Source organism: Amblyraja radiata, chromosome 3 (genome assembly GCF_010909765.2).
Source record: "Amblyraja radiata isolate CabotCenter1 chromosome 3, sAmbRad1.1.pri, whole genome shotgun sequence".
Classification (NCBI taxonomy): domain Eukaryota; kingdom Metazoa; phylum Chordata; class Chondrichthyes; order Rajiformes; family Rajidae; genus Amblyraja; species Amblyraja radiata.
In genome coordinates, this window is record NC_045958.1 from 37545885 (window position 1) to 37617973 (window position 72089).

The following is a 72089-nucleotide window of genomic DNA, read 5'->3' on the forward strand; positions in this document are numbered from 1 at the left end:
CACTACTTACTGCAAATGGTGGCTTGGGAGCTTTGACTTGAAGTTGAAAGGCACTGCTTGCTGCAAATGGTGGCTTGGGTGTGGCTTGGGTGTGGCTTGAAGTTGAAAGGCACTACTTACTGCAAATGGTGGCTTGGGTGTGGCTTGAAGTTGAAAGGCACTACTTACTGCAAATGGGGGCATGGGTGCATTGGCTTGAAGTTGAAAGGCACCACTTACTGCAAATTGTGGCTTGAAGTTGAAAGGCACTACTTACTGCAAATGGTGACATGAGGTTGACAGGTACTATTTACTGCAAATGGTGGCTTGGTTGCTATGGCTTTAAGTTGAAAGGCACTACTTACTGCAAATTGTAGCTTGGGTGCTTTGGCATTAAGTTGAAAGGCACTGCAAATGGTGGCATGAAGTTGAAAGGCACTACGTACTGCAAGTGGTGGCTTGGGGGCTTTGGTTTGAAGTTGAAAGGCACTACTTACTGCAAATGGTGGCTTGGGAGCATTGGCTTGAAGTTGAAAGGCACTACTTACTGCAAATGGTGGCTTGGGTGCTTTGGCTTGAAGTTGAAAGCCACTACTTACTGCAAATGGTGGCATGAGGTTGACAGGCACTACTTACTGCAAATGGTGGCTTGGGTGCATTGGCTTGAAGTTGAAAGGCACTATTTACTGCTAATGGTAGCATGAAGTTGAAAGGCACTACTTACTGCAAATGGTGGCTTGGGAGTTTTGGCTTGAAGTTGAAAGGCACCTCTTACTGCTAATGGTGGCTTGAGTGTGGCTTGGGTGTGGTTTGAAGTTGAAAGGCACTACTTACTGCAAATGGTGGCTTGGATGCAATGGCTTGAAGTTAAAAGGCACCACTTACTGCAAATGGTGGCATGTGTTGAAGGCACTACTTACTGCAAATGGTGGCTTGGGTTCTTTGGCTTGAAGTTAAAAGGCACTACTGTAAATGCACTTACTTCCTGTTTGCACTGTATATGCTGCTGCTGACATACTGCATTACAGCATGGTACGGCAGCTGCACCATGGCAGACAGGGAGAGGCTTCAGAAGGTAACTAGGACAGCACAGAAGATCATTGGTTGCCCTCTCCCCTCCCTGATGGATATTTATACATCCCGTTGCCTTAGCAGGGCAAAGAATATCATCAAGGACAGCTCCCATCCTGCGTTTGGACTGTTCGACCTGCTGCCCTCTGGAAGGCGCTATAGATGCATCAAAACTAGGACAAATAGACTCAGGAACAGTTGTTTTCCGAAAGTCATAACTACTCTTAACTCATACATGCACTGACTTCACGGCCCAACACCCTGACTTCCATCTACTCCATCCACGTACTGAAATTTGGTACTGTAATATGTATTGTAATTGTAATTTTTAATATTTTTTAAATAATTTTTAATATTTTAATATAACTTTAAAAATCTGCCTAAGAATACTACCTATTCATCCTTCACCATTTTGCCTTTATAGATATGTATATAGTGCCGCAGAATTGTACACCTATCCCCCCCCCTTGTTTTGTTTTCTGTTTCTTGTTTTTTGTACTAAATTATATGTATGCACTGAGTACGAGATGCTTTTAATCTCATTGTACATGTATAGTGACAATAAATGGCATATCTATCTATCTATCTATCTATCTATCTATCTATCTATCTATCTATCTATCTATCAGCGTTGGAGCGCTGGAGCGGAGCGGGCGATCCCTTGCCTGGGTCGCCGCGTGGAGCGACGCGCTGGAGCTCTGGCGAGCTGGACCGCCGAGAGCAACAACTCCGGGCTGCGGGTTTGCGGAGCGGAGAGGCGGCAAGGCGGCGGGCGCCGACTTTTTAATCTGGAGCCTGGGAGCTCCAAACCGGCGCGGCCTTGTCGGCTTCGGCAGCCGCGGGCTCCAACCAGGAAGCGGCCGTTCCAAGTGGCCCAGCCGCCGAAAGGACGCTCCCGACGCCGGGGCAAGACCACCCGGTGAGAACGGCCAGGGACATCGGGCCTCCGTAGAGGCAATTGCGGTGGCCTCAATAGGCCTGACTTTGGGGGTCAACATGGGGTGGGGACTGGACATTGTGCCTTCCCCCACAGTGGCATCCATTGTGGGGGGATGATTTTTTTTGTCTATTTGTAGTCCTGTAGGTCTGTGTCCAAGATGGCTGCCGTGAAGAGAGAGTGGACGCTGGCGCGCTTTGGCTGCCGCTGCTCCCTCTTCACACTGTGTTTTTGATTTTCTGTTTTTGGATTGAATCCTGTTTTTAATTTGTGTCTCTGTGATGTCTTTATTGTTATATTCCGATTATATGTTATTCCGATATACTATGTAAGGTGTCCTTGAGATGTTTGAAAGGCGCCCATTAAATAAAATTTATTATTATTATTATTATCTCTCTATCTCTATCTCTATCTCTATCTCTATCTCTATCTCTATCTCTATCTCTATCTCTATCTCTATCTCTATCTCTATCTCTATCTCTATCTCTATCTCTATCTCTATCTCTATCTCTATCTCTATCTCTATCTCTATCTCTATCTCTATCTCTATCTCTATTGATTTTAGATAAAACGCTACCACTTACGGCTGTGATTTTTGGCCATCTTACTCAGTCCCCCTCCGCTGAGCAGGTGCAGAGAATTCTTCCCATCAATGAAAAATAAAAGTGTTATTAGTTTTTTTTTAAATGTTGAGAATCTCTCTCCTGTCAATCACTCCATGAAAGCCACACCTTTTCTGGTGGTGGGGGGGGGGGGGGGGGGGGGGAGGGGTTATAAAACCCGGAAATGTGGGTGTGGCTCAGTCTCTGCAATGATGGAGGAGGGAGAGGTCACGACTCGCTGTCTTTAGTGGCTTTGCACCCTACTTCAAATGGTATGATACTGCACTTGAATTTGGTGGCCTTGCACCCTGCTAGAAGTGGTAAGAAACTGAACTTGAATTTGGTGGCCTTATACCCTGCTTGAAATAGAATTTCAAGGATTAGCCGTGAGTCAACTACCAGCCCACCAGCCGTGAGTGAGTGAGTTGCCAGCACAACAGGCTTGATTGACTGAGACGCCAGCCCAAGAATCCATTTGGCGCACAATTTACATACTAGCCCTCTGGAAACCAGTCCCTTCAGCCCACAACACCCATACTAGTGCTCCAGATTGATAATTTTATAATTGATAATTTTATACCAATATCTAAAGTGCTTACACATGGAACTATGCCTGTTGGTCATCAAAATATACCAAGACATAAAGACTTGAAACAATGGCCTTACCTGAAGGATGTCAAGATATCTGAAATAAATTCTAGTGTTGATCTACTTATCGGAACAAATGTTTTGAAGACATTGGAACCTATACAGATTATGAGGAGCCAAGGTGATGGACCGTATGTTACGAAAACCCGACTTAGATGGGTTATCTATTTGAAAAGGAATAATGAAAACAGGAATCAGAAGAACTATCCTACCATTGCTGTTAATCAAATATCTACTGATAAATTAGAAAAGCCGGTGATGAAGCTATACAATCATGACTTCTATAAAAGTACCAGCAAGGAATCTGAAGAGATGTCGAATGAAGAATTGAAATTCTTGGACATTATGAACTACTCAGTTAAGATGATTGACAGACACTATTGTCTGGACATACCTTTCAAACAAGAAAGTGTTAATCTGCCGAATAATCGTCATATGGCAGAGTAACACAATCAGAATTGGAAACGCAAGTTTGACGAGAATACTAAATTTCATGAAGTAAGAATCTATTTGAAGAATAATTTCTACAAGGATGATTGCTTAAAATCCATGTCTACTGAGCAGGAAGCAATTCTACCAGTAGAGCATCTGACTTCCCTTAGCAATAAGGGAGGATTCACACTTTCCAAGTGAATCAGCGACAAATGTGAAAGCATTCCATTAGATGATAGAGCCAAAGAAACCAGAGAGTTGGGTTTGGACAGAGACGATCTGCCAATGGAAAGAGCATTGGGAGTTACTAATGTTGTACAACTGAAATATGTTATCACAAAAGAAAATCCTGCGGATGAAATTTCCAGAGAACTGACAGCGAACCGCTTCTTAAGTGATAATAAATGGATCAATGAACTAAAATCTCTCTGTAAGCCAGACAGAGAATGGCCAAAGCATGAGCTGGGATTTGAAATATCTGCTAATGATCCGGAAATTAAATCAAACCTAACGGTGAACTTTATTGGTAAAAATCATGTTATTCTTGTGAAGGATTTTCCCACTTCAACACTTGTTACAACACATCCATGAGTTGATCAGACATGGATGAAGACGTTTCATGCTATCAAAGCTTTGTACTGTTATGTTTTGGACTATATACTGGGTATCATGCCTGATTTTAAGGGTTTGGTGCGCACGGTATGACTTTAAACTAAAACCAGTGTTTTAATAAGATTAATAATCAAGTTATGCTTGCTTCTAGAAGGCAAAGGTGAAGATGGAGGAGTCGATGAAGAATTCTGATTGCGGATATATAGTGCATGCTATTTTTCCTCGTTAGTATAGTGGGTAGTATCTCCGCCTGTCATGCGGGAGACCGAGGTTCAATTCCCCAACGAGGAGCTATGGGGTTCAAATTCCCTGATTTTTTTATTTTTATATATGTTAAGCCTTCATGGCTACTTTTTTTATGTTTATTAATAATTGCCTCGTTATACACTCGGAACAATTAGGGGCCGGTATGAAGTCGCCATTTGGCTTGTTTTGTGTGTCATTGATGATGGCATGTGTCTTTAAATTTTAGACTGCCCGTTATTAATTGGTTGGGATTTATAACGTATTTTAGGGCGTTTGGAGCTAAGTTTCTTGCACAGACGCTTAGTTTTTAGTTTAGTTTTGGGGAAGGTTCACCCTTTGACCATGCGAAGTGTAACAGAGACACTTTTCAAACATTTAATGCAATAAGCTGTAGTTCGATGAAGATTATAGTGTATGTCGGAAGAAGTTTGGATGTACCTTATTGTTTGTCATCAACAATAAAGAATTTATTAATCAAAGGACTGTGTTTTGAAGATTTATCTGTGAAGAAGCTCTGAAGGTCCCTGACGGAGAGTTTGCATAATTTTATAATTGATAATTTTACACCAATATCTAAAGTGCTTACACATGGAACTATGCCTGTTGGACATATGATGAAAGAATGGGTCGACTGGGCTTGTATTCGCTGGAATTTCGACGATGAGAGGGATCTTATAGAAACATATAAAATTCTTAGAGGATTGAACAGGGTAAATGCATGAAAAATGTTCCCGATTTTAGGGGAGTCCAGAACCAGTTTAAGAATAGGGGGTAGGCCATTTAGGACTGAGATAAGGAAAAACATTTTCTCCCAGAGAGTTGTGAATCTGTGGAGAATTCTCTGCTAACGAAGGCAGTGGAGGCCAATTCACTGGATGTTTTCAAGGGAGATTTAGCTCTTAGGGCTGCGAATCAAGGGATATGGGTAAAAAGCCAGAACGGGGTACTGATTTTGGATGATCTGCCATGATCATATTGAATGGCAGTGCTGGCTCGAAGGGCTGAATGGCATACTCCTGCTATTATTTTCTATGTTTATAAATGATCTTATGTTTTTACAAAAGTGTTCAAGAATTTGTCGAGTGATGCAGAATTTTAGTGAAATTGCATGATGGCCTGAGGTAATGTGGTAGTTTCAGACATGGGTCGTGGTCGGAATATTGACAACAAATACATTTTTTATAGCCAAGGGAATATTAAGGGCATTTTTTGATAGCAATGTTTTGTTGTTTTGCCTGAGTTTATGCCAGCAATAATTGATCAATGTTTGCACTGCTCAAATGAAGCAAATACTCCATTGGAATGGCAGTGAAATACTTGGTGCGAACATGTTGATTACTGCAACATGAACATAGATCGACACGAAGTAGAAAACAAAGTTACAAACCACAACATCAAGTAGACCAGAAACTCAGATCCTGATCAGACATCCCAAAGAGTTTGACAGCCCATTTTAAGCACCCAAATTTTAGATTGTCCCCGGAGAGTGTTTTACAGCTTTCAGAGCAATAGGAGTACTCAGAGTCTCAATAGTGAGATATGTAGGAAGGAACTGCAGATGCTGGTTTAAACCGAAGATAGATACAAAATGCTGGAGTAACTCAGCAGGACAGGCAGCATCTCTGGAGAGAAGGAATCTCAATTGTGAGATGAGTCTGTTTGGCCAGTATGAGACAGCCAGTTCTAATGGTTTGTCACTACCCTGAAATGTTGACTTTGTTTCTGTTTCCACACTTGCTCTGTATTTCCAGCATTTTCTGTTTTTATTAAAGAAAATTATGTAATAGCAAATATAATTTATTTGAAATAATGCAGTACTATAAATACTGTGATAGTTAACAAGTATCATCGGCCTGTTGCTACATTTGATTTTCACAGAATAAGCTATACCATCCATTAATGGTTAAGATAAGAATTGCATTGGCATGGCATTAGATATGCAGAACACCGAATGCCCATATAATTAAAGATTTTTTTCCTTTCAGTGGTCCTTTCAGAACTTTACATCTCACCCCACCAATATTTATATCCTGGACATAATCAGCTAATCACTAGTGCCCACTCACTGAAGAGGCTTGAAAGACAGTCGGCAGAATGGTGATTATGGCGATGGATGACATTAAGACCATGCCAGAACAATACGATACAATATGATATGATAGAACTTTATTTATCCCAGGAGGGAAATTGATATGTTAACAGTCATAAAAAACACAAAATTCTTGAAACACAAATTATTTAGTGAAGAGTGGAATGGCTTGAGGGATGTGCAAAGAGGGGGGGGGGGAGTCAGTCTATCTACCCCATGACAGAAGGTGGAGGAGTTGTAAAGTTTGATAGCCACAGGGAAGAAGCATCTCCTGTGGCATACTGCCCTGCATATTGTTGGAACCAGTCTGTTGCTGAAGGTACTCCTCAGGTTGACCAGTGTGTCATGGAGGGGGTGAGCTGTATTGTCCAGGATGCTCCGAAGATTGAGGAGCATCCTCCCCTCCAAGGCCACCTCCCCTGAATCCAACTTCGCCCCCAGGACGAGCCAGCTTTCCTGATGAGTTTATTAATCCTATTGGCATCCGCAGCCTTTGCCTTGCTGCCCCAGGACATGGCAGCAAAGAAGATGGCACTGGCTACCACCGATTGGTAGATCACCTCCAGCATCTTACTGCAGAGTGGAGCCTTATCAAAAAGTACAGTCCAAGTACACTCCAAGGTATTTGTACTCCCTGGTAAACTGCACATTCACACCATGGAGACAGGGGACAGGGGTGTTCCTCTCCTCCTAAAGTCCACCACCAACTCCTTAGTCTTGTCGGTGTTGAGCTGCAGGTGATTCAGCCCACACCACTCAACAAAGTCATTGACTACACCTCTGTATTCACAACAAACCCCTCAGATTGCCATTAAAAACACACACACATGGTTCATTGACTTGCTTTGAGGAATGAAGGCTCTCACCCCATGTGGGACCCATCACGCACCACTGGATGTCACTCAAAAACAAGGAATCCCTGGGTTGCATCAGTTCAAGACTAGCTACCTATCTATTGGTTGTTTATTCTGGGATGTACTGTTGGAAAGAGTGTTGGAACAGATTCCATTATTCCTTCAAGAGGAATCTGGAAAATAGTCTGAAAAGAGAAAAACAAATCCAGGGTTAGCCAAGGCTATTTACAGAACTCTTTCACAGAACTGAGTTCCTCCACAATTTATGTTTTGCTCCCAGCCACCCTCCTCCTAGGTTCATGTCCGTGGAGCTGAATTAGGCCATTCAGCCCTTCGAGCCTACTCCACAATTCAATCATGGCTGATCAGTCTTTCCCTCTCAACCCCATTCTCCTGCATACCTCATGTCTTTGCCCCTCCTTCTCCAGTATGCTTCTCTCCCATCTCCAGTCGCACATTTCCTGGTATTCCCTCTTTCTCTCCACAGCCACTTCCACCTATATCCCTTCCTTTAGCTGAACATTTCACTCCTCCTCTTCTTTCTTTATCTAAAACCATTTTGTCCTCTTTTCATCTCTAGTCTTTGCTACAGTTTCCACCCATCTGCCAGCACACCCATTCACCTTATCCACCTATCATTACCTGACTTTCCTCCACTCCCACCTCTCTTTACCAGCTTTCTCCCACAAATTCTCAGTCTCAGCAATGGTCCCAACCTACAATATCGCTAGTCTATTCCCTCCATAGATGCCGATTGACCTGCTGAGTTCCTCCAGCACTTTGTGTTTTGCTTCTTCAAAGAGTTATCGTTCTGTGTTCATTTTTTCACTCAGGTCTGTAATTGGCTTTTCAAATGACATATCATCAAACACCTTTTAAAAGGCAAAATCTACACTGAATATTGGACACAATCATCAGGATCAATATAATAGTTCCTTGGTCATTTTGTAGACAGAAAACACGGACATTGCGGAAACTTCCAACCAACACTAATGCCAGCTGGTGGCACAGCTTATTTGTATTCCCAAAACTAATCAATCCATTTTCAATTTTGGAGTTCATTTGTATCCAACCATAGAGCAATCAACTGAGTTGCAAAAATAAAATACAGAAAACATTTAGTGCCCTTTAGACAATGACCACCAAAGCCCCTTTAAGGAAAACTGTTTAGGCCACTCACCATCTGGTTGAAATATGCCTGAAGCAAAATGGTTTAAAAACACTGGGGGAACGCAAACATCTAACATGGAGACCACCGTAGGTGCAGACAGACTATATGCCAATCAAGATTATGGGTGTCAGTTTATGTTATGGGTGTCAGTCAGTGTCACAATGTTTAGTTTAAATTGATCCAATAACTATGATTGCAGCACATGCAAAATGCCGGTGATAGTCAATAATGTAGAAACAAGGTAAAATTCAGCTGAAAAGATTGCTGACTGACTCTCATCATTCATATCAAAGGCTGATAATGTGACCTATTCTCAAATGGTTTCAAACCCATTTTATCTTCAAGTTACGTTACAATAAGTTGCACATAAAGCCAATAATCTGTGCAATCCCTGAAGTGCACAGTATAAATTCTACACTTAATTAAGGGAGATTTTTCTTCTTACTGAAAGGCAAAGTGAAACAGAGGGGCATAGAATGTAAATAGACAAAAGCCAAACACCTCACCCTTTGTCAAATGACTATAATGAGAGACATTGGATAAGAGGCAGTAGATGGCATGAGTGACAAGCAGATGGGAGAAGGGAATTCAATCCTGCTTTGCGGAGTTGAGACTGCAAACCTAGCCTGTGCATTTTAATTATAGCCGGCAAGAGACTCTGAATGTGATATGCCATAAATGTGCTGTGTGGCTGTATTATTTCCTTTATATTATAAATATTCCAGAACCGCAGAAGCAGCAAGTGAGCCTTCCCAGCAGAAATCCTGACCACACTACTTAGCATCATTTTCCACTTAAAGCAAGAACTTGCCAGAAACTCTCAAGGCTCTGCAGATCCAGTCAAAGAATCAGCAGGTGAATCACTTACCGCAGAGGAAGTGAAAACAGTGCTTGGGAACTGGAGACGGGCTGCATGCTTTTGGTTACACATGTTTACTTTGAAATCTGGATCTTGTGCAGCCTGCTGGAAACCGGAGGGAGAGACAATGTATGGTACATTGCACTAGAAATATTGGCAACACAGATGGCTGATTTCATGCAGCAAGGTGCTCAGCCCACCTGATGCCACTGCTATGCAGACCGCCTGTGGACAAGCACACGTTTCCTCTACTCAGAAACTGGCAACGTCAAACCCGCTGACTTACGGTCTCCGCTCTGACAAATTATTATTATCATTGTGCCTGGAGAGGAAAGGATGGGCAGAAATCTGTGCCAGTGGAAAGGACTGTGCTTGATTGATCCAATGGCATGGGCTCATGTCCTGCATCTGGGCAGACCTTGTGGATCAGATGGTTGCACTCAACATTGCACTGTGATTTCCTGACACCAGGGATGAGACCATCTGAAGGCTCCAGAGCTTTTCTGGAAAGACGAATCAAGCTGAAATGGTTCCTGTGGAGACACAGATGGATTCTGTGCAGTTTTTGGTTTTGCCCACATTTGTCTAGAGAATTGGCCACATTTGGGAAACTTGCACTGATGATTCCTGGTATGGCCAATAGTCTACCCAAGTTGGTGCCAGGAATCTGAGTCAGGCAGGTCCCCTTTAAATATGATGCTTGACCAACACCCCATATGTCCCTCACCTCCGTGTTGTGTGGAGTGGTTGCTCTCACCTTCATGTGACCTTTGCTCAATCAACCACCTGCACAAACATTCACCCAATATGATCTGATTTCACGACGCCCCCTCCTCCATTACATAATCAAATGACACCATCTCCCTCATGTCGATGGAGTCCCTTCCAACCAATCAATCTCTGCAACCTCTAAGTCTACCTGATTACTAAAAAGGACATAAAGTGCTGGAATAACTTAGTGGGTCAGGCAGTATCTCTGGAGACGTTTCGAGTTGCGACCCTTCTTTAGTCACAAACTCACACCGACCCAAAATGTTGCCTATTCGTATTCTCCAGAAATGCTTCCTCACCTGCTAACAAAAAATGCTGGAGAAACTCAGTGGGACAGGCAGCATCTATGGAGAGAAGGAATTGGCGACGTTTCGGGTCGAGACCATTCTTCAGACTGTTGTCGGGGGGGGGGGGGGGGGGGGGGGACAATAAACGAAGTAGGCGGAGACAGTAGGACTTATGGGAGAACTGGGAAGGGGAGGGGAAGGAGGGAGAAAGCAAGGGCTATCTGAAATTAGAGAAGTCAATGTTCATACCGCTGGGGTGTAAATCACCCAAGCAAAATATGAGGTGCTGTTCCTCCAATTTGCGCTGGGTCTCACTCTGGCAATGGAGGAGGCCCAGGACAGAAAGGTCAGATTGGGAATGGGAGGGGGAGTTGAAGTGCTGAGCAACCACATGATCAGGTTGGTTAAAATAGACTGTGCGGAGGTGTTCAGCGAAGCGATTGCCGAGCCTGCGCTTGGTCTTACCGATGTAGAGAAGTTGACACCTGGAACAGCGGATGCAGTAGATGAGGTTGGAGGAGGTGCAGGTGAACCTCTGCCTCACCTGGAAAGACTGATCTGGTCAAGGGGGGGAGGTAAAGGGACAAGTGTTGCATTTCCTGCGGTTTCAGGGGAAAGTACCCGGGGAGGGTACTTCTCACCTGCCGAGTTACTCGAGCACCTTGTGTCCTTTTATGTAAACCAGCACCTGCAGTTCCTTATTTATCCAAACTGTCTATTTTGCCACTCGCTATATCAAATATTGTCAGGGTCATATTTGTTCTGTCATCAATACTTGAGGTGTTTGCATATCTAGAGAGCCACCCTTTGTAATATTGTGCCAGAAGTTCCTCCAGAATCAATATCAAGACAAATGTATAGCACTCGCTCAATTTAACTTAAGGCCCTGTCCCACTTACGCGATTTTTTAGTCGACTACAGATGACTAGGCTGTCACTACATGGTCACCAGGGTGTTGCCTGTATGGTCATGAGTAGTCTCCTCAGTCGCCCAAAGAGTCGTAGCGTCTTTCTGGTCGCTGCTGGATTTTCAACATGTTGATACATTTTTTGAGATAGTTGGCGACAGTGGGTTTGATGCCAATGAGCGTAGCTTGACTTCTCCTGATGTAGGTGCTGTCGTAGTTGTTGCCAGGTTAACGTAGGTTGTCGCCAGGTTAATGTAGGTTTTCACCAGGTGATGTAGGTTATCACCGGTGCTGACTTCATTTTTTGTTGTTGTTAAAGTAATGATTCTATTTCAAATTTTATGTCGAAGGGGGGGTCCAGTCTATGGCTACGACTATGACAGTCGCCATCGGCAGTCACCTATAAATAGCCTAAGTGGTACATGCCCTTAACTTGAACGGAAACCTCTGGTGACCTTGCCTGCGAACCAAGGTTTCCATTAGGTCACCGGAGGTTTTGGTCACTTGCCTGGAAAGCCTCGAGCTAGCTCGACCGAAGCATGAGCTGCAGCTACAGACCACACACACACACACACACACACACACACACACACACACACACACACACACACACACACACACACACACACACACACACACACACACACACACACACACACACACACACACACACACACACACACACATCACAACACACACACACACACACACACACACACACACACACACACACACACACACACACACACACACACACACAGAGCGAAGGTGGGGGCCATGGAGAGTGGAGGAGCGCCGTCTGCGCGATGAAGAGGAAGGTAAACGGCTGCCACAGAGCACGGAAAGTCCTTTAGAGAGCGCGTGGGGGGGAGAGAAGGGGGGAGAAGGAGAGAGAAAGGGAGAAAGAAGGGGAGAGAGGAGGGACGAGAGGGGGGGAGAAGGGGAGGAGAAGGGGAAAGAGGGGGGGGAGAAGGAGTGGAGACAGTTTTAAGAAGTTTAATAACGTTAGCGGGCATTTTACCTACTGGTGGATCTTCTAGGTTCTGAAAACTCCAATGAGCCAATCAAAATGGCCGGTCAGCAAAGGAAATGGCCCTCGATTGCCTGTAAGCAAATAGCGACCCCACTCCACTGGCTTCGACCAAACGGCAACCTATTTTTAGTCGAGGCCGGTTTTGATTTTGTTGAAACAATCGAAGCAACCTAGAAGAATTACAAGGTTAGATGATTTTAACCAGGTCCAACCAACTCCTAGTGAATGAATAGTCCAGTCACTGGTATGGAATGAATGTCTGCCTGTTACACTGGAAGATATATTTATACATCAAGACTAAATGCATAACTAACGTCATCTACTCTGGAGAAATAAATGGATTATACAGTCAAAAATTTGCATCACTGAAATAGATGACACCAAACAAATACATTGTTGAAACGAGCAAAAGGAACTTGTATAAATATTCAGAAGATTAGAGAGCAACCATGGAGAGACGAACAGAATTTGTACTTCAGAATTGATGAGGATTAATGATCTGAAATATTAACTGTTTCTCACTTCACATGCTTGGTATCTACACCATGTTCTGTCTTTATTTCATATTTCCACCATCTGCATTAATTTAAGTTTATCATTCCTTGGAGGCACAGTTGAAGAGATAGTAAAATTGGGATTGACTTCATTCTTGATGAAATCCCAGGAAAAAATAATTAAACTAAAATTGAGACAGTGCCATAGCCTTGATCACCCTCACATGAATAGTAATAGTTCAAAGTAAAAACTGGGAAACTATTCTAAAAATAAACTCACTGCAAAATCCATGTTTGGTTATGACCTAATACTTTGAAAGGCCCCATGAACAGATTGTTCATCTAGGCCAGGTGGCCCTCAGTATTAAAAAAAGTTAACCTTAGCTAAAATTAGATATTTTACCGACTCATCTATCTAAGCAGACAGTTACCTCAATAACATCTGTTTTTATTGATGTGAAGTTCTCTTGCCAAATGGTGGAATGTGCTTGTTTAACACACTCCAGTCTAATAAAATACTTAATGTTGAAAGAAATGTATTAAAGGAAAACTAAATAATACGAACCAATAGTGTGCTTGAAAGTAATTCCCTCAGTAGAAATTGTAATCATGTATTTGAATGTTCTGATGCGAATAACAATGAGGCTCACTAGGATAAATGACAGCCATGGCCCATGTCACCATGTATGCAGTTAACACAGAAATCATTATGTGATAATGAGAACAGTAGATGCTGGTTTACCAAAGAATCACAAAGTGCTGGAGTAACTCAGCGGGCCAGGCAGCATCTCTGGAGTAAATGGAAAGGTCACATTTCAGATCAGGACCCTTCTTCAGTCTGAAGAAGGGTCCCGACCCAAAACGTCACCTTTACATTTTCACCAGAGATGCTGCCTGACCCGTTGAGTTACTCCAGCATTTAGCACCTCTGGATAACATGAATAGAAACACATTTCAGGTGTCTAAACAACACTACTATACCATAATCTGCTTTATCAAACTTTCATGAGATATAACATATCCATTTAATAAAAGCAGAAAATGTTAGGGATTTTAACCATTCAAGTGCAAGACATTTTTATACAATGTAATAAGTCAGACAATCACCCTGACACTGAAAATCAACTTAAAGATTGTAATTATTTTTGGAGAAATTTAAACAAAAGTGACTTATTTATATTTTTCATCACATTTTCTGTCTCCTTACTCCATCATTCTTTCTGAGCATTTTGTTTCTTGTCCTCGATTTCATACTGAATTAATAGTCTACACGCATCATGATTTAGACACTGATATTGAGAAATTCGCTTCCAGTTAGTAGTTAAGCCACTATACATTAATAACTATATTAACAATTCACCTAGATAGTTTAGGTGACCGCACGAGGTGGAGAGGTACCCTGAACCAACATCTCAAAACGTGGGAAGAGAAACTCTTGAAGTGCAGCGGCAGACAAGCGGGCAGGCAGAAAGGAGCGCAGCAACTTCAACAAACCAGAGACCACACACAAATGTGACCTTTGCCACAGAGACTGTCACTCCCGCATTGGTCTCTTCAGCCACAAGCGACTGCTGTTCCAGCCGAGGTTTGGAGCAAGCAGCCAACAACTAGGATGCATCACCCATGGTCAGTCATGACCGAGGGGGGCCTACAACATAGTCTTCAATATTAGTCCTACTGACCAGGAATGAATTCCTAGCTGTTTGTGTCTCAGAAAGATTCAACCTATTTGGCTGAGGAGATGTGGTGCTCCATTCCCTATTCACACATATCATGAATTGCCTATAAAGAGTAATGTGCTAAGATGGCCTTTAATAGGATTGCTGCATGTATGCTGTAGAAGTACAATGAGTGCAATTAATTCACCAGCAATTGTAAAGGTTGTCATAGAATCATAGAGACTTACAGTAGTGGAAGCAGGCCCTACAGCCCACTGTATTCATGTCAGCCCGCGAGTGCCCATCTATATCAATTCAATTTTTTGAGCATTTATTCTATAGCCTTCTAGACCATGGTGTTTCAAGTCATCATCTAAACACTTCCTAAATGACAATACCTGCGTCCACTTCAGGAAGCATAGTGGCACAGCTTGTAGAGCTTATAGAGCTGCTGCCTTGCGATACCAGAAGCCTGGGATCAATGCTGAACTCAGGGACTGTCTGCATGGAATTTATATTTTAAATGCCATCAGTGTGTTGGAGAGTGGTAGAATCCAAAGGGAGTAGGCGAGAATGGTGGGAGAATAAAAAATGATTAATATAGGATGAGTGCATGTGAGGGGTTGATGTAAAAGACTAGAGGGCATAAGAGGGTTTAAGATAAGTGGAGTAAAGTTTAATCAAGATTTTACTTCGGAGTCGCGTGAGTGACTACATGAAGAACCCGCCACTACGCACGTGTGTCATTATCGCTACACGCATTGTGAACAAGTCATTACGAGGGGAGGACGTTCCTCCCAAACGGCAGGGTTGAACCTGCAACAAGTAAGGTAGGAGAACTTAGTTTCTTGACATACCTTTTTTACAGGCAGGCTGATGAAAACTGGCTGGGGAGAGTCTGCAGAACTGCAGGCAGCCAGCAACGGCCGGGGGCACCACTATCTCCCTTAAACGGGAGCCGGAGCCGACCTCAGCTCCAGCAGGACGCCGACAGCGGTGGAGCATTCTGGAGCCGTTATTCCGACGGCTCGGACAACAGCCCCACGGACCTATACTACATGGGTCCGAGGGGCTGGAAGGTGCTGGGTTTTTCCACAGCACTAAAAATAGCGGCAAGCAGTCAGTGCCCGAGAGCACCGAGTACGTGTTGGAGCCGCTGGGCCTGGGTCGCGAGCGGCCAGTTCCCCGAGAGGACTGGACCACGTTGGAGCTCCCCAGGCCCAAGTGGAGAAGGAGCGGCACAGTGCGGGAAGCACTGCACCGCGTTTTTTACAACTACCAGACCTGCGGCTGCGAGCGGCCAGTTCCCCGAGAGGACTGCACCGCGTTGGAGCACCGCAGGCCCAAGTAGAGAAGGAGCGGCACAGTGCGGGAAGCACTGCACCGCGTTAAAACTGCCATACCTGCGGTTTGCGAGCGGCCAGCTCCCCGAGGGACTGAACCGCGTTGGAGCACCGCAGGCTAACGGCAGTGCGGGCGGCTCAGTGCTGTGAGCACTGCACCGCGCTTTGGAGCACCGCAGGCCAACGGGGATACAGGCGGCACAGTGACCGTGTACACTGCATCGCATTGGCACTGCGGGGCCTGCACCTGCGAGAACATACCGGTTTGCAGCGATGCAGGTCCAAGAAGAAATCCTCCAGTGGGTAAGTCCCATAGCAGCACCTTATACAGGGCTGTATTTCACTTCTACTATTACAGGGAAGTGGTTGAGGAAAAGACAGACTCAGGGAGAAGGAAGCAGCACCTTTTCTATAGGGCTACATTTCATGCTTCTCTCTCCCCAGTAGACTCTTCTGTCAGAAGAGTGCTGGGGTCAAGTCTAGGGCAAACCCTGGACAGGTAAAGACTCTTCTGTCAGAAGAGTGCTGGGGTCAAGTCTAGGGCAAACCCTGGACAGGTAAACAGATGTAAGAGCTGTAACAATGAGGTGATGCCTTTTCTAAGTCACAAAGTACACAGAGTGCATTATTGGTCCTTTCCTGATAGAAATACAGGAATACTTATGTTGTGACTGAAGGATTTAGCAGTCCAAAAAATTTACAAACAAATTCCATTCCCATCTGGGACGTCACACGGGACTGTCTGTCTATGTTTCAGGTGGAACAACAGTACAGCTGTGAGTAAAGCTAACTGGGAAAGATCTACAAACCAGGTTAGAAGCCAGCATAGACCATATGTTTTCTATCTACTGCAGGGGCAAACATTAGCTGACACCATAGCTGTCACTTGCCACCGGGGATTGTAAATCCCTGAATGTACTAAACTAATCAATTTATGCATCTGGTTACATCCAACCGGGATTGACGCGGGCCTGTGTAAACCCGAAACCTCCTAGCAAAATCTTTTTATTTGGGGGTGACCTATCTAGAAGGTCAAGGAGTTGGACAATGAAGCCAAACTGGAGCTCATCTAAACGTCCAAACATCATCCTCAAAGGTATCGCCCCTATGCTGGAAGATGTGTACACCCACAACACACGGCCTCGGGGATCCAGAAGAAAACAGTAAAACCAGAAGGAAGCAAGGAGGTTGGTGCGAGAAGACATCGAATAAATAACTTTTTGACACTCATATCTTAAACAGTATCCGGGGATACACAATAGAATTTTGCAACACATAATCTTCTAGTCGAGCTGATATATCGAGAGAGGAATTTGGAGGAGAACACCAAATGGATATTGGGCTATAGTATTTGCTGATGTTTCTACACGATATGGAACACCAGATGCCGATCTACTCGTATCCAGACATAATCACCAATTACCAAATATGTCATATGGGATACAGACACTGGACATCAGCAACAGATGGGGTTTTAGCTGCATTGCAAGGGAAGAATTATTATCTACGCATTCCCTTCCTAACAAAATAGGATATGGCGCTTGACGCATCAATCATAGATCAGATCTCGGCTTTTTGGCTAAGATCAAGTATAATATCTGTTCTTATCAGTTTAAATGTCTGATATGTTCCTTATCTAGGGACCATATATCATAAAATTAAATAAATAAATAAATAAATAAAAAAGATGAAAACGCTAAAAAAAAGGAGAAAAAAGTGAAAAATAAATAAAACGATATATTCGTTTTAAGAACAGAAACCTTTTCTATTGTTAAGTATATTCGTTTTAAGAACGAAAATGGCAAGCATTGATTCAAAGGATGCTTACAATTTCAGTACCCATAACAGGTGACCACGGACGTTATTTTTATCTAATTGGATGGCTCAGCTCTAGCAGTATAGAGCACTACCTAATGTGTTTACATTAGCACCTAGGTTATTTACAAAATATGACAACCAGCCACACAATGGTAATGGCTTCTTAGGATGACACACTAATTGTGTGGAAACATAGGACGGGCTGAACAAACGGTAACAGCCACTTAACAATTATTTGGAAACTAGGATCATTATCCATCCAATTAAATCAAAATTAAAGCCTTCAAACTAAAGGGATAATTTGGGGTTCACCATTAACTCAGTTCCTCATGTCAGTAACTTTGCCAACAGAGGTTACAACCTTAATAGAGGCATACAGCAAAATCATTGACATGAGGATAAACCATCCATCAGACTGGTAGCAAGAATATTGGCAACATATGGTTTCCAGCCACATAATTCAGACCCTTACATTATAAAGATTTACAGAGGGCCAAAATATGAGCTCTTAAAATTAATGGTGATCATTTCAATAGAATGATGAAGCCATACAGAAGCCATATTGGAACTAAATGGTGGAAAGATAACATTGGGCATTGCTCCAATCCTATCATTGTCAGTAACCAGTCTATGGTCCTACATATGGATACTATGCACTAGGATGGTGTGTTACCAATTCCATCTCCAGCTGTGGAGGAAGATGGAATACACAGCAAGCATCATTATTACTAACACTGGGCATAACTACCTGGAAATGTTGGGTGTTTTTCATGGCCTAAAGTCATGTTGCTCTGGAATATATTAAACAGGTTATTAGATTATAAATTAACAACACTACTGTGGTAGCACATATCAACCACATGGGTGAAAGGGAATCTACATCATGTAACAATCTGGCCAACACAATTTGGCAACCTCATCAGGGGGGGGGGGTACTAAGGGAAATACTACGAGACTCTGCGTCTGGTGTTTTTAATAGTACCCGACTGACCTACCCAACCATGGTTCTAGGTGGTACTGGGAATGAGATTAGAACCATGCAGCACCATCCAAAACAGACGGCCAGAGCAATGGACATGATCACAGCGGGCCACAGACAATCAACCTAAAGACAATGTCTAAAATACATAAACTAATGGGAGATGTGTTACAACCATAATACATCATCCAGCCTGTTTGGAAGCTTTGTTAACCTACAGGGGCTTAGTATTAGTGACATCAACTGTGCCAGAAGTGGCCCATCTACTTACCTATGACAAGAGAACGGAACAACAGCTTATGAGGGACACTTTTTATGGGAATTCCCCAAAGACCAGGTATTCCCAAATATGGGACATCAGCATCGTCTTAACGTTGTTAAAGAACTGGGCTCCAGCCACAGCGCTGTCATTACAGTTTTTGACATTTTACAAAACTGTCATGCTGATGGCTTAGGTCACGGCACTAAGGACTCAGTCCCTACCAAATTAAGGCTGGATACCTTGATCAGTTCACCTGGCAACTTACCCTTCTATATTCAGGAATTAGGGAACTAAACAGACAGGGGTCAGCAGGCCTTAAAATAACATTTTTTTTTTAGAGCCTACCCTACAGATGATTGACTGTGTTGTGAGACATCTACAAATATACATGGAACAAACCCAGACCATAAGTGGCACAGAAGAGGAACTTCTCATCAATGACAGACTAGCCTCATTAAAGAATAACAGGCCAGGCCAGCTAAATGGCTAACATAGTATTGACAAAAGTTGGTGTAAACACTAACTGGGTTAAAATCTCACTCCATCAGGCTGCAGCAACGTCGGCAGCATTTAAATTGGAGGTTCCTATGGATAAAATCCTCAGGACTGCAGGATGGCCATCGGAAAGAACATTCTAAAGATTATAACTAACCAGTAATGGAAACTGGAATTTTTCAGAAACATTGTTAAGTTTCTGTACCATAATTTACCCCAAAAAACAGGGGTTATCAATTATTATTAACTTTATGGTTATTTATATATATCATATTGATGTTCAATATGTTATCACTATTCTCCCCAAAACCAAGGCAGACGTGATGATGGACTCGTTCCACGGCTTGAATCACAGAGCTTTGAAATCTTCATGTAGTCACTCACGTGACTCCGAAGTAAAATAGTAAGATTAAACGAGAACTTACCAGTTCGAAGTTTGATCTGTATTTTATGAGGAGTAACGTTGAGGGAATACATGCCCTCCGCTCCCACCCTTGATCATAAACACAACTGGTATCTTTTCTCTAATCTTACTATGCTTAAGTCATTACAGGTATCTGTGATTCACTCCGCTGCTTTGAAGAATGACACACATGCGTACTGGCGGGTTCTTCATGTATTCCCTCAACGTTACTCCTCATAAAATACAGATCAAACTTCGAACTGGTAAGTTCTCGTTTAATCTTACTATTAGCAGGCCAAGTTTATTACATAGAGGGTGATGAGTACCTGGAACACGTTACCATTGGTGGTGGTGGAGAAAGAAATGGTAGCAACAATTAAGAGGCTTTTAGATGGGTACATGAATATGCTGGGAATAGCGGGATGTGGATCATGTGCAGGCAGATGAGGTTAGTTTAGACAGGTGGGCTGTGCTAGATTTTTCCATATTCCATTTTTGATTCAGACTCGGTTGGCCAAAAAGCCTGTTTCCACGCTGCAGCTCTTTCCAATACAATTATTCAGCATGCTGCAGATTTCTAGCCACCTTCTGGATAAGAAAATCTCCCTCAAAGCCTCTCTAGATTCCCTTCTCCTAACCTTAAAATCTAAGGGAAATCTTTTTCACCATGTTCAGAAACCTCCAGCAGTAATCCAAGATTGATTGGCAAACCACACTCTTTTCCAAATAGTTATGTGCTATCCAAAAAAAGCAGCCAAGTAAGTTAATTCCAAGAATAAAGTGTGCACTTCTGTGGAAGTATCTGTTTCAAATTCTTTCAAGATTAAAGACGTAAAATATATACTCACTTTTAAAGCAAACTTATTTTGTGTTTTAATGGCTGTGGTATCTTGTGATGCACAATAAAACCCAGTCCAGTTTACCAATGTGAATTCCATCACAGTAGAGAGGGACTTTGAAGATATATCAGGTTTCATTTTGATCCCCATATAAAGAAGGAAATCTTTTCTATAAATAGAGTAGTATCTTAGAGCATAAATGTGTAGGGAAAACCATCTTTCATCTAATATTTCTGAGACAGGAAACTAATTAGTTTTACCCAATCAAAGAGTTTATCATAGTCAGAAGATTCTTCAGGGAATGGAAATTCTCTAATGAACTACTTCATCAGAAGAATGGAACATAATTAAAAACTACTTTAAAGGTCAAGTAACAAAGATTCACTCCTGCATGATTCCTACTTTCTCTATGCTCTCACTTTCTCTCCACCTTTTCCCCATTAAATTACTTGCAATCTGGGTCCTTACTCCACTACTGTAGCAGGCAGAACAGAAGTAGTGGACTGGGGATTTCATGTAAAATGTAGTTAACTCAGATGAGCGATTGAATCAAACGCAGCCTGAAGCAGCTGAGCGGGATGGCGGTAGAAGGAGCCAATAGCTTTGCACCGTAACAGGCCGACCCCGACTTCACTCATCCAGTGTTGTCAGGACATCAGGTCTGAATGTGAGAATCATAGAAATTGCATATCTCCTTGGGCCAAAATCAGACTTTCAAGAGACTGGGAAGTTGCAAGATGGCGCTGGAATGTAGACTCCCTGCAGAGTATCTATTGTACTCATGAATGGTATGATTTAACTGGATTGCATGCAGAGCAACCATTTCACTGTATCTCCGTACATGTCATTATAAATGTACCAATCAAACTACCAACTTGATCATTAAGTTTAAGTCTAAAGATACAGATACAGCAAGGAAACAGAGGCTTCTGCCCATCATGCCAATCATCAATCACTCATTCATACGTTCAATGCTATCCAACTTTCTCATCCAGTTGCTAATTAACCCACATACCTGCATATCTTTGGGATGAGGGAGGAAACCAGAGCACCTGGAGGAAATCCACGCGGTCACAGGGAAAATGTATAAATTCCACACGGACAGCACCTGAGGTCAGGATCAAACCCAGGCCTCTGCAATGTGGGGCAGCAGCTCGAACAGCTGCACCATTGCGTTGCCCAATTCTGCAAAAAGAATTGTCATCAGCAGTCTTCTTGATATTCTTGGCCCTTGACTTACACTTAGAAAACTGGAGAAGGGCATTCAGTTTTTCCCAACTAAGCTAGATATGCTGGGTTCCATAGCCCCCGATTCGCTCTCATCCAAGTCCCCTTGTGATGTCTCTCTGGTGTGGGCTGCCAGACTTCATTGAAATATCATGCAAAGAAAATAAGGTTGTGTAACTTGGTTCTATTAAAAATGGGAAATCACTTTAAACAACCCTCATTAAACTTGACTTTTTCTTTAAGTAAAAAAAAGCAGGTTGCACTTCAATGTTTATGGCATCAGTAAATGAAATTCAACACCCATCAGTTTATTTATCTATGTGCAGGAAGGAACTGCAGATCCTGGTTTACACCGAGGATAGACACAAAATGCTGGAGTAACTCAGCGGGACATGCAACGTCTCTGGAGAAAATGAATAGGTGAAGTTTCGGGTCGAGACCCTTCTTCAGACTCAGTGGAGAGGGAAACAAGGGATGTAGAAGTTAGTGCAAATGAATGAAAGGAATGCAAAAAGCAGCAACAATCAATATGCATTTTGCATTTCTTTCATTAATTTGTTCTATGTACCTTCTATATTTCTCATTTCCCTCTCCCCTCAGTCTGAAGAAGGGTCTCGACCCAAAACCACCTAATCCTTTTCTCCAGTTTATTTATCTATATGGCTTCTTATTTGAAGAATGAAACCTCACATTGGTAATAAACCAGTTTAAAATTATTTCAAAGAGGTTCACATTATTTAATACATCTCTGCCAAAAGTAGACACAGGATTATGAGATTCAAATAGCATAAACTACATGGATCTTACTTAAATCGATAAAATTAATTATGCAGTTAGATGTGAATAGTTGACCGCCAAGAATTTACAGATATAATGCCAACAATTACATCATATTAACAGAACTATATATTAAATAATGAATTTGACCGTTGAAATACTAAAATCCTGGTTTTTATATTCTATCCAAAAATCAGTAAACAATCTATGATGTTAGAGCCAGCTGGTTTGCAATATTAATCACTTAAAAAAATCAATTTTCTTAATCTCAGTGATTTCAATTATATATTTTCACTTTTAAAATAAAGTACAGTGGCTTATGCTACAAATATTTCTGTGATATCCATGAATAATTTAAGTCCAAGTGTGATTGCCAACTTGGCTACAATATGGAATCCAAAGATATTTGATAATGCAGCTTTACTATGAAAAAAACATGAAAGATCTCATGGGACAATTGTTTGCTTTGTGGCATTGATTTAAACATTGGACATGTTAGAGTATACAATTCTTTGAACGTGGAACTTTTTTTTGAATCAGCTTTCAATTAAAAAATGTCTCAAATTCTAAATATGAATGTTTGTACAATAATTGAGTTTTATTACTATAACACAAGCTTTGGGTGAACATATATTTACCCCAATTAAATATTCAAAATAACGAAACCATTATTTTTGGTCTCTGTTGCAAATTCTATTCCATTGCCATCAAGTTCCTTCTCCAGGCTGCTAACTAAGGACAAAGCAGAACATTTGCATTTATGGCAACCTACTTCCTCTCCTTTGGAAGGGGAATGCTCTGACCACTATAACTTTACCCATGTTTAAGAACGAACTGCAGATGCTGGTAAAATCGAAGGTAGACACATAATGCAGGAGAAACTCAACGGGTGAGGCAGCATTTATGGAGAGATGGAATTGGCGACGTTTCAGTTCGAGACCCTACCAGTCGCCAGTTCCTTCTCTCCATAAATGCTGCCTTACCTGCTGAGTTTCTCCAACATTTTGTGTCTACCTATAACTTTACCCATGTCTGCCCCATCTCGACTCACCAGCAACTGAAAACTTAGTCTATATGTTGGTCATCTTCAAATGCAATTACTCCAATTCTTCTCTGACCAATGCTCAACTTGTACCCTCCAGCTAGTGTGTTCACAACACCATTGCGTAAATCCACCATTTACCCATCACCACTGTGCATGCTATGTGCTTACTAGTTAAGAGATACGGCATAGAAACAGGCACATCTGCCCACCGAGTCCATTGTCAACCATTGATCACCTGAACACAGTAGTTCTCTGTATCCCACTTTCTCATCCACTCCTTACATAATAGGGGCAATTTACAGAGGTGAATTAACCTATAACCTGCATATCTTTGGAATGTGCAAGGAAACCGGAGCACCCGGAGGAAACCCATGTGGTCACAGGGAGAATGTACAAATTCAACCGAGAATAGTATCAAACCTGGGTCTCTGGCACCGTGAGGCAGCAGCTTTACCGGCTATGCCACTGTGTCGCAGTGTCTGATATGGGAAGTTAAAAATTGATGCCTTCACTTTTAAATTCCTTTATATTTTTCAATCCCTGTATTACAATAGCGACTCAGTGGAACAGAAATGGCTAAGAGGGAATGAAATTTACAAAACTGCGTAGTCCATTTTTCAAAACTTTGCATCACCAATATTCAATAGTTTGTAAACCTTAAAATCTATAATTCTTGATAAAATAAGGCCTCTGTGTCACTCAGCTTTGTGTCTATTTCTCTTTTATTTATTTTCGCCTCAACTCAGCCGCAGATTGCGCTTGAATTGGCCATGTCCATATTTTGGCTTGATATTAGTTCAAAACTATATACTTGCCAAGCCACAATTTTATTAGGTAAAACTCTTACTATGTCAACAGTTACAGACCACATTTTGCTTTACTGGCCAGAATCAGCAGCAAAAGTGTATGTTTATTTAAAGAATGTAGCATCATCCCACAGAATCCCACAGAAGAAGAATAAGGTGAGGGTATTCCAATCCAGCCAATGTTAAATTTTGCTCTGGTGTTTCAGAGGTTATGTGATTAAATGCCTGGCTACTGGGAGCTGTGCCTGGTTAAAGTGCGAAGACTTTTGATTCTGATGAATGTACTTCCAAGACCGCAGTGTACATGAACACCAGAAAGAAAGCAATCCTATTGAAATCTCATGGCATTGGTAAAGTTGCTGGCATGAAACACAGCAGATCATGTTGACATCGACTAATGGTTAAACTGGCATAGCAAGCTGTCTGTGATTGATCCAATAATTAGCTTTGCCCCCTATGGTACTATATATGCATCCTGTGGTAAAATATGAAATAAAACAGGCCTATGGGGTTACACAGTTATAGATTAAGGATTTGATATTCATTTACAGATGCAGTTGCAGCTCTTGTATTGCTGTGCGATATTGGGATGCATAAAGTTGAACACACATTCTCCTCTGAAACCAGAAATAAGGTTTTCTCAATTTATTGCCCTCTAATGGGTCCCTAAGGATAGTTTGTAAGGAGCCATCTTCTCTGTGCATCTTTACCCCTGCTCTTCAAACAGCAAGAAGATTGTAAGAAAGGACATGTTATAGCTTCAACATGCACACAGATATTTCCCAATGAGTAGGGAGACGCCAAGGGGATGAAGAATCAGCCATTAATAACCAGGATATTAAGTTGAAAGAGAATACAGATAAGGCAAAAAGGTTTGCCGTAGGCCTGAAGATTGGGATAAATTCAGATTCTAGCTAAGAAAGACCTAAAATACAAAAAAACAAGGAGAAGAATTTTGAGGGCAAATCAGTAAGAATAAAACTCTTTCAGTCCAGATGAAGGGTCTCAACCCAGAATGTCAACTGTTCATTTCCCTCCACCGTGGTTGCCTGATCTGCTAAATTCCTCCAGCGCTCTTTTTTTTGCTCCAGTTTCCAGCATCTGCAAACTCATGGGCTTAGCACGAACAGAAGCTTCTTTAAGTGCATGAAAAGGAAAAGAGAACTCATAAGTATTCCCTTTGAGAATGAGATACAGGAAGTAATTCAGAATGAGACACAGGAACAAGGAAATGGCAGAGGTGTTCCACAGATATTTTGCATCAACTTTCATGGAAGCATATACAATGAATTGATTAATTCTGGGGACAAATTAAATATTGCCTCCATCGTTAAAGAATTAGCATTGGCAAACACAAAGGGTTTCAGGCTGGACTGGGTTCTTTGCACCCTATAATCTTAAATGAAGTGGCAATGGTGATAGGAGATATAGTGGTTGCAATCTTCTCAAATTCTTATATTACAGAGAAGTACTGAAGGATTGGAGGATAATATAACTGCCAATGCGATGCATTTTTTCAGAAAGTATGGGAGACAAAAAGTGTGTGACCATAGGGCAGTTAGCCTAATGTCTATTAAGTCCCAGTTCCTTAACTTCTTGATGACATTTTGAAAATCCTGGGATTTGTTCCAGGAAATGTGGTACCACAGCCCATTAAGATCTGTACTGGGCACTGTCTGTGCCTGAAGCTTGCCCAGATTAAATGCTGAACCTATGCCTGCTTGTACTCTGCACAGTCAGACAGATGTGGATCTTGCTGTTGTCACCGTTCCACTAGGTCAAAACTGGAAATCTAATCTTGGCTTCAGATATTTCATAGACCATGCCCCTTGGCTCAGTTTACTGAAAAGCTTATTTTAATTTCTAGCCATCATTGGTTTGAGCTGGCAGATCCCATTTTGAGAATCTGACAGAGGGTGTTGGTGAAATATTCCCAAAGCTAAGTGGGAACATTTGCTATCCAGTTCAACCCATTAAAAATGGGTATCAATCTTATTCACAATGCTGACTAGCAATTCTACAGATAATTGATGCAAGAAGTATATTTAAGCAACTGTATATTCCTAAATCATTGTGTGTTTATCGTGGATGGCATTTAAGGGCCTTCATCTAATAAAACAAAGTATGCCTTCTCTACGATTTTGCATCAATTTGAAATGACCCGAGTACCATTTGACCTTCTGCAGCCCAATTATACTATCCGTCAGTCTATGACTAAAATAATTGTGGTATACAACCAGAAATGTGTGGGTGAAACTTCCAAAAGATAAGTCAAGAACATGAACATGAAGATGCTGGCTCTGTTGGTTTCTGATTCTTATTAATAATACAAGAAACCTGGCGAATCTGTTATCTAGGCACACAATCCAGAAAAAAATATTTATTTTTTAATGTTTGTGAGAAACAAACAACAGAAACCCAAGAATAAAAGTTTAAATTCCCTTCAATAACTTGTTTCACTATACACAGGCAAGCAATTTTGATTTTAAGTTACTGCTTTAGGGAAAACCTAATGTAATGTTTAGGCACATTTTTGAATATTGACTAAAAGTTAAATAAAACGTTTCTGATAGACAATTGAAAACAGCAAACAAGGCCATTATAATACAGGTCAATTAATTTTTGGTATGAAATTACAGTATAACTAACATTTGGGGGAAAGCTTTGCGATACATTTGAGGTGAGTATGCCTTCAGAGAAAATATGGCATCTTTAAATCTGCTCAGCCAAACAATTATAACTGTGGAAGGGGAATTAACAACACCAATTCATTTTTTATTGTAAGAAGAGTTCAGTCATCACTCAGGGGGAGAAGAATGTCACAAGCCACAGGCATAGAAATCTGATGCAGAGGCACCAATTCATTGCCTGGACAAGAAATGTAGGATGCTGACAAAGTTACAAAAGTATTTGATATAGTCCACAATGGTTCCACTTTGTTCTCCCAAAGAACAAAATAACAGGGTGAAAGCAAGAAAGTTTAATGATAAAGAGGATGGTAATCCTAGACGAAACGGTAGTAGAAGCGAATATTGAGGTCTGGATGAGAAAAATAGAATCACTATCTGAACTTACAGTTGAATCCAGAATGCTGAAACTGCCCTGTCTAGAGCTAGTGTACTCTTCAAAGTCAAAGTCAATTTTATTTGTCACATGCACATCACATGCAGTGAAATGAATTTGCAGCAGCGATACACTTAAAAAGAACACACAATACACAATAAAATGTAACACAAACATCCACCACTGCATTCTTCACTGTGGTGGAAGGCAACAAAGTTCAGCCAATCCTCCTCCTTTATTCCCCCGTGGTCGGGGCCGATGACCCTCTGCAGTCACCGCTAAAGACGGCCCGATGTACACGCGGTGGAACACAGTCCGCTGCTTGGAGGTCCCGAATCGGCACTTTCCTACTGGAGTCCGCGGCTTCAGGATGTTATAGGCCGCAGGCCGGCAGTCGGGGATCTTCTCTGGCGATCCCCGGCGAGGGATCCCAGGCTCCGGTTGATAAGTCCACTCCACGCCCACGGCTAGAAGCTCCGCAGAACACAGTACCATTATGTCAACGACACCAGGCCAGCGATCGGAGCACTGCTCTCTGGCGACCCCCGGCAAGGGTTCGCCCGCTCCGCGATGGAAAGTCCACGCTGCGCCTGCTGCCGATGCTTCGGGCCCGACTCCAGGAAAGGCCGCTCCAATCCATGGTGTTAGGCTGCGAGGGAGGCGACATGGAAAAAGTCGCCTCTCTGTAAAGAAGGCGTCCAAAAGCAGTTTCCCCCTTACCCCTCCCCACCAAAAAAGAAAAAAGTAGAAATAACGAACACGCTGCTGGCACAATCTTTCTTTGTGTTTCGCTATAATGATTGGAAAGTAAGAAGATGGATCATAATGTGCGAGAGACAATGGCTCTTTGAATCTTTGGACAACAAAAAACAGTTTAAATATAGCAAAAATGAATTTTTAAGTCACACCATTCATTATGTCAGTTAACAGGTAAATACGAGAAAGAAAAAACACCAAACTGGAGCCGAGCTGGGAAAAGGGACTGGCTGGAGACTGGATAATGCTTGCAGACAAACACCGGAGGATTAATGGGATGAATGGTCTCCTTCCATGCTACAATGATTTGGTGATTTGATAGGTCTACAACCAGTGCCTGTGCTAACACTGTATGCAGCAAAGCTTTTCACTGTATCTCGGTACACGTGATAATAAACTAAATTCAAACATTCCTAATGGATCATATGATGCAGCTTTATAATGGAGGCTAACCAATGTAAGCAAACAATATCTGCAGTGTGCCAAATGCTGCATAGCCCAGCAATCCAGGGTGGACCCCATTTTCAAACAAAACATTCCACTGGATAATGATATACTGTAGAATGTCTCAGCATTTACTCTCTCAGATACAAGAAATATTAAGTAATTGAAACTATCAACAAAGGAAACCCGTTCATGAAAAAATAACTGCGGGCAACCTTTCAGATCCTTTCTTTCCAACATACTCCTTCTGAAATTCCCTGCACCCTCGCACTGTTGGACCACTGGAAGTAGATCAATAGATCAATAGATCAAGCCAATCCCTATAAAAGTGACAACTTTAAATTAATACTTGTTTTCCACATTCTAATAAAAAGATACATAAATTACAAAGATAGTGGAAGACTTCAAATTCCCCATCATTGAACCATATGATAGATATGTATGGAAGATTAAGATATGTATGGAAGATTAAGGGCAATCTGACTATTAATCAAAATAAGTATCCCAAGGCAAGACAGAAATATTTTGAACGGTTGCACAGACCTTACACTCATGTTAATATTATCCATTCTTATGTGACAGACTGTGACTGACTCATAATCAGTTTGGGTGGCACAGTGGTGCTGCCTCACCTGGGTTCGATCCTGACTATGGGTGCTGTACGTGCAAACTTTCTATGTTCTCCCTGTGACCACGTGACCTTTCTCCGGGTGCCCTGGTTTCCTCCCAAAGACATTCAGTTTGTGGGTTTATTGGCTTCTGTAAATTGCTCCTGACTAGCACTCGGGCTAAAGAATGGATGAAATGCTATACTTTGAAATGTACGAATATATCTCGAATGAAGTTTTTTATTTTAATAAATTTTTCCATTCTTCTTTAACTATCTTTTTCCTTTTTTTTTGTTTTTTTTTTTTTGTTTTTGTTTTTCTTCTCTTTCTTTTCTTTCTTTACTTCATCTATCTCTTTAGTTCTATCTAGTTTTTTTAAAAAAAGGCAAAAGGTATTGGAGACAATGTAATAATAATTGACAATATTATCAGTTTAAAAATGTAAGACTGTAATGATGTAATAGGTTATGTACCTATCTCCAATAAAAAATATTAAAAAAAAAAAAAATTTTTTTTAAATTGCTCCTAATGTGTGGGATAAAAAAATGGAATAACATAGAACAAATATATTGGTGATTGATGGTCGGCATGGACAAGGTGGGCTGAAGGGCCTTTTTCCATGCTGTAACTCTATATTTAGTTTAGTTTAGTCTAGAGATACAGCGTGGAAACAAGCCCTTCAGCCCACCGAGCCCACTCCGACCAGCGATCACTAATATATTTGTTCTATGTTATTCCATTTTTATCTCTATACTAAACTGTTTTCCCTGGACCTGACATGCTGTCTGGATTTTCCACTTGTGGACCACACCTGCCCAGACTAACTGATCAATCAGTCAGATAGAGCATCATTTCACCATGCACCAGCAGCAGTCCAAGACATGCTTAGCCATGAACAGATGATAGCCAGTGGCTCTTTTTGGAAATGCTAGCTATCAGTCAGCAACATCAGGCCAACAATTTCAGGGTAGATTCAATTCCATGCCTCAGGAATCATCATGTTTCTTATTTGTCTAACTTGTACCCATCACCGAACCTGTACCTGTCAGGCACCATCTCTGGAGTAAAGGAATAGGTGACATTTCCTATTCCTTTACTCCAGAGATGCTGAGTTACTCCAGTTATTTCTGTCTACCTAACTGTATGTACTGGAAAATCGATTGCATTAATCGTAAAATCTTAAAAATGATATCACGACTCTTCATGATTTTTCTTTAATTAAAACAAATTCTCTTCCTCAAATCATTTTTTTCATATCTCTGGGCTCTCGTTAACATTAATTTTTTCATTTTTGCAAGAATTTTTCAAACCCTTTAGAAGTGAAAGTCATGTTTTTTTAATTGACCAAAATTGGAGATTATAGTCACTGAATTTTTAGTTTATTTGATAATGATGATGATTACCAGCCTGCATCTGTTCAAATGGGTGGATAATATTTTTGCTACAACGCTGTTGGGAGAAACATTCATTCAGGATCTTTGTAGTTAGTATGTGGCAAAGACAGTGGACATTCATTCTCGTGGTTCCAGGTGTACGTTGCAGAATAAACTGTTCATTCACATGTGAACACAGAGTACATCAAAATACCTGCTAGAAAGCGTGCAGAGTGGATTGGCCTCTTTGGTGCTTTGACAGATGCAGCTTAGTATTGAACATTTCCTTTTGCTTTCTATGGAAAATGACAGGCAGTTAGACTTATTTTGCTCACACAACATGTATCCTTCAAATGCGCTTAAATCTGGTATCAATAATTATGTGATCTGTATTCATTTATCTGAGTTAGGTATTTGATACCACGACCGAGGAAAGTTAATGCTCAGTAATAAAAGTTTTTGGATGTTTTAAGAGACGTGCTGAGTAGCTAGAATCCATATTTCAGACCACATTATGGTAAGCTTTAGTCTGACTTTCCAATGGAAATCCACCAACAAGATACCACGATGGCCTGATCTCAGCAATACTGAGATCATATGTACAGGAAGTCAGCTGTGGAGACTGGATCACTGCAAGTCAACATACTGTATACTGAACACTATTAAACAACAAAGTCCCCAGAATAATTCTAAGAGTATTGTTGATTCCAAAACAGATCAATGACTTGAAAATTCACAACGAATAGCTCACTTCTGAATCTTTCCAATGTACAGTAACTCAAGATAGAAAATAGATGCAGCAGTGGAATAAATTCATGATAAATGACAAGCAGCAATTGTTAAATGGCCTCTGGATATCTCTAAATGTTTTATAATTGATGGAACTTGATATTTGTCTATTTTGGTTCTAATTTAGATTTTTAAATGTTCAATACTAAGCTGCAGCTGTCAAATCATCCTAGAGGCAAATTTGTCCAAAACATTTTCCAGCAAATATTTTGACGTACTCTGTGTTTCACATGTGAATGAATAGTCCATTCACTATTGCGCACTGGAATCCTAGAATAAATGTTCATTGTTTTGTCACACACCAACTATAAAGATCCTGAATGAATGTTTCTCTCAACAACATTGTACAAAGTATTACCATCCATTTGAGCAGACGTAGGCTAGTCATCATCATTACCTGTTATAATTCCTCCAAGCAATGCACCACCCAAAGGAAGAGGGGGATTCCACCTTGCTCAAACATTATGGAATGCTAAACCAGCTCCAATTCACACGGCCTAACTAGTGGGAATCAGTGGAGAAATTTAGGTTGGCCTGAAGCATGTGCTCTTCATAAAGAAGCTTATTTAACCTAACCTTCTCGTTTGACCTGAAGAGATCTTAATCTAAAACCTCACCTATCCATGTGCATTGAGCAGACTTGATGAGCTGAATGTCCCAATTCAGCTCCTATATCTTAGGTCATATGTCCTCCAGAGTTGCTACCTGACCTTCGTGTTCTATGCAGGCCTCCAGCATCTGCAGTCTCTTGTGTTTACTTTCCCACTCAGGCTGTCTTCTTCATTAGATTGGAGTTAGGAGATGATTTGCCTGGGCAATCTCCTCATGTTGGCAGAGCAAGGAGCGAGGGTGTCTCTATGTCCCACTTTTACAATGCATCCAAATATAAATTAGTGCCTTCATATTGATCCTGCAAACTGTTTTGAAGAGGAGGGGTATAGAGTGTACTGGGTCAGGTAGTTGGTAATGATGAGCCTGGTGTCAGCATGAGACGGCACCAAGATACACCGTGCTGAAATCACAGTGTTCTGAAATACCACGCCTTTAATCTCTGATGGCTTTGCACATAGGATAATATTAAATTATGTGGTTGATTGTCTAAAGTTCCTTTTGATAAGTGGAGAATGGATCATAGGTTATCATATGCAACTGGATTGATTCCTGACTGACAGAAATCTCACTTGATTTTCCTCCTGATTCTGTGTGGACTGGAGCAGTCTTTTCCTGTTAATGCACCATTGATGTAAGTTACTGCTGTTGTTTCTTCCCCACATTTAATATGTTTGATTTGTTTCTTTGTTTCATAATGATTGGCCCAATGCTGGCAGCAATTTCAAGAGTGTCTTGATTCAGAACTGTGGGTTGTTCATCCAGGATTTTGCAAAGTGTGTAGTCACTTGATAAGATATCCTATTGAGTTGCTGCTTTGGCTGCCATCTCTATCCTCACTGCATTATAATGCTTCCTTCTGCCCAGAGTATTGACTATCATCTTAATTAACTTACTGGCAGCTGCTCTTTACAGCTCAGCCGGTTGGTTTTCAAGGTGTTTCTTTTCATTGCCTGGTACACTTCAAGTGCCTTCAGGGTTTGATATATTAATGATTCTTGGAGAGCTGTGCTGGTCCACTGATAATGAGCTTTATTTTACCTCATGTGTTTTTGCCTAGATTTCATACAAAGCCCAAAAAACAATTTTGGAGTGTTTTACATGGTAAAGGTATTTTATCACTGTCTCTCCATGGCATTCTTGAGCATTCTGATCTCCCCAGTAATTAGAGCTTTGTTTTCAATTCATCTAAGCACTTGGAAAGTATAAGACACATTGCACATCACGCATTATCATTGAAGCTGGACGAGGCTCAGGGTTGCATCAGAAACAGCTGCTATAAGTGATAGGAACTGATTCGACCAAAATTCCCACGGCAATCATGGGACCCTGATAATGATTAGTGTAGGAGGCAGTCATCTGAGTTTGGCACATGTTTGTTGCACTGCCAAACCAGTGTTATTGAAATCTGAAATACATTGGAACACAGGGTGAAGGAGATGAGCCATTTATAAAGGTCCACAACAGATTTCTGCTGTGGGATGTATTACATTTCTTTCCAGAAACATATAATGAGGCCTAGCATGCTTTATGTAAATTAGCCTGTTCCAACAGGTAGGGTGAGCAACAAATCAGACTGGCAGACAGAAGCTTCATCCCACTGCACTTTTAGTGACACATAGAATTTTGTTTTCTTAAATAATGAATCAAAGTCATTAGGAATAAAGTAGAGGAAATATAGAATTACAAATGAAAGCAAATTCCACACTGCAACTAAATGCAAATTAATGATTGCAGAAGACCTAATCCTACATGACGGCCAAGTTCTGGTATTTCTACATTTTTGTTCCTTTATCTACACATCCAAATTATTGATTAGATTTAGCACTGCCTCAGTGTTCAGCCACTATCTCTGATAGTACATTCCATACCCCCTGATCCCTTAAACCCGTCCCACTGACGTGTCCTTGGCACGCTAATTACACAACCTCGTGGTCGCGTTGAGGCGTGACGGTCCAGCGAGGGTCGCGCGCGACTTAATTCGCCCGCACATCCGTTTGGAGCGCGTGATGTCATTTGAAGATGGACACAAAATGCAGGAGTATCTCAACGGGACCGGCAGCATCTCTGGAGAGAAGCAATGGGTGATGTTTCGTGTCGAGACTCTTCGTCAGACTGAAAGAAGGGTCTTGACCCGAAATGTCACCCATTGCTTCTCTCCAGAGATGCTGCCGGTCCCGCTGAGTTACTCCAGCATTTTGTGTCTATCTTCAATTTTCTTGGCCCCGCTCTGGGAGTAGAAGTGGGGGCGGATCCGGACCGCAACGGCCGTGAGTCCCTGGCTGAACTCGGCGATCGTTTGCCTGCTTCTGCTGCTGTTGAAGGTGAGAGGGTCAGGGTCTTGGGCCTGTCCCACTTTGGCCGTCAGTTACGCGGCAGGCCGTTGGCGCGCAAAGATTTCATTCACTACAAAATTTTGGAGCCCCGCGTGCCAAGGTCACGGAATTTGCATGCCAAGGACACACAAGTGGGACAGGCCCTTTACTCTAAATCTCTTTTCAATTTCAATTTCCTTTGTTTGAGATCTCCAGCAGTGGAAAGTGTTTAACCAACTCTATAAAGAATTTAAAACACCATCAATTTATGATCAGTTTCATGCATTTCAAATAATAGTCTGACCCAATCATATTGTAAAATGTTTTGCGATCAGATTTACACTTGTCATTCATTTGGTGAGGTAGGAACTGATCCCAGATGCCCAGATTACTCACATCATGAGATTTTGATATCTCTAGAAGAATCAAGAATGCATGCAAGTTGACACATCCTAAGGTAATTCCATTTTCGTGCTTGTTCAATTGTCGAAGTATTTGTTGTGACAACCAACATATTTCCTGCTCCACTCATCTTTATTTCAATTTGCATATTTCCACTAACATTGCGTTTACAAGTTGGATGATAAGATCTCCTAGAACAATAGTCTTGCCATGAACACGACATGATGAGCAAAGTAACAGGGAATTTTTTACAGGCAGCAAGTAGAAATTTTACAGCAGGTGCTGTCTTTAACATGTGGCATTAAAAAAGTATATTCAGATGGATGGATGAAGTTCACAGGAATGCAGCAGAATTCTTCTTTGTTCTCATAATCATAATCATACTTTATTAGCCAAGTATGTTTTGCAACATACGAGGAATTTGATTTGCCACACAGTCATACCAATAAAAAGCAACAGAAAACACAAAATACATTTTAACATAAACATCCACCACAGTGACTCCTCCACGTTCCTCACTGTGATGGAAAGTTCAATCCCTCCCTTCTTTGTCCTCCAGCGGTCGGGGGTCTCTAACCTCCCGTTGACGGCATGATCTTATTCCCGTAGCCAGCGGTGGGCCTCCTCGTCGAGACGATCAAGCACCTGCATCGGGGGGGAATCTTAGCTCCCCCGCACCGGGCGATCTACCCCGGGTCGGGGCTAGTCGAACGTCGTGCGGCTTTAGGAGCTTCCCGATGTCGGTCTCAACCCGAGACTGCGAGCTCCTTGATGTTAAAGTCCACAGGCCACAGTTGGAGCGTCGATCCGAGGCAAGGGATCGGCTCCAATGGTGGGGCTCAAATTCAGTCCCGAGCAAAGCCGCCAGCTCCTTGAGGTTAGACCGCAGAGCGACCGAAGATACAATCCGGTAAACAATATAATCTCCGGCAATGTAAGAGATTGAAAAAAAGTTTCCCCCGACCCCCCCACCCTCGCCCACACATAAAACAAACCAGAGAACATTAACACATACTTTTTAAACACACTAAAAATTAAAATAAAAGACAAAAAAGACGGACAGATTGTAGGCGAGGTTGCCATCAAAGCGCCACCTCCATTTATTCCATGTCCAGCACCAAAATCAAATTAACTGATCATCATAATGTTTGTGGGACTTTATGTGAGCAGGTTGAATGCCATGTTTATATTTAAATGCCTGCTCATCTGGTTTGGGTCGGAAAAGACATGTTAAAACAACCAAACCTGTTAAACCTGTTCAATTAGACTTGTTGTAGATGGATCATAAAATGCAAGTCACAGACTAACTAGTCAGTTGAGATTTTTTAGTATGACGTGGGATCAACATGTTTCTTTTAGACAGCAGTCCTACAGCAAAGCAATGGAACTCAATCTTACATAGCACCTCATGGCCAGATGTAAACAATGTAAAGGACTTCCATACTTAATAAACCTTTTAAGTTTCATCTCTGGCAACATTTTCCAATTTAATATGTGCGTGTAAAGCCACTGTGCTGTCCGATGCTACCTCATCAAAGAACTATTAATTCAAATGTTTCACGTTAGACCACGATAAGAGCAATTTCCTTGATTGGATTATTATGATTACTTTCACTGATACATTCTGCTTGACGAGTTCTACAATCTAAATATTTACTTATTAAGAATCCTTTAACCTATGCAATTTGTAAGATTGTAATTGAATATAAAACTTGCATTTTCAATATGATTTTATAATGAGATTAAACTATGGTATGTAGAATAATAGAAATTCTTTCTTACCGATAGCCAAGAAAATCTCATTTGATGTGTGAATTTGTATGGTCTTTTTTTTAATTTTAAAAGCTATGTATGACATTTCGAAGTTTTGTTATTCTTTCATCGAAAATTATGTCAAAGTTTTAGAAGTAGTGAAAGGACTTTCACGGTTACATACATTACTGGATCACAATGTGAGTTAGTTATTCAACATCCCAAGTATATTGGCTTAAAAAACAGTATTTCATTATATTTATTAACTCTGATCACAAATTGATTATGAACTGTTCCAGTAGAACAACCAGGATTGTTAAAGCATTTTTGAAGTTATACAGTAAACTCATTAACTCATACTGCATGGTTGGAACACCCTTCAGCCAAACTTGCCCATGTTGACCAAGATGCCCTATCTACAGTACACTAGTCCCATCTGCTCGCATTTGGCCTATATCCCTCTTTCCTATCCATGTACCTGTCCAAGTTTTCCGTTTATAACTTGTCCTTTTAATTTTTTTGATCTGCTGGTCCATAGCACACCTTCAGAATTATCTATTTTTATATTTTCAAACACTTTGTTTATTTGAACTTTATTAACCAACCACATCAATGAAAAGTCCATTTTGAAACTCCAGGTGGGACATACATTGCTGGAGTAACTTAACAGGTCAGGCAGCATCTCTGGAGAACATGAATATGTGACCTACATATCATGGCCCTTCGTCAGACTCAAAAGTCCAGGTATCTTTTTTAAAGATACTACATTGTTCAGATGGGCATTAGTGACCTCGTATCAAAGTAATTAGTAAACCAATGCTTAAAATACTGCTTTAACTAGAGACACACAACCACAACTGGCTTATACATGGCAAACAGTGGTGACATATCAAAAATACATATTTGAATGCACACTGCTTTAAAAAAATGCAGACCCTGCAGTAATTTGTAATATCAGTTTCAGTCTATTTATTTTCATTTATATGTTTTTGTTTTTAGTTGTCCTGAAAAGGGAAATAAGGTGTTGCAAGGTTGTTAGGTGTTTGGGAATCTCCAAACTGACCTAGAAAATGTATTGATATGCAAGAGGAATTTGAAAGTGGAGGTGTTTGCCTAATATTGCTGCTTTTCTCCTTCTTTGTGGTGGAGGCCACGATTGGAAGGAATACTGTATGGGGAATTGCTGCCTCCTCCATTGCCTCCTGCAATATAACTATAGGTATACTTAAAACATATTCTATCAATTAGAAAAACATTTTGAGGTCCAGAGGCCATGCAACACATGTCATTTCTTATTAATTTCTTACAATGCTGCATCAATTTTCTATCCTGAGTTTCATTGCAAAGATTGTGATTTTTTAAGATCTTGACCTGTTTTTGCATCTGGGGTATTGTTAGAACTGTTCTGCAGATATTATTGTTTGAATGGTGATGGACACAAAATGCTGGGGTAACTCAGTGGGACATGCAGTATCTCTAGATATAAGGAATGGATGACTTTTCTGGTCGAGATCCTTCTTTAGAGGTCTCGACCCGAAACGTCACCCATTCCTTCTATCCAAAGTTGCTGTCTGTCCCGCTGAATTACTCCAGCATTTTGTGTCTATATTTGGTGTGAACCAGCATCTGCAGTTCCTTTCTACACACATTGTTTAATGGTGGCTCACTATGTTTTGACTTGCAGTGATCCAGTCTCCACAGTTGACTGCCTGGACATACAATCCCAGTTTTGCTGAGATAAGTCAACTATGGTATTTTGTTGGTGGATTTCTTTTGGTAAGTAAGTGTAAGCCTACTGGTCTAAAATATGGATTCTTGTTACTCAGTACATCTCTTAAAACATCCAAAACCAGAACATCTTTTCATCAACAGGGCTCTGATGGTAAACTCAAGTTTAATTTGAATATCATCGAAGTGTCATCTTTGTAGCTACTAATATTATTATAATTCAAAAAAAGATTTCCTGAGCAAGCAACCTATTTCTTATAAATATAATCTGCTGCTGTCTTTTTGGAAACTATTATACAGTTACATTTCAAAATTACTATATTTCCTTTTTGTTTAAAGGGTGCACATAAATAACATCCTCGCGATCAATTCAGTGGTAATTCTCGAATTTTGACATTAACGTTTCCAAGGCAACTTTTCTTCCATTACTCATCTTTCCACTTTGTGCTCTATAGTATTGTACAGCAGCAATCCCCATTTGCTTCAGCACAATTTTAGTTTCTCACAACTCCATTTCTTTACATTCAGATTGAAATAACAGCTGAAACGTATTTGACATTTCCATTTGACTTAAATTGCTCTCTAAAATACATAATAATTGTAGACTTTCCTTATTTCCACAGAACATACCTTATTCAGTTTATAGAGAGTCATATTAGCTGTTGCTCAGGCTGTTCGATGTCTGAAAGATATAAATCTCTGCAATCACAAGTATTAAATTTATCAATCTTCTCTGGTGGTTGGAAGAAGGCACTTGGAAATGTCACTCATTGCACTTCAAAATATGTAGTGACTGTCAGGCTTGAACCTGATCAGATTAAGCTGAATTATTAGAAAAGGCAGTGATTGCAATGTAGACAACATTTTACAATCAATCAAGTCTATTAATCTAAAGTCAACTGTTACAGATGAAGTAAATAAAGTTATACAGCCAATTTTAGTCATTTTTGGAAAGCCATGTTGTTGGGGAACTGTTTGCCCATTGAATATGAATATCTGAAATAATGTTTTGCCGCTGTAGTTATTATGGAGGGAAAATTGCAGTTGCTTGGTGGGTTACACAGTCGCAGCCGTTTGAGGTTTATTCTATCTTGGATTATTCCATAGAATTTGCCGCCTGGCTCTGTTGATGTATTGGAAATATTCAAGCTTGGAATAAGCAACCGGACAATGCTGGAAATTCACAAAAGGGTAAATGGATACTGGAAACAGGAAGATATGAGCTACCATCTCTATAGTGGATTTTCACCTGAGCAGGGAAGGGACCAACAAGGATCTTACTGCACATTGGCAAAAAATAACTCCCTCATGTCCCTTCTAAATTTCCCCTCCTTCAACTAAATCTATCTCTGATATGGGGATTTTTTTCTTGCCGTTTATCCCATTTATGCCTAATATTATTAACCTCAACGATGCCCCCCTGTTAATCTCAACTCCAGGAAAATCAGACTTAGTTTCTTGAGTTTCTCAATGAACTGACCTGCTCCATTCAAACAGTGCTACTGTTTGTACATATATATATTTTACTGTTCCATTATTCTATGTTCGCTCTTCTGGGTGAGATGCTAACTGCATTTCATTGTCTCTGTACTGTACACTGCACGATGACAATAAAGATTGAATCTGAATCTGAATCTGAATCCATTCTGGGCAACATTCTAGTGAATTTCCTCTGTACCTTCTCCTGATCTAGTACATCCTTCCTCCAGCGTGGTGAGGAGAACTGCACACAGTACTCCAATTGTGATCTGACAAAGTTTTTATAAAATTAAATAGAATTGACCATTCTATGCCTTAGCTTGTGAAGGCCAGTATTGCATGTGCCTTCCTAACTAGTATCTATCTGTATGGCCACCATCAAGGATCTGTGGGCCTAATCCAAAACTTTGTTCTTCAATACTCCCTAATACCTGAAATGCTATAGCCTCATTAACATCTGCAAAATTCATGTCATCATATTTGACATCCATCTGCATTTTTCAGCCTATTTCACTTGCTCTTCAATATGCAATCTAAGACTACCTCATACAATATGAAAAAGTTCCCCAATCTTCATGTCATTTGAGAACCTACTGATCATGCCTCCTATATCCACATCCAAGTCATTCATGTACACTCTAGTGGGACACCACTAGTCACAGGCATCCAATCGCAAAAGCAACTCATCACCATTGCATTCTATGTCCTGTTGCAAGGTTAACTTTAGATCCAGTCTGCATTTTTGTTCTGGATTCCATGGGCCCTAACCTTTCGAGCTGGTCTCCTGGGATGGACTTGTCAAAGGTCTTAGAAAAGTTCATTTAAATTGTATCTACTATCCTGCCCTCAGCAATATACTTTGTTACATCTTTAAAGAATTAAATCAAATTGGTCAGACAGATAAGATCAGCCATAACAAAGCCATGTTGGCCATCTCTGATTAATCCCTGTCTTTCCAAGTGGTCATTAACCCTCTCCCAGGGAATATTTTCCAGTAAATACCCTATGATTGTTGTTAGGCTACAGGTATAGATTTGCCAGACTTTTCCCTGCTACCCTTCCTGATAAGAGGATAATGATCGCTATCCTCCAGTCAATAAGTACCTCATCAGTGTCCAGTGATATTAAAGAATCTCAACTAGGGTTCCAGCAATCTCTTCTCTGGCCTCCTGGAGCAGCCTGATTTAAGATGGACAGATAGAAAGTGCAAAGGGCCATCAAATCACTCGTCTATCATCTTTCTCAAAGATGCGTAATACACCATCATTTACTGTTGAAGGTTTCATATAAAGAATGCAGTAAGACAGGATTATATCCAGAAAATAATGAAAGAAACAAGAGAGAGGAAGTCTAGAAAATAATCAGAAAATGAACAGATTTAAACTTTTTCCGCATTTACATCTATATCACTCTCTTAAAGTTAAATAGCTTGTTACATTAAAGATAGACGCAAAGTGCTGAAGTAAATTAGTGGGTCAGGCAGCATCTGTGGAGGAAATTGCAAGGTGATGGCTGAATGAAGTCTGTGGAAGGGTCGCAACCAGAAACGTCACCTATCCTTTTCCTCCAGAGATGGTGCACGACCCGTTGAGTTACTCCAGCACTTTGTGTCTATCTTTGGTATAAACCAGCATCTACAGTTGTTTGACTCTATAATTTGTTACATTAGATGACGTTCTGCATTATTTCTCTACATCAGAATAATGACGGCACTTCAAAGGGAACATTGGGACATCTTGAGGCTGAAAATAGCTATATTGCTTTAACATCCCTTTTTTAATAAGAGTATAACAGCCATGCTACTTGGAAAATTACCAGTTGCTTGGCAGGGCACGCAGTCTCAATTATTCGAGGCTGATTCTATCTTGGATTATTCCACAGATTTTGCCACTCGGCTCTGGTGATGTATTGGTCATATGCAAGCTTGAAGTAAGCAACCCGACAATGCTAGAAATTCATAAAAAGGAAAATATGTACTGGAAAGAGGAAGATATGAGCTAAATTCTCCAAAGTAGATTTTCACCAGAGCAGGGAAATGCCCAGCTATCATGTTTCATTGATACTCTGAAGTTTGAATTTGATTCCTGGGGGTGAGAACATAAAGCACATGGATCAGTAATCTCCTTGGATTCGCCCTCTCCTCTGTGGTAATTTTGCTGCAATTGGGGAAGAATTACAACTTGAAAGCACTAATTGTACTTTAATTGTAGCAATAATTGTAGCAATGATCCCTCAGCAGACTGGGGGAAGGCCCAATAAGATTAACTCCACACTTCATTTGCAGCAGAGTTAGTCAGAGTTAGTCAAGTGGCAGGGCTGTTATATCCTCATTAAGTAAGATGTGGCAAACTCTGGTGCACTGAGAATATAGCTATTTCCACAGCCTTAAGATGTCCCAATGTGGTTTATAGCCAAGAATTCCTTTTGAAGTGCAGTCATTATTGCGATGTGGAGAAATAATGCAGAACTTGTCATCTAATGAAACACCTTTGAACTCTTTATTTTTCTCTCCAAAGATCTGATGTGACCTGATAACTATTTCCAGCATTTCCTATGTTTGTTTCAGATGATGAACATGTGCAGTATTTTGCTTATGAGCCAGAGATCATGAATATTTATGGTAGAGTCTGAGGCCTCGGCAAGGTCATGTATCGGTTGTGTTACAGATTATTACCTATCCCACAGCCAACAATAGACCTGTGTGGGCTCTGCATTTCCTTGATTATTGTTGCTTTGTGCATATCCCCCATTAACTTATCCTTGGTACTCTCTATATCTCTTGTTCCCCTTTTTCCTGACTCTCAGTCTGAAGAAGGGTCTCGACCCGAAACATCACCTATTCCTTTTCTCCAGAGTTGCTGCCTGACCCGCTGAGGTATTCCAGCATTTTGTGTCTGTCTTCAGTTTAACCGGCATCTGCAGTTCTTCCTTACATATATCTGCCATATCCTTTTGAGCTGGAAAAAAGCTTCTTGTACTTTGGTTCAGTTCTCATTTTAACTTCCCTTTTCTTAACTGTTGTAAAATGGACAGATTGAAAATATAAAGGGCCCCTAAATTACTCAATCGGTTTTGAAGGAAGGTTCAAGAGGGACCTGCAGATGCTGGAAAATCGAAGGTAGACAAAATTGTTGGAGAAACTCAGCGGTTACGGCAGCATCTATGGAGCGAAGGAAATAGGCAACGTTTTTGAAGGAAGGTTGACTGGTGCTTTTGGACAGTATCCAATGGATCCATTTATCCCCACCCATTCCTTCACTGCAAGTAAAACATGGGCAGTTCTAGCTAACTGTCCTGTCCCAAATTTTCATCTCTTTGCTCAGGATATGCCTGAACCATTAGATCTTGGCAGGTCCATTTTACTGACAGAATAACCGGTCTTTTAGTTTAGTTTGGTTTAGTTTAGTTTAGAGTTACAGCGTGGAAATAGGCCCTTCGGCCCACCGGGTCCGCACTGACCAGCGATCCCCGCACATTAACACTATCCTAACACACACTAGGGACATTTTACACTTATACCAAGCCAATTAACCTACAAACATGTACGTCTTTAGATTGTGGGAGGAAACCGAAGATCTCGGAGGAAACATATGCAGTCACGGGGAGAACGTACAAACTCCGTCCGGACAGTACCTGGGTCTCTGGCACTGTAAGCTCTGCGAGGCAGCAATTCTACCACTGCGCCAGCGTGCTGCATAGTCCTTCATTGATCATTTCATTGATCCACTCCTGTGCTGTAGGTGGATAAAACCATAATGAGATGTAGACTGATGAAAGGGCCAGTAATCACAGTCTAATGATTCTGAACAAAATGACCACAAACAGTGAAGGAAACACCAGCGATGCATTTTCTATAACGTGGCGGCTGGCAGATGCTACGTGCAAGATATCAATTGTTGTATTCGAGGGCTAAATAACTCACAAACTACACTTGGTGTACAGAACCCGAAGTGTATTTATTACAAGCCAAACATGGCTGCTGCTAAAACCCTACAGATCCCCAGGGACCCTCCCTGAGGAAACATCCATTTCGAGACAGAGCCCTCTATTGGTGACTCCAGGACACAACACTTTTCCCTCCTTGTAAATGAAGGTGGTCATATAAGTCCAGTTATCCACCCAAATATGTCCATATGCAATCAGTCCAAAATAACAGCTCAGTGAAAATAACATTTATGGCTTCACAGCTGATAATCGTGCAGATACTGAGGTCTCCTCTTCTGTCGCTGAGAGCGTCGAGCGGGATTAGACTGCTCTGCTGTATGCTTTGCTGTATGCTGACCACAATCACTGTCTTAACTGGATATTGGGAAAGAAAAAGTGTCCAATTCATCTTCTTCCTGTCCCTGTCTACTTGCAATTAGACGCCTCGCGTTCCATCTGGTGTAATCTTGGAGGAGGTACGCGTTCTCGCCGAATCTCCTTTTAATTTGTATCAGCTTGGAGAGTGCACTTGCGAGCTTATGCTGTCTGTTTGGGCGGCTGATTCGTACCCAGTCGCCGACCTTGAACCGCGGCGCTCGTACTCTTCATTTGGCATCACAGTATGCTTTCCCTTTTGCTTGTCTGTGTGCTATCATTTCCGCCCTCGCTTTTGTGTCTGGATTTGGGTGCGATGATGGTTGAAGAGCATTCAGTTTTGTTCGCAAGTTTCGCCCTATCATCAGCTCTGCTGGTGTTTTCCCAGTCAACGTGTGTGGTGTGGATCTGTAGGATCGGAGGAGGATATGGATTGACTGTTCGAACGTTTTCCCCTCCGACATGTTCGCTTTTATGCTTATCTTGATCATGCGATTGAATCCTTCAACCCCGCCCTTCGACTGGGGGTTGTATCTCGACGTCTGCTGATGTTGAATATCGTAGCTCGCGAGGGAAGTGGAGAACTGTTCAGATATGAAATGAGGGCCGTTGCCAGTCGTTATGACCTCTGGCAGTTCCCACTTAGTGAACAGCTTTTCAAGAATCGCGATGATCGAGCTTGTCGTGACTGAGAAAGTAGTTGTGATCTCAGGCCACTTGCTGTGGAGATCGTGTACTACAAGTAGAAACCGCTGGCTTCTTGGCGCAGCTTGCACCTCTCCGAAGTTTTCGACTAGCAAGTGCCACCATGGTTTGTCCGGCCATGGAATTGGCTGAAGAGGGGCAGGACATGGTTTTGTTGCTTTCTCACTAATTGTGCATGCTTCACAATTTTTTACGAAATCTTCTATGCGACGATCTATTGCTGGCCACCACACTGCCTCACGACACTGTTGTTTCATCCTAACAATGCCCGGATGTCCTTCGTGTGCCAGTTGTAACACACGGTGTTGCAGTGATTTGGGTATAACCACTCGAGTTCCGCGCTTGACACATATATCGTCAACCACAGCCAGTTCGTGGCGTACCCGGTGGTACGGAACCAAGTCGTCTGCTATCTCCATGGGCCATTCTGTCCTGAGATACTGGCAGATGATTTGCAGTGTGCCATCAGCTGTCGACTCTGCTTTCAGCTCTCCCCGCGTCACTAGATTCTCCATCGCATGCAAAATTACCGCGAGAACGTATTCGTCGATGTCGCTTGAAGCATCGCTATCGCTTGTGCTTGCGGGTGCCACTGTTGGGACGTGACTGAGCATGTCTGCGATGCGATTGCGTGAACCTGCGAGGTATTCCACTTTTAAGTTGTACTGGTGAACACCGTTGAACCGTGGAACGACGCAGCTAGCTCATGTATTGTCGGCAGAGGGTATTTGTCCGGAATTATGGCTTTGTTGACTGATTTCAGATCGATGCACAGCCTGAGTTCACCCTTCTTGCGTCGCGCGATGACCAGATTCGATATCCAAGGGGATGAATTGGTGCGCTCAATAATACCATCCTTTTCGAGTCGTTTCAGTTCCATTGAGACTTCCGCGCGAACGGAAAATGGTAGACGCCATAGGCGTTGTGAAACGAGGTGCGTGGCAGTACCCTTTAACTATCCCAAAACCCGAGAAAAGGGAGGGGTACTCATGCCCATAGTCCGCGTAGCTGATCACATTGATGTTCATGCCGGTTGAGTCCTGCAGCTTGAACCCTAGTTGATCAAACAAATTGACTCCCATCAGACTCTTTCCTTCTGCGACGTAGAATGTGAAGCTATTGAGCTTAACTCCTTTGTAGCAGACAGGAACGGTCACTAGCCCTCTCGTGGGTATGGTTGAACCATCATAAGCGTGAAGAGTGTCCCTCAGTGGAGCAAGTGGGTAGCCCGAAAAGTACCTTTTGTAGAGGTCGACGCTCAAAATTGAAACCTTCGCCCCCACATCTATGAGAAGCGATACCGAGGTCCCAGCGATCTCGACCATGCAGTCTTTGAAAGTCCCTGTTGAACGAACATCCTGGTCAGCCCTGTCCTTTATCGAGTATACGTCGTGTCCACCTGGAGATTCATCGTCTACGTGGCGGACAGATGACGCCTTCTCCTTCGAAGACCGGCATAATTTCTCGAAGTGATTCAGCTTTGAACACGCATTGCATCATTTACCGTATGCTGGACATTTCGGACACTGCTTTTTGAGTGATTGTGTTTTGATTGCCTCCGAATGCTCTGCACTGGTGCTATGTTCATCTGATGAGATGCATGACTAAATGCTCCCTCAAAGCATGCCATCAGCTGTTGTTTGAGCACCTCGGCGTTATGCATCGCACTTTCAATTTGCACAGCTAACGCTTGTGCCTTTTCGAGTGTGAGAGCATCATCCTCCATGAGAAGGCACTCTCTAATCCGTGGGACAGGAGTCTTTTCGATCAGCTGGTCTCTCACCAGCTCATCAGTCAGTGCTCCAAAATTGCACTTTACAACCAGTTCTATCAATGCAGAAGCAAATTGCTTCACTGATTCGCCTTGTTCCTGTGACCGTTGGCGAAACCGGTATATCTCTATCAGCACACTTTTCTTTGGGCCAAAATATTTGCCCAGTGCATTAACAGCAGTACTGTACTCACTCGTTGCAGTACTGTCGAGCTGAGGCAATGCAGCAGAATCACTCGGCGGCGAATGTCCGAAATGGCTGCGCCGTCCAGGCCACTTGCGATCAGGTAAGTCTTGAAACTTTCATATCCATGGTACCGGAGGCTCTCCTGGAGTTTTCAAGAATGGAGATAGGGCAGCAAGGCTTAAACCAGCCATCCTTATCGCCAGATGTTGTATTCAAGGGCTAAATAACTCACAAACTACACTTGGTGTCCAGAACCCGAAGTGTATTTATTACAAGCCAAAACATGGCTGCTGCTAAAACCCTGTAGATCCCCCAGGGACCCTCCCTGAGGAAACATGCATTTCGAGACAGAGCCCTCTAGTGGTGACTCCAGGACACAACATCAATGGCACATTGCAGCCCCCTTCATAATCTTCTCATTTCTGATCCCTCCATGATGTACTACTAATTTTTCTGAATGATTAAGAAGATGGTAGATTGCACCCAAGAGCTGCGATTTCTACCGGCAACGGAGGAAAAATGTAGTACAACTTGAGACATTATTATATGAACCATATATTATATTATATGATGCCAGGAAACTGCAACCTGTGCCAGGATAAATCATGAACAGAAGTGTCCAGGCCTGTTGCCTGATGATTATGACTCACATGGAACTGATCACTAGCTGCATCTACTCTCGATAAAACAATCTCCATGCATGATTTGTGCACGAATGGAAGGAATTTGTGGGCTTGTATTCTTTGTAGGTCTGTTCACTCACTGGCAGCAGGAACTGTGCAGACTAGCTTCCAACTTCAAGGTTGCAAAACAGACATACAATAAAGGAGCTTCTTAAAGAAATAATGTTCTCCTTCATGCCGTTTCAATGCAGCTGTGTATCCACACACTTGACAATAAACCATAATTTCCTTGTACAAAGCGTTGTAAACTCAAATGGAACAATCTCTTTTAAGGAGTCGTAGGCAATGCTAATACTGAAATAAAGTTGGTGTGGAAATAATTCCTTCTTCTAAGCTGAGTATTGTTGTAAATTTCAAGTGGAATACATTTGAAAGCCATGCAATATTTCATGAGGATGTCTGATATGCTGGAGATTTCCTTTGAAACATAAAATTCAAAGCAATGGAAGAAGCTCCAGATGATTAAAAAATAATAAAACTCTTTTGCTAGCACATCACCCTTGTTCTCTTTTTTACTACCTTCATTTAAATTGCATTATTGATGCTTGCCAGCATATTTCTAGTTGTTATCACCAACCTTTGGGGTGCCAATAAAATGTACTCCAAAAAATTTAATGAATTTTGCTATTCTGCATTATGATCCTGAAAAAGTATAACATACCTTCATCCCAATAAAGACTGGAAAAAATTTAAACGATAACTTAATCCTTACTACTGCCATGATACCAAGCAACACATTAAAGGCTTAGCAAATTAAAATATATTGCTCCAGGATTGCTGCATTATTAGGATTTGTTCACCAAATTGCTGCTTTTTTTTGAAAGGCAGCTCAAGAAATAATGTTAGATGCTGAAGCCATCTTCATCTGTAACTGGAAGAATATTAAATTGTATTATGAGATGCTACAGATGAGAAAGGAATAGTTTTTGGTTTTATCCATTCAAGTTCAGTGAAGCCAGACTTACTGTCAGCCGAACAAGAGGAGAGAGAGGATACTGCAGCTGTAGAAAGCATGACATTAATTTCTATTCATATTAAGAGAAGGCTTCAGGCAAATATATAGTTAAGTGTGAAGAGGTTTGTCTTTGATCTGGTCTTTAATATTTAGTATTTAATAACTACCAAAATGAAGATCAGTTGGTTTCATATTGTTACTACACCGATCGACATCCTCACATATGTTTTCTTCAATTCATCTATGTTATTTTAACTGAACCATTAACCTGTTCATCTAAAACAAAATATTGTATGGATGTAATTACATTTCAAATGGTGGAATCAATAACTGGATATTCATAACAGAATTGTTATTCTACATTTAACTATAGACTCTGAAAATAATTTTGAATATAGGAGTCATTTAGCTTATCCATACCAAAATTTCTAAACGTGCTTTCAACTGCCCTACACAAGCCCTTCTTTACCTCAATCACCAATAAATCTGCAAATAATTGATAATCACTTTGTAGAGCAGTGGTACAGGCAGCCAAGTCAATGCTTTCTGCTGTTCAGAACAGATTTTTTCCCGTGCATTAGTTTCATTAATGTTTAATTATGTGGACATCAATAGAGTATACCTAGTGTTGGCATGACACCTGCACAACTTGCATGTGTCTGATGTGACCATATCACTTGTTTCGATCTATGTGATCACATCTCTCAATTCAATCTACTTATGGTGAACGAACATTAACATTGTCGCCGTATGTGGATTAAGATGGAACTTCAATTAATAATGTACCTTTTCATATCTTCAGCATATCCTTAAGCATTCAAAGTTAATGAATCCCTTTCAAAATACACCAGTATTATAATGAAGTGCCAACCTAGAATATATGCTTAACTCCCTGGGTTGGAACTTGAACTAAGCTCAAAGATAAGAGACCTATTATTGAGCCAAGGCTAATACCATGACACAATGGCTTTGCTCTAATTGCCAGAGTAACCACAGGCAGTTACTCCCAACCAATAAAGTCCTACTTGTGGAAACACCGAGCCGTAATTTAGCTATCTAGTGTGAATTAATCCTTCCAATTTTTGGAAATAAGTAGTAATCACAGTTAAGTGCCTGAAAAAGCTGGATATTAGCATTTGACCCTCATAATGAGACATATGGGGTTACCGATATTAAAGCAATGAATGGAAAATGAGCAAACGTACAAAGCACAGATAAGCAGAAGGTAGATTTCACACCAATGAGTTCATAGAGTGAAGTACAATAAAGTTTTATATTGGACTCAATGCAACTATCCACAGCTCCAATATTCGAAAAACTATGAGACAAAGAAACTTATAATGATCCTCTGCCTACTTACTAATTGAATTTATATTTATAGATTTTATGATAATAATATTCTACCATATTAACTTTGCACTTCAAATGATGTTTACTGTAAAGGTTTCTTTACAGTCCAAAGTGCCATTTTCCATTTGATTAAGTGAAAGGAGAAATGATGGAAATAGGACCTAAAGAGCTTTGAAATGAAGAGAATTCTAATAAAACATGTTATACCTGTAGGATTGGCACAAAACCTAAAAATTGTAGGTGCTGGAAATCTAAAAAGCAAAAATGCTGGAAGTGATCCAAATAAGTTAACATCAGTATAGTGAGCATTCCTCAGATCAGGATTCAATAGTGGATGTTTAGATCAGGAATTCCCCTGTAACTCACAGGGTAATGCAAATTAATTAATTTAGGCTACTTTTTAAAAGTTGGTTGCAGAATTTTTATGGGGAACCCTCTTGGAAGAGGTGGGTATATGATATCACAGAGAGTGGTGACATGGGACCGAGATAGTCTAATGCAACTATTAATCCATTTGGGATTCTCTTTTCTCCCAGATTTAAAAGGTTGACTGCAATGACTTCTGAGAGAGAATAATCTCTACATTTAGAGTATTGTGTCCAGTTTTCGTCATCAGGTTATAGGAAAAATGTTTTCAAGCTGGAAAGGGTGCCGAGAAGATTTACAAGGATGTTGCCAGGACTTGATAATCTGAGCTATGGGAAGAGCTTGAGTAGGCTAGGACTTTATTCCTTGGAGTGCAGGAAGATGAGGGGTGATCTTATAGAGATGTAAAACATTATGAAGGGACTAGATCAGATAAATGCAGTCCCTTACCCAGAATAGGGGAATTGAGAACCAAAGGACATATGTTTAAGAGGAGGGGAGGAAGATTTAATAGGAACCTGAGGGGTACAATTTTTACTCAAATGGTAATGGATTTATGGAACAAACTGCCAGATGATGTAATTAAGGCAGGTACTATCACAACATTTATAAAGCATTTAGATGGGTAGATCGATAGGATTGGTTTAGAGGATTATTTACAAAATGCAGGCAGGTGGGACTAATGTAAATGGGGCATATTGGTCAGCGTGGGCAGAAGGGCCTGTTTCCAGGCTGCATGACACTATGACTGTGACTCAATTTATCTGGCTTTTATAGGTTTTGAAAATGGTCATTGCAGTCACAGTCTGCAGTTTTGCAATGCATCAATTACACTACAGCCCATGCAGAGGAAAACAAAATAATGAATATTTCTCAGCTGTATTTAGCGTTTAGCCTGAATGGAAGATTTATACATTTACATTTCTGTAGCCGATTATTAATCTATCTTTGTCTTTCTGGTGCTCCCTGACCTGATTTATAATTCTAATATTTTCTATGTTCTACTTTATTTAGAAGGCTGTTGCATTGATATAGCACCCCATCATTGTCAGTGGTGCATCTCAAAGTGATTTGCAATCAATTAACTATTTATGGGAAAATAAATGTTGATGGTTCCAAAAAAAGGAACATTGTTAATATTGCAAAGATATCTTGCAATTTTTACAACTTGTTAAACATCTGTATCCTCGATGTATTCAGAAGTACAATAGGTATTCAACGAAACAACGAAACAATTTCACTGACAGACTTTAAAGATGAGGAGCAAATATTCTCAACCAGTGGATTTATTTTAATTATTTTTAATATTCTCTCTTCAACTGTTACTCCAGATTTTGGTTTCATCATCTATTTACATGGGGACAACATATGCATGTACACTGATGGTATCCAACTCTACCTTTACAGACCTTCAGTCTGAAGAACGGTCTTTACCCGAAACGTCACCTATTCCTTCTCTCCAGAGATGCTGCCTGTCCTAGTGAGTTACTCCAGCATTTTGTGTCTATCTTCTACTTTACCACACCTGTCTTAACCCCTGTCAGTGTTTGTATCTTGTCCATGCTAGGAAAGGACAGACTTTTGCCACCCAAGCATTGGGAGGTCATCATTGGCCTGATGCTCACCTGAAACACGACCATTGCAATTAATTCCAAACCTATCTCAACTCTAGTCTTTGTTTAAAACATACTTTTCATACATGTGTATTTTGTTAAGGTCCTTTTTGACCACAAACTGATCGCTCATCTAAATAGATCCTCTTCTTTACAAAGTCCACTGTGTATAAATTCATGTTTGACAGGTAATGCCAAATACAGTATACAATAACAAATGTATGTTATATGCTGCATCTGTCAAAGTCAAGTCAAGTTTATTCATCACATACACATACGAGATGTGCAGTGAAATGAAAAATGGCAATGCTCGCGGATTGTGCAAAAAAACTACAAAACAGAATGGAACAGAATCACATATTCACATATTACATATTTGTGGGAGGAAAAAAGAAAAAAAAAACCCAGCAATTTAAAAAAGACACCACACAACAGTAAAAGGTATCCCTGGAGAGATAGGAGTTTACAGTCCAAATGGCCTCTGGGAAGAAACTCCTTCTCATCCTCTCCGTTCTCACAGTATGGCAATGGAGGCGTTTGCCTGTCTGTAGCAGCTGGAACAGTCCGTTGCTGCGGTGGAAGGGGTCTCCCATGATCTTGTTGGCTCTGGAGTTGCACCTTCTGATGTATAGTTCCTGCAGGGGGGCGAGTGTAGTTCCTATAGTGTGTTCGGCCGAACGCACTACTCTCTGCAGAGCCTTCTTGTCCTGGGCAGAGCAGTTCCCAAACCAAATCATGATGTTTCCAGACAAGATGCTTTCCACAGCCGCTGAGTAGAAGCACTCGAGGATCCTCAGAGACACTCTGAATTTCCTCAATTGCCTGAGGTGGTAAAGGCGCTGCCTTGCCTTACTCACCAGTGCTGCAGCGTGTGATGTCCATGTCAGATCCTCTGAGATGTGGACTCCCAGATATTTAAAGCAGCTCACCCTATCCACAGTATTCCCATTTATCTTCAATGGTGTGTACATCTTCGGATGATGTGCCCTCCTAAAGTCCACGATCAGCTCCTTGTTTTTTTTTAAATATTCAAGAGGAGGCTGTTGTCCTGACACCAGTGCCAGATCAGCCATCTCCTCCCAATACAATACAATACAATACAATACAATACAATACAATACAATACAATACAATACAATTTATTGTCATTTGAGCCTCAGTGAGGCTCAAACGAAATTCTGTTTCCACAGCCATACAAACAAAGACAATTCCTAGACATACACACAATTTAGTTCACACAAACATCCATCACAGTGGACCCACTGTGATGGAAGGCAAAGTCTTTTCTCTCCCCTGTTCTCCATGTCTCTCCCGATGTCGAAGCCCCAGGCGGGCGATGATAAGTCCCACGGCCATTTTAGGCCGTGCCGGGCGATTTACGGCCCCGCTCCCAGTCTAGAAGTCTCGAAGTTGGAGCCCCCGGCGGGCGCTGGAATGTCCCACGGCCATGAAGCCATGCCGGGCGATGTATGACTCCGCTCCGGGTCTTTTCAACCCTGCGACACGGGCTGGAGAAGTCGCGTTGCGGGAGCTCCGGGAAGCGGTCTCTCTCTCCCCCCGGACCCGCGAGCTCCCGATGTCCCAGTCCACCGGACCTGCGGCTGCGTTGCTGGAGCCTCCGAGCCCCAGGAGTCGAGTCGCAGCAGCGAGTCACCACCGCTCCCCACGCTCCGAGGCCGGCCAGCCCCACGATGGTGAGTAGTCCACAGCTCCGCAGTCTCCCGAGCCCCCGGGTCGTTCAGGTTGGAGGCCGCTCCATGGTGCTAGGCCCCAACGACAACGGAGACCCGACAGGGAAAAGGTCGGGTCTCCCAGACAGGGAAGAGATTTTAATATTCAAGAGGAGGCTGTTGTCCTGACACCAGTGCCAGATCAGCCATCTCCTCCAGGTAGGCCTGCTCATCGTTATCGGAGAACAGGCCCACCACCACAGTGTCATCAGCAAACTTGATTATAGAGTTGGAGCTGAACCTAGCCACACAGTCATGTGTGTACAGGGAGTACAGTAGGGGGGCTGAGGACGCAACCCTGGGGGGATCCTGTGCTCAGGGTGAGGGATTTTGATGTATTTCCTCCCACCTTGACTACCTGATGTTAATTAATACAAGAAAATGACTGGAGAAATAATTTGAAGAGAATATTTCATGCCAGGTCATCTCCATGGTATAGAATTGCTACCCAGACAAAGGAAGTCATGTTGGAAGTAACATTCAGAAGACACCTCTGCAATAATTATTTACTGCAGTGAATTTTGCTCCAGCAAAATCACAATGCTCATCCTGTATTTTTTTATTTTTACATCGGCACCTCAGCCTTTAGCTACTAAGCTTCTCAGCTGTCAAATTTATTTCCTAAACTCCTCTGCATCTCTGCTTCTCTCCCCACCTTTTAGGAGCTCCATAAAACCTATGCCCATGTTTTTGGTTGTCTATGTTAATATCTCCTTGCGACATTTTTATTTTGTTACACAGCTACAAAGTGTGTTGACAATTCATAGTTGTCCTTGTGCACTTCATCAAGGTATTAGCCTGGATTTTGTGCTTAGACATTTGCCAAGAGATCGAAAACCCACTGCCTTCCGACTGACAGATCAGAGTGCAACATATTGACCAAAATTAGCACTAAATTTGAAAGCAATGTTTGGGAAATGCACATGAGATGTGAAGAGAGTTTAAAAGGAAAATAAAAGGATTTGACAACAAATTTTTTTAAAGCTATATATCCGAGGACATTGTGGAAAACCAGAGAGGAAATTGCGGGAGCCCTAGTTGAAATTTACAAGCCATCCTTAAAAACAGCAGAGCTGCCGGATGACTGGAGGGTGGCAAATGTTCAAGAAGATGCTGGGAACTATAGGCTGATGAGCTTAACATCTGTAGTTGGAAAGTTACTGGAGAGCATTCTGAGCGATAGGTTATATAGGCATTTGGATGGGCAAGGGTTGGTTAGGGACAGTCAGCATGGTTTTGTATGTGGGAGGTCGTGCCTCACAAATCTGATTGTTTTTTTGAAGATGTGACCAAAAGGGTCAATGAGGGCAGAGCTGTAGATGTTGAATACTTGGATTTCAGTAAGACATTTGACATGGTTCAGCATGGTAGGCTGCTCTGGAAGGTTAAATCTCATGGGATCCAAAGAAAGATAGCTGAATGGATAGCAAATTGGCTCCAGCGAAGGAAGCAGAGGGTGCCTCAGGGTTCAGTGCTGGGCCCATTATTGTTTGTCATCTACATCAATGATTTGGATGAGAACATACAGGGCAAGATTAGCAAGTTTGCCGATGATACAAAAGTGGGTGGTTTTGCAGATAGTGAAGATGGTTGTGAAATATTGCAGCCGGATCTGGATCGATTGGCCAGGTGGTCTGATGAATGGTTGATGGAATTTAATGCAGAGAAGTGTGAGGTGTTGCATTTTGGGACGTCGAACAAGGGAAGGACCTACACAGTAAATGGCAGGCCTCTGGGTAGTGTTGTAGAGCAGAGGGATCTAGGAGTACAGGTGCATGGTTCCTTGACGGTTAAGTCGCAGGTAGATGAGGTGGTCAAAAAGGCTTTTGGCACATTGGCCTTCATCAGTCAGAGTATAGAGTATAGAAGTTGGGAGGTCATGTTGCAGTTCTATAAGACATTGGTGAGACCGCATTTAGAATATTGTGTTCGATTCTGGGCACCATGTTATAGGAAAGACATTGTCAAGCTTGAATGGGTTCAGAGAAGATTTACAAGGATGTTGCCAGGACTCGAGGGTGTGAGCTAAAAGGAGAGGTTGAGTAGGCTGGATCTTTATTCCTTGGAGTGCAGGAGGATGAAGGGTGATCTTTTAGAGCTGTACAAAATCATGGGAGGAATAGATCAGGCAGATGCACAGAGTCTCTTGCACAGAGTAGGGGAATTGAGGATCAGAGGACATAGGTTCAAAGTGAAGGGGAAAAGATTTAATAGGAATCTGAGTGGTAACTTTTTCACACAAAGGATGGTGAGTGAATGGAACAAGCTGCCAGATGAGGTAGTTGAGGCTGGGACTGTCCCAACGTTTAAGAAACAGGTACATGGATAGGACAGGTTTGGAGGGATATGGACCAAGCGCAGACTGGTGGGATTAGTGTAGCTGGGACATGTTGGCCGGTGTGGGCAAGTTGGGCCGAAGGGCATGTTTCCACACTGTATCTCTATGACACTATGACTCTATGACAATAACTCGACAATTATAAAATTAAATTGTCATGGCCAGATTATTTGTTCATCAATGATTGTTACTTAATGCCCCAACCTTAAATTTGCTAGCTGCTTTGAGTGTGGTAATATTGGGCAAGTACCATGTTAAAGATTTTGAAACAACATACTCTGACTCTGTTGGCGCCATGGAGTAGGAAGCAGGCATCCGCTTTAGCTCCACTCCTGAAATGCACTAAAAAGCGCTAAAAAGCCTGAAAGTAAAATGACACCGATTTAAAAACACTTACCGGGAGATACCTGACGTCATCAGAAATCGCCGCAAATTGACGGGACACCGGTATTTTTAAATGCAAAAACGGACTTTACCGACGATACCTCAGACAAGATCATTAGCCAGACAGTGGGTCGCTCAAGAGTTAGAGAAAACAACCCCTGAAGAATCTGAGGAGGAATCTGAAGGACAAAGATTTATTGCTGCTATGGAAAGAAAAGTAAAAGAACAAGAACAATCTTTAAGTCAAGCTATGGCAAAGGACTTTGGTGAGATTTTGAATAAGCAGCTTTCCCAGCTGTCTACTCAGCTGGGAAAGTTAGAGACAAGAATGGATGCCGGGAACAATGATATTTGTGAAAAAATCGGTATTCTACAGGATCGTATTGAAGATGCAAATACCGATTTACAAGAAGATATCAAACGGGTTAAAGATCTCAGTAAAAAGCTGGAGCCCGTTCTCCTTACTTCAACAGAACAAAACAAAGCTATTAAAGATCTGGAAACTACAACTACGGACATGTCTGTTATGATGCAAAGAATGAAAGAAGACCTAGATGAGTTTCTGGGCAACTGGCCAGAATGACCGACAAATGCTTAGATCTCGAAGCCCGGTCCAGACGGCAAAACATAAGAATTGTTGGAGTGAAAGAAGGGAAGGAAACTGGAAAAGACCCTTGGGTTTTCACTGCCAACTTACTTCAACTAGTATTCAGTCTGTCTGAAAGACCCAAAGTTGATACAGCACATTGAGTTCAGAGAGCATATTCAGGGATCGGAGCTCCACCAAGACAGATTATCCTGAAACTTAATGACATAGCAGTTCTTGAAGACATCATGAAGAAAGTGACAATCGGAAAAAACCTGATGTTCGAAGGAGAAAGTGTAAGATTCTTCAGAGATTACCCGGCAGAGGTGGCGAAGAAACGTGCCCTTTTCACGAAGACCCGTCTGATTCTTAAAGGAATTCCAAACCTGAGATATGGAATAATGTATCCCGACGAACTGAGGGTCACATATAATGACTCGGAGCGTTTCTTTATTGACCCAGAAGCCGCATTCAAATACGCACAAGACTTTTAAAAAAGCACTCTAAAGGATAAGTAGAATGCTACGGCACTGCTGATTTCGTGGTCTAAACCACGTGTTTAATGTATACCTTTTATATATATTCATAAGGGGTAGATTGAGAGAATATGTTTCTTTACATAAAAAGATATATAAAAGCTGCAGATAAGATGGCCGACAAACTCGCACGTGCTAATGTCTAGACACCTTATCAGGGATGGATTGGAACATAAGCGGATAGAATGTTCAAGGCCGTTGTGTTTACTAAAGAAAGGTTCAAGAAACTGGAATCATGCAGCATAGAAAACAAATTAAACGGAGCGGAACGTAATAATCTACTAACAAATTATATAATTAATTATATCATTAACATAAATAATTGTACTAAACCATTTATTCTAACCTAAAACGTAATGTCATAACCAAATAATGATTCATTCCTCTTTAAAGCTAACACTGAATAGCTTCTAGATTTATGACCTCTCGTTGAGGTTCATTGTATATATCAAAATATGGTTAATCGATTTGTGTGGGCAAGCTTCCAGAAATTGTTAGGCCAAAGCGACAGAGAATCATCCAAGCTTGTAAGGAGCCAGTAAACGAGAGACTGAGACGAGCCTGGCAGGCAGCTAAGACGCTGATTCATGATTCAGTTTTCAGTTAACCCCTTCCAGCCAGATGACTTTTATTTGAATATGAGGATTATTTATAAGAAAATATTTTTTATTTTAATTTAAATACAGCATTTAAACAGTAAATACCTATTTAGTTTAACCTATTAGATGAACTACTTATAGTACATGCTTGATTGTTTTTTCTGCAAATATATTATCCGGTTCTGGCCTGTTCTTTCTCTTCAATAATACTAGTTTGTAAGGAGAGGAGCTAAATGTAAACTGCATCTACGGAACATTACTCAAATTTTCCCACCACTTGGTGGTTTCACACAGTATTTCTAAATACTGTTTTCTTATGTTATTTATGTTATTTGAAATAATTTGAAATAATTTAATTGCCACACAACCAAGGTCGGTGGTATTTGGGTTGCCAGCAGCGGTACAATAATAAAGAACACAACCACAATAAAAATTTTACACAAACATCCACCACAGCATTCATCACTGTGGTGGAAGGCACAGAGCTTGGCCAGTCCTCCTCCATTTTCCCCCGTGGTCGGGACCACCACCCTCCACAGCCATTGCTGCAGGCGTCCAGATGGTAAGGGACAAAGTCAAAGTCAAGATGAGTCCAGGATCGGCTCTTCCCAACCAGAGACCGCGGCTTCAGGCTGGTGTAGGCCGCAGGCCGGCGGTCAAAGTTTTAAAGTACCTGCCGTGCCGCAGCTGGAAGCACCGCAGTCTGCAGGGCCGGCGGTCGAAGCTCCCCTCCAGGGGAGATGATAAGTCCATACCGCACCCGCGGTAGAAGACAGCCACGGGCCGGCGGTGGAAGCTTTTTCCCCCGGGTCCCCAACGTGAGATCCCGGGCTGTGGACGCCGCACCAGCTGGAGTTCTGCAGACCGCTGCTTCAGGCTGCCGGCTGCCGCGGGCCAGCGTAACGGAGCGCTCCCCTCCAGCGAGGTCTCACCCGCTCCGCACCGAGAGTCCACGCTGTGCCCGCCGCTGAAGCTCCGGGCGCGTCTCCGGGAAAGTCGGCGCCGATCCCTGCTGTTAGGCCACGGGGGAGGCGACCTGAAAAAGTCGCCTCTCCATGGAAGAGGCGGCCGAAACGGTTTCCCCCTTACCCCCCCACACCACCCCCCACACATAACACACAAAGAAACATTAAAAACAGACTTTTAAACATACTAAAAAAATAAAAAAGTTGAAAAAAAGACGGACACGCTGCCGTCTTTTTCGCTTTTTCTCTATAGGGCACCTTTCTTTGGGATATACCTTCAGAGTTCAGAAACTGGGAGCACCCACTCAACACCCAAAAGGTTGAGTTATTGTGTTGCACCATCTGAAATAAAGGAACCAATGTAAGTTACAATGCAAGACGACCGTCTGAAGAAAACTGGAGGAATTACGCTTTGTAGCTGAAATATTAGGGGCGCTAACGAGCCAATTAAAAGGGGTAAGATTCTTGCCCAATTAAAATCACTCACTGCCGACATAATATTTTTACAGGAAACGCATCTTAAAGTTCAAGCTCAGACCAGGCTGAAGGCCAATTGGATCGGTCAAACATATCACTCCTCCTATCTCTCCAAATCCAGAGGCACTGCAATTATAATCCGTAAGGGCATACCATTTAAACATAAAAACACCATTGCAGACAAAGAGGGGATGTATGTCATAGTCTCTGGGGAGATACATTCTACCCCACTTACCATGGTAAATATTTATGCTCCTAACTTTGACAACCCACAATTTTTAAATAAAATCTTGAACATAATTTCTGAGTCCACTCAGCAAAATGTGATAATTGGAGGAGATTTCAATTGCATTTTGGATCAATACCTCGATAAATCTGCTCAACAAAAGAGACATAATACAAAATCTAAATCCAGTGAACTTTTAAATATGTATATAAAAAATACTAATATAACAGACGTATGGAGGATTGCAAACCCTTCCGGAAGAGAATACTCCTTCTACTCATCAGTACATAAAACCTATACACGTATGGACTACTTTCTAGTAGACACTAAATTAATACCCTTCAGAACTAACCCTAAATACCATAATAGTACTATTTCCGATCATTCTCCGCTAACCTTCTCCTTAAAACTAGAAGGAATGTTTAATAAAAAATTGTTCTGGAGGTTTAATCCTCAAATACTAAATAATCCGGATTGTGTAAATACTTAAAACAACAGATGGAACTCTTTTTTGAGACCAATGATACCCCAGACATCTCGCCCTCCATATTATGGGAATCTTTTAAGGCATTTATTAGATGTTCTATCATTTCATATCAAGCTTATCAAAATAAAAAGAATAGAACAATTGCAACTAGAAGAACAGATCAGACAGGTACACAAAAATGCTGGAGAAACTCAGCGGGTGCAGCAGCATCTATGGAGCGAAGGAAATAGGCAACGTTTCGGGCCGAAACCCTTCTTCAGACTGATCAGAACAGATCAGACAACTTGATTTACAAAACGCGATAGATCCGACTATAAACAAACACAACAAGATAGCAGTATTGAAATTTAAGCTAAACCAAATTCTATCTGCGAGAGTTATTAGATTATTTCAAATTACAAAACAGGAAAATTTTGAATTTGGCGACAAACCACACAAACCTTTAGCACGCCAGCTGAGAAAAGTTGAAAAGGACCAGACTATCCTAAAAATTAAATCAGATAAAGGTGAACTGTTAACGCTTCCAATAGACATTAATGAAAGATTTGCCCAATTTTATCAAAACTTATACACATCCAAAAAATCCACAGAATGCAGAAAAATTACAAACTTTCTGGACTACTGTATACTTCCAACACTTAACCCGCTGGAACAAGAGGAATTATGAGCACAGATTTCAATTAAAGAAATAGAAGAGACAATCAATTCACTGAAGAACGGCAAAACACCAGGACTAGACGGGTTCAGTAATGAATTTTATAAAAGATTTTACGAGGTAATTTCCCCAGGTTTATACAATCTTTATACATATGCATTTAAAGAACTGACATTACCACAAACAATAGCTGAATCAACTATCACACTTATACCCAAAAAAGATAAAGATCTAGAAGACCCGGGATCATACAGAGCAATCGCCCTGCTAAATACAGATCAGAAGATTAAGTAAATACGTTAATAAATTAATACACTCGGATCAAACGGGGTTTATACCCAAGAGACATTTGTTTAATAATTTGAGACGCCTTTTTAACATATTGTACTCATACAGAACTAAAGAAGAAGACTTATCAATTATTTCATTAGATGCAGAAAAAACATTTGACCAAGTAGAATGGAAGTATCTTTTCACAGTACTGCAAACATTTCAGATGGGAGAAAATTTTATTTCATGGTCAAAATTAGTATATGATAAGCCGACTGCCAGAATACTGACCAACCATATACTCTCTCCTAAATTTCAGTTATCCAGGGGTATTTGACAGGGATGTGCATTATCACCCCCGTTATTTGCCCTTGCGATTGAACCCTTAGCCGAAAGTATGAGTACATCGGAACAATCATGGCTATAATACTAAATACTCCAATAATAAATCATTATATGCAGATGATGTATTATTATATATCACCAATTCCCAAGTTAGCATTCCAAATATATTAAATCTTATCCAGGAATTCGGTTCCTTTTCAGGATATGGAAATAACTGGAACAAAAGTGAAATTATGGCAATAAAACCTCAAGAACCGACACACCTTTTAAAATTCCCTTTCAGAATTGCTACGGAAAAATTTAAATATCTGGGTGTTCAGGTAACCAGAAAATATACCTCTCTATTCAACGCAAACCTCCCGCCTTTAGTTACTAAATTAAATGCTCTTATTCAATTTTGGAAAACACTTCCGATGTCTCTAATAGGCAGAAAAAATGCTATAAAAATGATCTTCCTCCCACAAGTTCTCTATTTATTTCAATCAATACCAATATACCTACCTAAAAATGTTTTTTTAAATCTTGATTCTCAGATTACAAACTTTATCTGGGATTATAAAACAGATAGAATTCATAAACAACATCTATGTAAACCCAAAGAAATGGATTGGCTCTCCCCAATTTCTTATACTATTATTGGGCAACGAATATTAAAAATGTAATTTATTGGCTGGATAAAGCATGCCAACAGGTAGACTGGTTAATAATGGAGAGAGAGGATTGCTCGCCTTTTAATATAGGCGCAATTCTTCTCTCCCCAATAAAGTTGAAGAACACACTATACGATAAAAATCCGATTATTCACAGCACTTTACGAATCTGGAGACAAGTAAAATCAACTTTTAAACTAAGAAATTTATCTCTTCTTTCACCAATAGCTAATAACCCTTTGTTTAAGCCATCTATTATAGATAAAACGTTTACTTATTTGGAAAGACTAGGAATTAAAAAACTTGGAGATCTCTACGAGATGGGAAATATTCTGTCATTTCATAAATTACAGTCGAAATACCACCTGAATAATCAATATTTTAGATATCTTCAAATTCGAGACTATTTGAAAACATATACCCATAACTACCAAACTCTGCTGCCAGATATAGTATATTAGACGAATGGATGACTAGAAACTCAGAGTCAAACAATTTAACATCATATTTGTATAACACCCTTCTAAATATAGAAATCCCATCGTCAGATGTAATTAGAAGAGACTGGGAAGAGGAACTAGGCCTAAAAATTCCAAAAGACAGATGGGAAGAAAATCTTTTACATCTACACAATTGTTTGATTAATGTTAGACACACTTTAATCTAATTTAAAACACTGCACATACTTTACTATTCAAAGACTAAACTGAATAAGATCTTTTCAAATGTATCACCTATTTGTGACAAATGTCTCCTTCAAGAAGCAACTATAACACATTCCTTCATCTCTTGCATAAAACTACATAACTTTTGGAAAGGAATTTTTGAAATTTTCTCAAAAACATTAAAAACAAAACTGGACCCCCACATGGAACTGATTATTTTCGGATCAGAAGCCTGCCCTGAGCTATCAATATTTCAAAGACGTTTCCTTAATTATGGCCTGATGAAGGCGAAAAAACTAATTGGAAAAATACATCTGCCCCTACTCTTAAAATGTGGATTACAAACATGTCTGAGGCGCTACATCTTGAAAATATGAGACTTGTCTTAGCAGAAAAACCAGAGCAATTTTCGAAGACATGGACCATTCATTGATTCATTACAGGGATAGTATGGTACAACACAATTTTGGAATTAAATCGAATTACGGGTTGGGTGATGGGTGGGGAGAGATATGAGGCAGGTATATCATTACTTTTTGTTTTTCTTTCTGTTTTTGTCTTTTGATTTATTTACGTTTTTCTCATTTCTTTTACTTACTCACGCTTCGACTACACTAATTTGGTAGCCTAGGGGTTCTATTCTTACACATTCACTTTCTCTTTCACTCTCTCTCTCTCTTGCTTTTTCTCTCTTTGTCTTTTTCATCTTTTGCTAAAAATTAAAATTGAAGCTGTACAGTAAATGTATTATGTCATATGCCACGGTTTATAGTTTTGTACACTGCTTCTAATAAAAATAAATTAAAAAACAAACATCACCTCATTTAGGAATGGGATATTTCTGACAACATCTGTGCGCGTCCATGAGGAGAGATGTAGATGCCAGAAGCTGACGTCCAAATTGCTCTGTTTATAATGATGAACACTCATCATTATTACTTTAATAATGTTAAAGTCTGGGCCACTCTTCCGTTTCAGCAATTAAAATGCAGTTTAGGCTGGAAGACTGGATGTTCCTTTTAAGGTGAGAGGATCAAAATTTAATGGAAATGTATGAGCCAAAGTTCACACAGAGTGTCTGCCCTGACACGGCCGATGGGGGAGATAGATATGACCGTGATATTTAAAAGGTTTTTAGATCAGCACATGGGTTTACAGGGATGGAGTGATATGGGTCACGTGCAGGCGGAGGATACCTTAACTTGGTAAAAGTTTAACTTGGCATCAGGTTCAGATGCTCTTTGTGCCTGATGGACCTGTTCATATGCTGTTCTGTTTTATATTCTATGTACATCAACTATGCCTATGCCACTCAGAGTTGTGGGGAAACTAACCGGCTCAATAATTTAGCGTGGTCTTTTCCTTTGAAGCTGAGGTTACGAAGCAGTTTTGTAAGTTACCTTGGGAGCATTGGGAGTGGGCAGAAATGTTTGGTTACTTTGTGCTGACATTATATCCCAAATTTCAAATGCCTCTCACTCCTCCCCCGCCATGCCTCAAGAATATGAACTTGCTTTGCACCATGGGAGGGGAATTATTCAAGAGTTATGGAATTATGTGGATAGCAGGCATTAATACACATGAGAACCAGTCTTCAAAAGAAAAGCTGCTGGAATGTAAAGCAGAAGCAGTAATCAGTTTTGAATTAAAAGGCCAGCTCTGTAAACAAACAAATGATGTCCATGGAGCATTGGGCAGCTGGGCCATAATGGGAGGCTGGTTGCTGAAGAGACATAGTTTGTAAAATGACATGCCCATGAGACGCTCTTGTCTGCTTCAGCCAGATGTAGGACAATGGGGTATGTTACTTGGCCGACATCAGACCAGGCAGCAGACATGTTCAGCATTAGTTAATTTGCTGCAGCGGTGCAGCTGGTAGAGCTGCTGCTGCACAGCGCCAGAGACCCAGGTTTGATTCTGACCTTGGTGCTGTTTATGTGGAGTTTGCACGTTCTCCCTGTGACCATGTGGATTTCCTCCTGCATCCTAAATACGGGTTGGTTTGTAGATTAATTGGTCTCCGTAAATTGCCCCTAGTGTGCAGGAAGTGAATGCATTAATAGGATAACAGAACTAGGGTGAATGGGTGATCGAATGTCAGTGTAAACGCGATGGGCTGAAGGGCCTGTTTCTCTGAACTAAACTAATCATTGTAATATAAACCAAGGAAGGTTCTAGATTGGGCTTACTTTGTCAGTTTGCACAACAAGCATGGTAATAGGCATAAAACACAAATTGCTAGAGTGACTCAGCAAGCTTGGCACAATCTGGGGAGGGAATGGATAGGTGATCTTTTGGGTTGGGGACCTTCTTCATAGTCCATTCCCTTAACAGATGCTGCCAGACCTGCCGAGTTACACCAGTCAAGGTTTTAGCATCCACAGGGGTAGCACAGTGACACAGCGGTAGAGTTGCTGCCTAACAGCACCAGAGACCCGGGTTCAATCCTGACCACGGGTGCTGATTGTATGGAGTTTGTAGGTTCTCCATATGACTGCATGCGTTTCCTCTGAGTGCTCCCATTTCCTCCTACTCTCCAAGGACGTACAGGTTTGTAGGTTAATTCGTTTTGATAAAATTGGAAAATTGTCCATAGTGTGTAGATAGTCCATAGTTAGTGTCCAGTGTGAACGCTGGTCTGTCTGGACACGGTGCGATGAATGGCCTGTTTTTGCTCCGTATCTCTAAAATCTAAAGACTAAAGTTTCTTGTGTCTCCATGGTAATAAGCATATTTGCTCTGCCAGTCAATAATTGGGATCTTTGTGTATGCAGTGGGTCAGTCATCCCAACACTAATTTTGGGTGCCTTGTTCCCTATCCTCAAAAGATTTTATACCATTTGATCCTATATTCAGCATTGTGTTTTCTATTTTGTCATATTAAAGTTTTTCACTTTATATTGGTACACATAAAAATAATAAAGCAATGCCATCCATGTGAATTACTTTCTCCCCATCAAACATTCGGAGGAATCTTGTCAGTCACAATCCACGCACTTTGTAAATATCTATATAACTAAAAGTCTCATCTTGACCACTTCCTGTCTGAGCTGTATATTGATTTTAGAAAAAACGCTACCATATATCACTATGATTTTTGGCCATCTTACTCATAGTCCTCCTTCGCTGAGGCAGCCCCGAGGATTTTTCCGATCGATGAAAAATAAAAAGTTATGAGTGTTGAAAAAATCTTGAGATCAGCTGATTGGTCCACTCGCCTGTCAATCACCCTTCCGGGGGGGGGGACTATAAAGCCCTGGATGCCTGGATGTGAATTGGTCATTTTGGAAGATGGGAAAGTACAACAATTGTTCATCCCAGTTTGGCAAAATCAGGGAAGGTAGTGCATCCGTGGATAACAAGGGAAATCAGGGATAGTATCAAAACAAAAGATGAAGCATACAAATTAGCCAGAAAAAGCAGCCTACCAGAGGACTGGGAGAATAAGGGGCAGAAAACGCTAGTGGGAGTTGTGTACCACCTAACAGTAGTAGTGGAGTTGGGGATGGCATCAAACAGGAAATTAGAAATGCATGTAAAACAGTTATAATGGGTGACTTTAGTCTACATATAGATTGGGTGAATCAAATTGGCTGGGGTGCTGAGGAAGAGGATTTTGTGGAATGTATGTGGGGGTTTTCTAAACCAACATGTAGAGGAACCAACGAGAGAGCAGGCTATTCTAAACTGGGTATTGAGTAATGAGGAAGGGTTAGTTAAGAGTCTTGTTGTGCGTGGCCCCTTGGGCAAGAGTGACCATAATATGGTTGAGTTCTTCATTACGATGGAGAGTGACATTGTTAATTCAGAAACAAGGGTTCTGAACTTAAAGAAAGGTAACTTTGAGGGTATGAGACGTGAATTGGCCAAGGTAGACTGGCAATTGATTCTTAAAGGGTTGACAGTGGATATGCAATGGAAAGCATTTAAAGACTGCATGGATGAACTACACCAATTGTTCAGCCCGGTGTGGCAAAATAATAAATCAGGGAAGGTAGTGCATCTGTGGATAACAAGGGAAATCAGGGATAGTATCAAAACAAAAAATGAAGGATACAGAAAAAGCAGCCTACCAGAGGACTGGGAGAAATTCAGAGTCCAGCCGAGGAGGACAAAGGGCTCAATTAGGAAAGGGAAAATAGATTATGAAAGAAAATTGGCAGGGAACATAAAAAACGACTGCAAATTTTTTTATAGATATCTGAAGAGAAAAAGATTAGTTAAAGCATATGTAGGTCCCTTGCAGTCAGAAACAGGTGAATTGATCATGGGGAACAAGGACATGGCAGACCAATTGAATAACTACTTTGGCTCTGTCTTCACTAAGGAAGTCATAAATAATCTGCCGGAAATAGCAGGGGACCGGGGGTCAAATGAGATGGAGGAACTGAGTGAAATCCAGGTTAGCCGGGAAGTGGTGTTAGGTAAATTGAATGGATTAAAGGCTGATAAATCCCCAGGCCCAGATAGGCTGCATCCCAGAGTGCTTAAGGAAGTGGCCCCAGAAATAGTGGATGCATTAGTGATAATTTTTCAAAACTCTTTAGATTCTGGAGTAGTTCCTGAGGATTGGAGGGTAGCTTTTTAAAAAGGGAGGGAGAGAGAAAACGGCAAATTACAGACCAGTTAGTCTAACATTGGTAGTGGGGAAGATGCTAGTCAGTTATTAAAGATGGGATAGTAGCACATTTGGAAAGTGGTGAAATCATTGGACAAAGTCAGCATGGATTTATGAAAGGTAAATCATGTCTGACGAATCATAGAATTTTTCGAGGATGTAACTAGTATAGTGGATAAGGGAGAACCAGTGGATGTGTTATATCTGGACTTTCAGTAGGCTTTCGACAAGGACCCTCATAAGAGATTAGTACTTAAAGAACACGGTATTGGGGGTTCAGTATTGATGTGGATAAAGAACTGGTTGGCAGACAGGAAGCAAAGAATAGGAGAAAATGGGTCCTTTTCAGAATGGCAGGCAGTGACTAGTGGGGTACCGCAAGGCTCGGTGCTGGGACCCCAACTATTTACATTATATATTAATGATTTGGACGAGGGAATTGAATGCAACATCTCCAAGTTTGCGGATGACACAAAGCTGGGGGGCAGTGTTAGCTGTGAGGAGGATGCTAGGAGGCTGCAAGGTGACTTGGACAGGTTGGTTGAGTGGGCAAATGCATGGCAGATGCAGTATAATGTGGATAAATGTGAGGTTATCCACTTTGGTGGCAAGAACAGGAAAGTAGACTATTATCTGAAAGGTGGCCGATTAGGAAAAGGGGAGATGCAAAGAGACCAGGGTGTCATGGTACACCATTCATTAAAAGTAGGCATGCAGGTGCGGCAGGCAGTGAGGAAAGCGAATGGTATGTTAGCATTCATAGCAAAATAATTTGAGTATAGGAGCAGGGAGGTTCTACTGCAGTTGTGCAGGGCCTTGGTGAGATCACACCTGGAGTATTGCGTACAGTTTTGGTCTCCTAATCTGAGGAAAGACATTCTTGCCATAGAAGGAGTACAGAGAAGGTTCACCAGACTGATTCCTGGGATGTCAGGACTTTCATATGAAGAAAGACTGGATAGACTCGGCTTGTACTCGCTAGAATTTAGAAGATTGAGGGGGGATCTTATAGAAACTTACAACATTCTTAAGGGGTTGGACAGGCTAGATGCAAGAAAATTGTTCCAGATGTTGGAGAAGTCCAGAACAACGGGTCACAGTTTAAGGATAAGGGGGAAGTCTTTTAGTACCGAGATGAGAATTTTTTTTGACACAGAAAGTGGTGAATCTGTGGAATTCTCTGCCACAGAAAGTAGTTGAGGCCAGTTCATTGGCCTGCACCTATTTTCTATGTTTCTAAGAGCACGAGGGAGAGTCCACAACTGTGATTCTTTTTTTAAAAATATTTTTATTAGAAGCAAACATATTATAAACATTTCATGTACATCAGTCGTACATTGTTAATATTATCAATTGTGGATTGGATCTGCTTCTAGTTTTTTTTTAAGATAGGAAGGAAGAGAGAAAGAGGAAAAAAAACCCACAAATGTCAAGATAGTAAAAAGAATGGAATGGTTTACTAATAATACATCTTCGGAGATAGGTTCGTGGATTATAAAGTATAACTTTTCATCTAATCCTGAGTTCAAGCTTCGGTTAGGTTCCCGTGCTGGACCGATCTACCCCTTCAAATAGTCAATTAATGGAGACCATATTCTAACAAAATGTTCTTGTTTGTCCATTAAGACAAATCTGATCCTAAATGTGATTCTAAGCTGTGAATCAACTGAACTGCTAGTCTGCAATGTACTTGCATATAAATGATTTGTAAACCCTTGATGACAACAAAATGAGTTGTTTGGCAATTTGGTGGTGTGCACTCTGCTTGAAATGCAATAAAATTGAATTTGGTAGCCTGCACTCTACCTGAAGTGCTACAAAATTGACTTTGGTGGCCTGCACTCTGCCTGAAGTGCTACAAAATTGACTTTGGTGGCCTGCACTCTGCCTGAAGTGCTACAAAATTGACATTGGTGACCTGCACTCTGTCTGAGGTGCTACGAAATTGACTTTGGTGACCTGCACTCTGCCCGAAGTGCTACGAAATTGACGTTGGTGGCCTGCACTCTGCCCGAAATGCTACGAAACTGACTTTGGTGGCCTGCACTCTGCCCAAAGTGCTACGAAATTGACTTTGGTTGCCTGCACTCTGCCTGAAATGCTAAGAAATTGACTTTGGTGGCCTGGACCCTGCCCGAAATGCTACGAAATTGACTTTGGTGTCCTGCACCCTGATTGAAATGCTACGAGATTGACGTTGGTGGCCTGCATCCTGTCTGAAATATACAAAATTGATGTTGGTGGCCTGCACCTTGCCCTAAATGCTATGGAATTGACTTTGGTGGCCTGCACTCTGCCTGAAGTGCTACAAAATTGATATTGGTGGCCTGCACTCTGCCTGAAATGCTACAAAATTTACTTTGGTAGCTTCCACTCTGCCTGAAATGCTAAGAAATTGACTTTGATGGCCTGGACCCTGCCCAAAATGTTACGAAATTGACTTTGGTGTCCTGCACCCTGTCTGAAATACTACGAAATTGATGTTGGTGACCTGCACCCTGCCTGAAATGCTACGGAATTGACGTTGGTGGCCTGCACCCTCCCTGCCTGAAATGCTACAAAATTGACTTTGGTGGCCTGTTCCCTGCCTGAAATACTACGAAATTGACTTTGGTGGCCTGTACTCTGCCTGAAGTGCTACAAAATTGACTTTGGTGGCCTGCACTCTGCCTGAAATGCTACAAAATTGACTTTGGTGGCCTGCATTCTGCCTGAAATGTTACGAAATTGACTTTGGTGGCCTGCACTGCCTGAAATACTACGAAATTGACTTTGATGGCCTGCATTCTGCCTGAAATGCTACGAAATAGTAAGATTAAACGAGAACTTACCAGTTCGAAGTTTGATCTGTATTTTATGAGAAGTAACGTTGAGGGAATACATGAAGAACCCGCCAGTACGCACGTGTGTCATTCTTCAAAGCAGCGGAGTGAATCACAGATACCTGTAATGACTTAAGCATAGTAAGATTAGAGAAAAGATACCAGTTGTGTTTATGATCAAGGGTGGGAGCGGAGGGCATGTATTCCCTCAACGTTACTCCTCATAAAATACAGATCAAACTTCGAACTGGTAAGTTCTCGTTTAATCTTACTATTTTACTTCGGAGTCACGTGAGTGACTACATGAAGATTTCAAAGCTCTGTGATTCAAGCCGTGGAACGAGTCCATCATCACGTCTGCCTTGGTTTTGGGGAGAATAGTGATAACATATTGAACATCAATATGATATATATAAATAACCATAAAGTTAATAATAATTGATAGCCCCTGTCTTTTGGGGTAAATTATGGTACAGAAACTTAACAATGTTTCTGAAAAATTCCAGTTTCCATTACTGGTTAGTTATAATCTTTAGAATGTTCTTTCCGATGGCCATCCTGCAGTCCTGAGGATTTTATCCATAGGAACCTCCAATTTAAATGCTGCCGACATTGCTGCAGCCTGGTGGAGTGAGATTTTAACCCAGTTAGTGTTTACACCAACTTTTGTCAATACTACGTTAGCCATTTAACTAGCCTGGCCTGTTATTCTTTAATGAGGCTGTCTGTCGTTGATGAGAAGTTCCTCTTCTGTGCCACTGATGGTCTGGGTTTGTTCCATGTATATTTGCAGATGTCTCACAACACAGTCAATCATCTGTAGGGTAGGCTCTAAAAAAAATAATTTTTTTTTTTAATTAATTTTTTTTTGTTATTTTAAGGCCTGCTGACCTCTGTCTGTTTAGTTCCCTAATTCCTGAATATAGAAGTGTAAGTTGCCAGGTGAACTGGTCAAGGTATCCAGCCTTAATTTGGTAGGGACTGAGTCCTTAGTGCCGTGACCTAAGCCATCAGCATGACAGTTTTGTAAAATGTCAAAAACTGTAATGACAGCGCTGTGGCTGTAGCCCAGTTCTTTAACAACGTTAAGACGATGCTGATGTCCCATATTTGGGAATACCTGGTCTTTGGGGAATTCCCATAAAAGGTGTCCCTCATAAGCTGTTGTTCCGTTCTCTTGCAATAGGTAAGTAGATGGGCCACTTCTGGCACAGTTGATGTCACTAATACTAAGCCCCTGTAGGTTAACAAAGCTTCCTAACAGGCTGGATGATGTATTATGGTTGCAACACATCTCCCATTAGTTTATGTATTTTAGACATTGTCTTTAGGTTGATTGTCTGTGGCCCGCTGTGATCATGTCCATTGCTCTGGCCGTCTGTTTTGGATGGTGCTGCATGGTTCTAATCTCATTCCCAGTACCATCTAGAACCATGGTTGGGTAGGTCAGTCGGGTACTATTAAAACACCAGACGCAGAGTCTCGTAGTATTTCCCTTAGTACCCCCCCCCTGATGAGGTTGCCAAATTGTGTTGGCCAGATTGTTACATGATGTAGATTCCCTTTCACCCATGTGGTTGATATGTGCTACCACAGTAGTGTTGTTAATTTATAATCTAATAACCTGTTTAATATATTCCAGAGCAACATGACTTTAGGCCATGAAAAAACACCCAACATTTCCAGGTAGTTATGCCCAGTGTTAGTAATAATGATGCTTGCTGTGTATTCCATCTTCCTCCACAGCTGGAGATGGAATTGGTAACACACCATCCTAGTGCATAGTATCCATATGTAGGACCATAGACTGGTTGCTGACAATGATAGGATTGGAGCAATGCCCAA

At 41.3% G+C, this 72089-nt stretch overlaps 1 long non-coding RNA gene and 1 pseudogene across 1 annotated transcript; one reads left to right on the top strand and one right to left on the bottom strand.

The window, feature by feature from the left end:
• The first annotated feature begins 17552 nt into the window (after positions 1-17552).
• On the top strand, positions 17553-17661 carry LOC116971650 (annotated as a pseudogene).
• A 15151-nt stretch (positions 17662-32812) lies between these two features.
• LOC116970657 lies at positions 32813-44235 on the bottom strand. Its single transcript, XR_004411239.1, has 4 exons — positions 44082-44235; positions 42896-42901; positions 38913-38916; positions 32813-32826 (listed from the first exon to the last, which is right to left on the bottom strand). It is a non-coding gene; the product is annotated as an uncharacterized LOC116970657 (long non-coding RNA).
• Between the last annotated feature and the right edge of the window lie 27854 nt (positions 44236-72089).